The following is a 72,089-nucleotide window of genomic DNA, read 5'->3' as shown; positions in this document are numbered from 1 at the left end:
AATGTTTTGAGTAAAACATTGGTGGCGACTCCACGAACCCTCCTTTTATGAAAACCACTAATCCATGGAGGGTCCCGCTTGGGATTAATATGGATTAGTGAGCCTTTTAATAAAATTGCTCGTTTGACGAGGTCTCAGTTTGAGAATAAGTCATTCTAGCAATCCACTATTTTTTTTTTTAAACAAATAAACGAGTCCAACCATCCTTCACGAATGCCGAAAGCCCCGTTTCGGGCCGGTGGCGACAAGGATTGTCAACGAGCTTTTGACAAGATCAAACAGTGCTTGGCCAATCCACCAGTATTGGTGCCGCCTGTCGAGGGAAGACCATTAATCCTCTATTTAACCGTGCTTGATGAGTCCATGGGATTTCTGCTAGTCGGTGAGACCCTCTAAAAGAAAAATTATGACTCGGTCTTGTTGAGATGTATAGTGATGGAAGAGAATAGGAGAAGTGGAAGATGTAGCTTCTCCTTAGCTCTCCTTATGCACGGATCTTCAATCAAGGAAATAGGACCGAAAACTTGAACACCTTTAGAAGAGGAATTCGTGAGGATTAGAAGCTCTAATCCATGGACGGAAGCATCCAAGCACAAGTCTCAAGGGATTGCACACTTCAAAGAGAAGGAAGCTAGGTTTCCTAAGGGGATTGAAGGCACTCTCTTAAGGTTTTCTCTCTTGGATGGTTTCGGTGACTCTTGAGGGAATTTGGCTGAATACAAGTTCAGAAAATTCATATATTCAAAAGTGTATTACAAGTTGTAGGAAGTTGCATATATAGGAGAAGACTAGAGCTACTTGGCGGCACCTTGAGTGAACAAAAGTGGCGCCAAGTTTGAATTTCAAATTTGAATTTGAAATTCAAACTTTGGCCACCTCTCTTAATCACACGGATGCTACCTCCATTTAGATGTCATTTGGAGGTGATTTGAGGTGAATTTGGAGCTCACATGGCCGGATCCATCCCATGCAAACCATGTGACTCAAATTCAACTCAAATTACTTCTAAATGATGTCTAAATGAAACCTAATTCTCCTATTAATGTTTTCTTCATATAATCCTATTCTAATGACCGAAATACATTGGTCTAATGAATACAATGAATAGAAAAAAATATAAGAAGAAGAATGAGCCCAATATTGGGTATCTAAAGCCCAAAGCCCAAGAAGCCCAAAATTAAGCCCAAAACACCTAAACCCTAATCTATGGTCAAAATACAAGACCAACATGAAAATAGATTCCTATACTAAGAAAGTACAATTAGTCATGGTGTATAATCAATCAAGCCCAAGTGAGAAGCACCCTAGGCCCACCAAGCCCATTGGGCCCACTAAGCTCTGAAGCAGTCAAATCTTCAAGTAACCTCCTGGCCATAGCTCTAGTGGTTGGGCCTTTAGCCCATGCTCTTCCATCATTCCCTCCCTCTTGAGAAGGATTCGTCCTCGAATCTGAAGACTCTTCCTCATCATCACTAGCACCTACAAAAGGTTTAAGATCACTAACATTAAAAGTGGTGCTGACTCCATAGTCAGAGGGTAAATCAAGTCTATAAGCGTTATCATTGATACGCTGTAAGACCTGAAAGGGACCATCTCCTCTAGGACTGAGTTTAGACTTCCTTTGATTTGGAAAACGTTCTTTTCTTAAATGAAGCCAAACCCAATCACCTTCCTCGAAGATCATAGACTTCTTGCCTTTACTTCCTTGTTTTGCATATTTCTCATTTTGATTTTGAATATGAATTTTAATCCTTTCATGAAGTTTCTTAACAAAATCAGCCCTTGAAGCCCCTTCCTTATGAATGAAATGTTCAACATTAGGAAGAGGTATCAAGTCCAAAGGAGTTAAAGGATTAAACCCATACACAGCCTCAAAAGGAGAAATATTGGTAGTTTTATGAACTACCCTATTGTAGGCAAATTCAATATGAGGTAAAAACTCATCCCAAGATTTATGATTACCCTTTAGGACTGCCCTAAGCATAGTAGACAGAGATCTATTCACTACCTCAGTTTGGCCATCTGTTTGAGGATGACAAGTAGTTGAAAAGAGGAGTTTAGTTCCTAGTCTTGACCATAAGACACGCCAAAAGTGGCTTAGAAACTTGGTATCTCTATCTGAAACTATAGTTTTAGGAAGCCCATGAAGTTTAACCACATCTCTAAAGAAAATTTTGCAATATTGCTTGCATCATCTACTTTGTGGCATGGAATAAAATGAGCCATTTTACTGAAACAGTCCACTACCACAAAAATAGAATCCATTCCCCTTTGGGTTCTAGGTAAACCTAGCACAAAATCCATGCTAATATCCACCCAAGGAGAAGAAGCAACAGGCAAAGGTGTGTGTCGCCACCGGCCCGAAACGGGCTTTCGGCATTCGCGAAGGATGGTTGGACTCTTTTATTTGTTTAAAAATATGGATTGCTAGAATGACTTATTCTCAAACTGAGACCTTGTCAAACGAGCAATTTTATTAAAAGGCTCACCAATCATTGTTAATCCCAAGCGGGACCCTCCATGGATTAGCGGTTTTCATAAAAAGGAAGGGTTCGTGGAGTCGCCACCAATGTTTTACTCAAAACATTGGAAAAAGAAGTTTAAGGCAATCGATTCAAAAATCGACTTCGGCCATGACAACCAGAGTCGGGTAAGGGAGTCGGTTACGCGTGGGGAAGGTGTTAGCACCCCACAGCGCCCCTTTCGGGTTCCCTATGACAGATTATTTCTAAAAATAATAGTGCGAAATTACTAAATTACCCCTATTTATTCTAAACAATTATAACTTAACTATCCACATGATGACAGTTAAATATACACACAGAAAGCAGTAAAAGGAAGGTCTTAAGAAGAAACCTTTGAAGCGTGCTTTTATATTCAAGTAAAACTGGGAAGCTTTTTGGCGTTCCCTCGCTCTACAAGCCCGCTCGCTCCCTCCTAGAAAATTTTAACTATGGAAATCCGGAGGATTTCCCTTCGACTCAGTTCGAGACTCAAGCAAAAAGCTCAGAACTCGAGAACTTTGTCGGATCAACTCTCCGAGTGATTTCTAGGCAGAGCACTGCTCAAAAAAACCCAGAATACTCAAGAAGAGGGTTAAAACTCAGTGTCAAAGTGTAGAATGACGTCCAATTGACGTCATATTTATAGGGATGAGGCGCAATACGGCCTCTGGGGGTCAATACGGTCCGTATTGAAGTTTTGAACTACAATACGGCCGTATTGAATTCAGTACGGCCGTATTGAAGTTCAAAAAACCTCAATACGGCCGTATTGAGTTCAGTGCAGCCGTATTGAAGTTCCGTGCAGCCGTATTGAGTTCAGTGCAGCCGTATTGAAGTTCAGAAACTTCAATACGGCCGTATTGAGTTCAGTGCGGCCGTATTGTAGTTTAAAATGTTCAATACGGCCGTACTCAACTTTTGGGAGGCCGTATTGGGCTTCATTCCCTCCACTTTCTTATTTTTTGCTACTCTAAGACCTCTAAACCTACAGATTGTCATCCCACGGTCTTCTAAGAGTCCCTTTGGCTGACTTTCCTTTGATCTTCGAGAGTCTTCGAGTCTTATTTCCGACCCGGACAATTTTAGGGGTCTACAGCTGCCCCCCCTTTACTTAGTCGGACGGCCTTTTGGTGTACCGGCTGACAAGTAAAGGAGTTGACCCAATTGTCCGGGTGATGTGCCAACCTTCTGACTTGTAGCGTCTTCCGGTGGAAAATTGTTGAGTAGCCTCTCCAGGTTGTTGCATACCTCGGCGCTTCTGACAACCTCGGTAGCTAAGTTTACCCTCTCCAGGGTCAACTTCACTCGACGCCCGAGCCGGAAGTTGAACACCAACGTGCCTCTGACGACGCTGATGGTTGAGTACTGTCTCTCCAGACCTTGAGTACCGTCTCTCCAGACTTTGAGTACCGTCTCTCCAGACCTTGAGTACCGTCTCTCCAGACTCTGAGTACCGTCTCTCCAGACTCTGAGTACCGTCTCTCCAGACTCTGAGTACCGTCTCTCCAGACTCTGAGTACCGTCTCTCCAGACTCTGAGTACCGTCTCTCCAGACTCTGAGTACCGTCTCTCCAGACTCTGAGTACCGTCTCTCCAGACTCTGAGTACCGTCTCTCCAGACTCTGAGTACCGTCTCTCCAGACTCTGAGTACCGTCTCTCCAGACTCTGAGTACCGTCTCTCCAGACTCTGAGTACCGTCTCTCCAGACTCTGAGTACCGTCTCTCCAGACTCTGAGTACCGTCTCTCCAGACTCTGAGTACCGTCTCTCCAGACTCTGAGTACCGTCTCTCCAGACTCTGAGTACCGTCTCTCCAGACTCTGAGTACCGTCTCTCCAGACTCTGAGTACCGTCTCTCCAGACTCTGAGTACCGTCTCTCCAGACTCTGAGTACCGTCTCTCCAGACTCTGAGTACCGTCTCTCCAGACTCTGAGTACCGTCTCTCCAGACTCTGAGTACCGTCTCTCCAGACTCTGAGTACCGTCTCTCCAGACTCTGAGTACCGTCTCTCCAGACTCTGAGTACCGTCTCTCCAGACTTTGAGTACCGTCTCTCCAGACTCTGAGTACCGTCTCTCCAGACTTTGAGTACCGTCTCTCCAGACTTTGAGTACCGTCTCTCCAGACTTTGAGTACCGTCTCTCCAGACTCTGAGTATCGTCTCTCCAGACTCTGAGTACCGTCTCTCCAGACTTTGAGTACTGTCTCTCCAGACTTTGAGTACCGTCTCTCCAGACTTTGCTTCGGTTTGTCTCTGACGACCTAGGCAACTGAGTTTGCCCTCTCCAGGGTCTGCGTCCGTGTCTTCTGATCACTTCGGCAATGCGAGTTTACCCTCTCCAGGGATCTGAGATGATTTTTTGTCTCCACAGTCCACTATGCTGCTTCGATGTTTTTTCTGATTTTGTGCCACTGAGGGCTGGATAACGCAGGGATCCGTCTAGGGGATGTGCAGTCATTCATAGGTTCTTGTGCCCCAACTTGCATTTGCATAGTTGGTACCCATGGGGAATTTCTGACTCCTTGGGGTGTAGACACAGATGCTCTTCTTGAATTGAGCGATGCCTTATGTTTGGCTGACGTCCTTTGACGTTGGTGGAGTATCCCGGTTGTCCTTATTCGGGTGTCTCTTTTGATTTTCTGATTTTTGTAGCCTCTGTGTAGGCTGTTATCCGCTGGGGGATTCTGTCGTTCAATTCTTGACTGGCCTCTTCTGTTAGGCAAATCATCTTGATGTTCGGTGTTTGGCTGGATGCCGAATTCCGCTTGGGGAATATTTATTGATATTTATTATTTTTTTTATTTTTCTCCTTTTGTAGGGGTGCCTCTTGAGTAGGCGACTGGGGATTTGGGGATCTTATGTATCCCAGAGTACTATTTAGGAAGCCTCTGCAGGCTTAGCCTCACTCAGCGCTCGAGTCAGAGAGCTATCTTTCACTGAGGAAGTTTCAAGTCCTTTGACTGAATATTTTGCTTGGATGATCGCGCTTCCATTGGGGATTTTGACGATCTTTGCTTTGATAGCTCTCGCTGGGGATTTGTTCCATGAGCTTAAGCTGAGGTTTCTCTGGGGAGTATTATTTCTGCGAGCCTCTCCAGGCTCATTTATTCTGTATAGTTGGGGAGTATTATTTCAGCAAGCCTCTCCAGGCTCAATTATTCTGAGAGAGTATTGTTTCGGCAAGCCTCTCCAGGCTCAGTTATTCTGAGAGAGTATTATTTCGGCAAGCCTCTCCAGGCTCAGTTATTCTGAAGGAGTATTATTTCGGCAAGCCTCTCCAGGCTCAATTATTCTGTGGGAGTATTATTTCGGCAAGCCTCTCCAGGCTCAATTATTCTGAGAGTATTATTTTGGCAAGCCTCTCCAGGCTCAGTTATTCTGATGAGGGAGTATTATTTCGGCGAGCCTCTCCAGGCTCAGTTATTCTGTACGAGTATTATTTCGGCAAGCCTCTCCAGGCTCAATTATTCTGTGGGAGTATTATTTCAGCAAGCCTCTCCAGGCTTAGTTATTCTGTATGAGTATTATTTCGGCAAGCCTCTCCAGGCTCAGTTATTCTGTACGATGAGTTGCTTTTCTTGTTCAGCCCAAGAATGCAAGCTGAGATGTCTTTTGGAGAGTATTATTTTGGCAAGCCTCTCCAGGCTCAGTTATTCTGTATAATTTGTTGGATTTTCTGTATTTTTCCTTTTTGTTGATTTTGGCTTTTTCTGTGTTTTTGCCTTTTTTGTTGATTTTGGCTTTTTCTGTGTTTTTGCCTTTTTTGTTGATTTCGGCTTTTTCTGTATTTTTTGTTGATTTTGGCTTTTTCTGTATTTTTGCCTTTTTTGTTGGTTTTGGCTTTTTCTGTACAGAAATGTCTCTGAGGAGTATTATTTTGGCAAGCCTCTTCAGGCTCAGTTATTCTGAGAGAGTATTATTTCGGCGAGCCTCTCCAGGCTCAATTATTCTGAGAGAGTATTATTTCGGGGAGCCTCTCCAGGCTCAATTATTCTGAGAGAGTATTATTTCGGCGAGCCTCTCCAGGCTCAATTATTCTGAGAGAGTATTATTTCGGCAAGCCTCTCCAGGCTCAGTTATTCTGTACGTTTTATTGATTTTCAGAATTTCTGCATTTTGTTTGCTGCTGTCATACACAAGCAATTTTTCTATTTTTTCTATTTTATGCGACTGCCTCATGATGAGGTCTTTGAATGTGCAATTAATGTGCGTGATGCACAAAATGCAAGTTTAATTATTTTATTAATTTGTTTTTTTTAGAAAAAATGAATGGCTCCCCCTATCCTCTTCTTCTTGGAGGAATTTTTGTCATCGACGTGAGGGAGGATTTCTGTTATTGCCAATACGGCCGTTATTCATTTCAGTATGCCCGTATTGAATTGAAAATTTGTTCATAACCCTAATTTTGGTACGGGCGTACTGAACATGATACGGGCGTATTGTTTTTCTGAAGTTTATATTTTTTGTTTTTTTTTTCAATAAACAGAGAATAAGTGATCTTCCATTACACCTATCATCTGTATGCATGTATGCAGTATGATGCACCTAATTCTATTTGATTCATTTTTCAAAAGAATTAACCGATGCATTTTTGGATTTTGCCATTCCTCTAGACGGGCTGTGCGCTGCCGATTTCTGTAACCGAGGAATGATGCGTGTTATATTGAGATGGGCGTCATCAACCCAGTGATCCTCCCCTTCCTTTAGAAGACGTGTCAACCCTCCTATTGACCACTATATCTCCATGTTTCCACTAGATTATCCTAAAATCGCTTGGGACAAGAGAGAAAAGAAAGGAAAGGTATATATTTTTTGAAAGTTTGGGTTTTAGAGGGGATTATTTTTATTTTTAAAATGGTTTTTGTAAGAATGGCTGGCCATGGTAGGCTTATTGTGTTTGTAGACCCCTAAAATTGTCCGGGTCGGAAATAAAGCTTGAAGACTCTCGAAGACTGAAGGATAATCAGCCAGAAGGACTCCTCGAAGGCCCTAGGAGGGTTCTCTGTAGGTCCAGAGGTCTTAGAATAGCTCAAAATAAAGAAGTGGAGGGAAAAAGCCCAATACGGTCGTACTGAACTCAATACGGCCGTATTGAAGCTTCAATACGGCCATACTGAAGTCAGTACGACCGTATTGACACTTCAATACGACCGCTGCGAACTCAATACGGGCGTATTGAAATTTCTGACTTTCAATACGACCGTACTGAACTCCAATACGACCGTATTGAAGTTCAAAAATTTCAATACGGCCGTATTGGCCCTGTAGGCCGTACTGCGCCTATTCCCTATAAATATGACGTCAATTGGACGTCATTCCACACTTTTGAACATAGTTTGAACCCTCTCCTTGAGTATTCTGGGGTTTTTGAGCAGTGTTCTGCCCTAGAAATCACTCGGAGAGTTGATCCGACGAAGTTCTTGAGCCCCGAGCCATTTTGCTTGAGGATCGAACCTAGTCGAGGGGAAATCTTTTTGATTCCCTTAGTTAAAATTTTGTTCTAGGAGAGCGAGGAGCGGGCTTGTAGAGCGTGGGAACGCCAAAACGCTTCCCAGTTCATTTTTTATAAAAGGCACGCTTCAAGAGGTTTCCCTTCAATCCTTCCTTTTACTGCTTTCTGTGTGCATATTTAAACTGTCATCATGTAGATAGTCAATTCATAATTGTTTAGAATAAATAGGGGTAATTTAGTAATTTTACGCTGTTATTTTAGAAAATAATCTGTCATAGGGAACCCGAAAGGGGCGCTGTGGGGTGCTAACACCTTCCCCACGCGTAACCGACTCCCTTATCCAACTCTGGTTGTAGTGGCCAAAGTTGATTTTTAAATCAATTGCCTTATCCCTTTTTCCAATGTTTTGAGTAAAACATTGGTGGCGACTCCACGAACCCTCCTTTTATGAAAACCTCTAATCCATGGAGGGTCCCGCTTGGGATTAATATGGATTAGTGAGCCTTTTAATAAAATTGCTCGTTTGACGAGGTCTCAGTTTGAGAATAAGTCATTCTAGCAATCCACTATTTTTTAAACAAATAAATGAGTCCAACCATCCTTCGCGAACGCCGAAAGCCCGTTTTGGGCCGGTGGCGACAGATGGCGACTCCACTGGGGAAACCTCGAGAGTCAGTCCCATTTAGTGACAGATTATTTTTAACAAATAATAGTTAAAATTACTTCATTACCCCTTGCTTGTATGATAACATGCTTTATATATTTGGCTTTAATAACTGTTGTATGTTTAATTTTCCGCAATTGTTTGAAATAAAATTGCACACAAACCTTTGCACACAACAGTTCCCTCTATACCCGGGGGCATGAGTGGTAATCCATAGGGAGTGGATGTTAGTACGGCCGGTTGATGGGTTTATAGGAGCCTATGAGACCGTTGTCGGAAAACATCACTCAAGGTGATAACCATGAACTTGAGTCCGACGGTGCGTTGGAGCTTTCCATCGACCTACGACAAGAGGAATTGGGTCCCTATAATGGGGGCACCTTGGGGGCCTTTGACCAAGTGAGAACAGTTAGATCCTCCTTGAATATGCACTTTTCTGCAGGAGACCCCTACCTCGTAATTTGCTCGTGACTGTTCGTGGATGAGTGAATTGTTTGTGCATTGACTATGTGACATTGTATGAGCATACATTTGCATTTGTTAAACAAACAACATCCCTATTCTATTTAAATAAAAAGAATAAATAGAAATAAAGATCTTCTAGTACATGGTGTTAACATCTACCTTCATTACATTCATATAGGTAGTTTCCCTTTTCACCCAAAAATACAAAAAATATAATAAATAAAAATACCCAAAAAAGAAAAAAGGGTTATTTATCCAAACCAAGCAATATCATGCATCATCTTAGGGACATCCCGAAAACATGATAAGGCTTAGTTCAATAAACACAATGCATGCATATTCATCATCTCATATCATGCATATAGATCATGGAGGGATCTAGGAGTCATTCATACATCTCTTCTAGTAATCCATTAATAAACATTAATAAAAAGAAAGGATTAGTCGATGCGTATGTTCAAAGAATGGATCGCACGCCGTTCGTTATCAAGTGTAAGCCAACAACCATGCCAATCGAGCGCACATCAACTCCGTTGTTGGTAATCAAGACGAATAAAGGGGAAGGTCCGACACCATTAAGGATCACAGTCCCAAGGCCTTTCCCTTACAAATCAAATAAGGCTGTGCCGTGGATATACGGCATCCACTCTTCTGCCGACAGCGATATCTCCAACATCGCTGGACTTGGGGGCATGACTAGGAATGGCAGGATCTACACTCCCGAAGATCTTCATGACAAAGCTCCCAAGAATAAAGGGAAAGAAAAAGAAGAAAAAACCGAGGAAAATAAGGAATCCGAGGAGGAGACAGACAAACTGTTAAAATATATCCGACAGAGCGAGTACTCCATCATGGATCAACTTCATAAGACGCCAGCAAAGATTACTCTGTTGTCGTTGATCCTATGCTCCGAACCGCATCGGCAAGCTCTGTTGAAAGTCTTGAACGAGGCATACGTGTCGCACACTATCTCCCAAGACAAGTTTGAGGGGATTGTTAGTCACATCACGGCTAATGATCACCTCACCTTCATCGATGAAGAAATCCCCGCCGAGGGATCAAACCACAACAAGCCCTTGCACATCTCTATAAAGTGCAAGGAGTAGCACATCGTTAAAGTCTTGGTAGGTAATGGATCTTCCTTGAAAGTGATGCCAAAAAGAACGCTCAAGCAATTGGCAATCAAGGGAGTCCAAACGCGCCCGAGCAACATGATCGTTCGAGCTTTCGACGGTTCTAAAAGAGAAGTAGTGGGAGAAATCAATCTTCCAATCCAAATTGGAACCACTATCTTCAACGTCGAATTTCAAGTGATGGATATCACTCCCGCATACAGCTGTCTCCTCGGCCGACCTTGGATTCATGATGCGAAAGCTATTCCTTCTACGCTCCACCAGAAAGTCAAGTTCATAGTGGGTGACAAACTGGTGACCGAACAAGCTAAAGATGACATACTCATCAGCAAGCCATCCAACATACCTTACGTGGATGCAACGGAGGAAGCTTTAGAAACCGCCTTCCAAGCATTGGAAATCGCCAATGTCGAAACGTTTCCCCGAGAAATGAAGAAGGTAGCCTCCATGCTCACCAAGAACGGATACTTGCCAGGACAAGGATTAGGCAAGGACTCCCAAGGAATCCCGGAGCTACCCATTATCAAGGATAATCCGGGGAAACAAGGGTTAAGATACAACCCTAACAAAGATCAAAGGACGAAGAGGAACCAAGATCCTTCTCGACGTTCTTTAAGCCAGATCTTTAGGAAGGCCGGTTCACAATCGTCAAGGCCGGTCGTCGTCATCAAAATGTTTTTTTTCCTTCTAATAGGGATGTGTAAATTCAGTGACTATTAGAGATCACTCCTCGGGGACAGCCCGACCCCCGAGCCTCGATAGGGCACATGTTTCCATCATGATTACAATAAAATCATTCTTCATAATTTCTTATTGCTTCTTTTCTTGCTTGCAAAACCACATTATTTAACCCTGTTTGAATGAACATGAATGAGGTTAAAATCGTCTTAAAAATAATAAACCCACATCTTTTTATGTGGAAGTGTGTGTGTCAACTTGGAGCACCTTTTCTTGGCCTCAATAAGTGCCATCATGGATAAAGAAATCCTAAAAAGCAAAAGACCCGCTAGGAATCCCACAAAAGGGTGACCTAGGCAAAAGTTAGGGTTACAAAATAAGACCAAAAGACCCGCTAGGAATCCCACAAAAGGGTGACCTAGGCAAAAATTAGGGTTACAAAATAATGAATAAAAACAAAAGCCCGCTAAGACATCACAAATGGGTGTTTTAGGCAAAAGTAAGGGCCATCAAAAAGAAAAAGAATAATAATAAATCCATGATGGTACCATCAATTGAATTCAACAAGGGGCTCAAGAAAAGCTATCCAAGTTGTCAAAAGCACAATCATTAATAACAAAGATGTGCTTAACCTCATAAGTGTTTAATCGAACAAGCCTAAACACATAAGCCTACCATGGCCAGCCATTCTTACAAAAACCATTTTTCAAAAATAAAATAATCCCCTCTAAAACACAAACTTTTGAAAAATACCCTTTCCTTCTTTTCTCTCTTGTCCCAACGATTTTTGAATAATCTAGTGGAAACATGGAGATATAGTGGTCAATAGGAGGGTTGACACATCTTCTAAAGAAAGGGAAGGATCATTTGGTTGATGACACCAAATCTCAAATATAATACGCATCATTCCTCGGTAACAGAAATCGGCAGAGCACAGTCCGTCTGGAGGAATGGCAAAATCCAAACACAAAAACGCATCGGTTAATTCTTTTGAAAAAAGAATCAAATAGAATTAGGTGCATCATACTGCATACATGCATACAGATGATAGGTGTACTGGAAGATCACTTATTCTCTGTTTATTGAAAAAACAAAAAATATATAAACTTCAGAAAAAACAATACGCCTATATCATGTTCAGTACGCCCGTACCAAAATTAGGGTTATGAACAAATTTTCAATTCAATACGGGCGTACTGAAAAGAATAACGGCCGTATTGGCAATAACAGAAATCCTCCCTCACATCAATGACAAAATTCCTCCAAAAAGAAGAGGATAGGGGAAGCCATTCATTTTTTCCAAAAATAAAATAATTAAACTTGCATTTTGTGCATCGTGCACATTAATAGCACATTCAAAGACCTCATCATGAGGCAATTGCATAAAATAGAAAAATAGAAACATTGCTTGTGTATGACAGCAGCAAACAAAATGCAAAGATTCAGAAAATCAACAGCGTCATACAAAATAACTGAGCCTGGAGAGGCTCGCCGAAATAATACTCTTTCAGAATAACTGAGCCTGGAGAGGCTCGCCGAAATAATACTCTCTCAGAATAATTGAGCCTGGAGAGGCTTGCTGAAATAATACTCTTTCAGAATAATTGAGCCTGGAGAGGCTTGCAGAAATAATACTTCCTCAAAATAATTGAGCCTGGAGAGGCTTGCCGAAAGAATACTCTCAAAATAACTAAAGCCTGGAGAGGCTTGCAGAAATAATACTCCCCCAACTGTATAGAATAATTGAGCCTGGAGAGGCTCGCCGAAATAATACTCTCTCATAATAACTGAGACATTTCTGTACAGAAAAAGCCAAAAAATGACAAAAAAGGCAAAAATACAGAAAAAGCCAAAACACGACAAAAAAGGCAAACATACAGAAAAAGTCAAAAGTCGACAAAAAAAAAGAGACAAAGATTTCACATCTTTCAGAATAATTGAGCCTGGAGAGGCTCGCCGAAATAATACTTTCAGAATAATTGAGCCTGGAGAGGCTCGCAGAAATAATACTCCTTCAGAATAATTGAGCCTGGAGAGGCTCGCAGAAAGAATACTCCCTCAGAATAATTGAGCCTGGAGAGGCTCGCAGAAACAATACTCTTCCTTCAGAATAGTTGAGCCTAGAAAGGCTCGATTCCCCAGAGATATCTCAAGCTTACACTCACGGGCCAAATTCCCCAGTGAAAGCTATCAGAATGCGATCAGCGAAATCCCCAAAGGAGGCCTGATCATCCAAGAAAAATGTCTAAGGACTTTAAACTTCCCCAATGGAGGATAGCTTTCCAACTCAAAAGCGATGAGTGAAGCTAAGCCTGAAGAGGCTTTCTAAATAATACTCTGGGATAAATAAAAACTTCAAATCCCCAATCGCCTACTAAAGAGGCATCTCTTCAAAAGGAAGACCAATAAACTATTCCCCAAGTGGAATCTGGCTCTTAGCCAATCATTGAACGTCAAGCTGATACGCCTAACAGAAGAGGCTAATCAAAATCAACATCCAGAATCCCCAGCGGATAACAGCCTACACAGAGGCAGCAAAATCAGAAAACCAAAAGAGACACCCGAACAAGGATAACCGGGATACTCCACCAACGTCGAAAGGACGTCAGCCAATCATAAGGCACCGCTCACATCAGAAAGAGCATCTTTGTGTCTACACCCAAAGGAATCAGAAATTCCCCAGTGGGAACCAACTACGCTATAGAAAGTTGGGGCACAAGAACCTATGAGTAACTGCACATCCCCTAGACGGATCCCTGCGTTATCCAGCCCTTAGTGGCACAAAATCAGAAACAACCGTCGAAGCAGCACCGTGGACTGTGGAGACAAAATCGTCACACATCCCTGGAAAGGAGATATTCACGCTACCCCCGTCGTCACAAACACGGAGGTATGCAGCTTCCGGCTCGGACAATGAGCGAAGCTATCTCTGGAAAAGGGGTACTTACCGCTTACCGTTGTCATAAGGGTACTTAGCTTCCGGCTCGAACAAAGAGTGAAGTTAAGCCTGGAGAGACGGTACTTACAGCTTCCAGCTTGGGCAACAAGCAAAGCAAGGCCTGGAGAGGCAAAACTCACACTGCTCACCGTCGTCCCAAAGGTGCTTGGTTTCCAGCTCGAACAAAGAGCGAGACTAAGCCTGGAGAGGCGAAACTCACACCGCTCACCGTCGTCACAAAGGTACTTAGCTTCCGGCTCGAACAAAGAGTGAAGCTAAGCCTGGAGAGGCGGTACTCAACCATCAGCGTCATCAGAGGCGCGTTGATGTCCAACTTCCGGCTCGGGCGTCGAGTGAAGTTGGCCTTGGAGAAGGTAAACTCAGCTACCGAGGATGTCAGAAGCGCCGAGGTATGCACCCACCTGGAGAGGCTACTCAACATTTTCCCACCGGAAGACGCTACAAGTCAGAAGGTCGGCACAATACCCGGACAATTGGGTCAACTCCTTTACTTGTCAGCCGATACACCAAGAGGCCGTCCGACTAAGTAAAGGGGGGGCAGCTCTAGACCCCTAAAATTGTCCGGGTCGGAAATAAAGCTTGAAGACTCTCGAAGACTGAAGGATAATCAGCCAGAAGGACTCCTCGAAGGCCCTAGGAGGGTTCTCTGTAGGTCCAGAGGTCTTAGAATAGCTCAAAATAAAGAAGTGGAGGGAAAAAGCCCAATACGGCCGTACTAAACTCAATACGGCCGTATTGAAGCTTCAATACGGCCATACTGAAGTCAGTACGACCGTATTGACACTTCAATACGACCGCTGCGAACTCAATACGGGCGTATTGAAATTTCTGACTTTCAATACGACCGTACTGAACTCCAATACGACCGTATTGAAGTTCAAAAATTTCAATACGGCCGTATTGGCCCTGTAGGCCGTACTGCGCCTATTCCCTATAAATATGACGTCAATTGGACGTCATTCCACACTTTTGAACATAGTTTGAACCCTCTCCTTGAGTATTCTGGGGTTTTTGAGCAGTGTTCTGCCCTAGAAATCACTCGGAGAGTTGATCCGACGAAGTTCTTGAGCCCCGAGCCATTTTGCTTGAGGATCGAACCTAGTCGAGGGGAAATCTTTTTGATTCCCTTAGTTAAAATTTTGTTCTAGGAGAGCGAGGAGCGGGCTTGTAGAGCGTGGGAACGCCAAAACGCTTCCCAGTTCATTTTTTATAAAAGGCACGCTTCAAGAGGTTTCCCTTCAATCCTTCCTTTTACTGCTTTCTGTGTGCATATTTAAACTGTCATCATGTAGATAGTCAATTCATAATTGTTTAGAATAAATAGGGGTAATTTAGTAATTTTACGCTGTTATTTTAGAAAATAATCTGTCATAGGGAACCCGAAAGGGGCGCTGTGGGGTGCTAACACCTTCCCCACGCGTAACCGACTCCCTTATCCAACTCTGGTTGTAGTGGCCAAAGTTGATTTTTAAATCAATTGCCTTATCCCTTTTTCCAATGTTTTGAGTAAAACATTGGTGGCGACTCCACGAACCCTCCTTTTATGAAAACCTCTAATCCATGGAGGGTCCCGCTTGGGATTAATATGGATTAGTGAGCCTTTTAATAAAATTGCTCGTTTGACGAGGTCTCAGTTTGAGAATAAGTCATTCTAGCAATCCACTATTTTTTAAACAAATAAATGAGTCCAACCATCCTTCGCGAACGCCGAAAGCCCGTTTTGGGCCGGTGGCGACAGTGTTTAGGCTTGTTTGTTTAAACATTCATGAAGTTAATCAAATCTTGTTATTGACGTTGTGATTTGACAACTTAGATAACTTCCCTTGAACCTTTCTTTTTGAATTCGGTTCATGGTACCATCATGGATTTCTTTCGTTTTTTGATTGTCCTTATTTTTGCCTAAAACACCCTTTTGTGGCGTTTTAGCGGATCTTTGTTTTTGTTCATTTTTGCAACCCTAACTTTTGCCTAGGTCACCCTTTCGTGGGATTCCTAGCGGGTTTTTTGCTCTTATTTTTGCGCAGCCCCCTTTTTGGGTTTCCTGCCGAGCTTCTTTTATTTTAAAAGATTTCTTTTTACCCATGATGGCACTTGTCGAGGCCAAGGGAAGGTGCTCCAAGTTGTCACACACACTTCCACATAAAAATGATGTGGGTTTATTATTATTAAGACAATTTTAACCTCATTCATGCTTATTCAAACAGGGTTAAAATAATGTGGTCTAGAGATTTATTGCAAGCAAGAAAAGAAGCAATAAGAAATAATAAAGAATGATTTTATTATAATCATAGTGGAAACATGTGCCCTATCGAGGCTCGGGGGTCGGGCTGTCCCCGAGGAGTAATCTCTAATAGTCATCAGGTCTATACATCCCTATTGGAAGGAGAAGCGCACTTGATGACGACGACCGGCCTCGATGCTTGTGAACCGGCCTTCCTAAAGATCTGGCTTAAAGAACGTCGAGAAGGATCTTGGTTCTTCTTCGTCCTTTGATCTTTATTAGGGTTGTATCCTAACCCTTGTTTCCCCGGATTATCCTTGATAATAGGTAGCTCGGGAATTCCTTGGGAATCCTTGCCAAGTCCTTGTCCCGGCAAGTATCCATTCTTGGTGAGCATATGGGCTACCTTCTTCATTTCTCGGGGAAATGTCTCAACATTGGCGATCTCCAATGCTTGGAAGGCGGTTTCTAAAGCTTCCTCTGCTGCATCCACGTAAGGTATGGTGGATGGCTTGCTGATGAGTATGTCATCTTCAGCTTGTATGGTCACCAGTTTGTCATCCACTATGAATTTGACTTTCTGGTGGAGCGTAGAGGGAACAGCTTTCGCATCATGAATCCAAGGTCGGCCGAGGAGACAGCTGTATGCGGGAGTAATGTCCATCACTTGAAATTCGACGTTGAAGATGGTGGGTCCAATTTGGATTGGGAGATTGACTTCTCCCACCACTTCTCTTTTAGAACCGTCGAAAGCTCGAACGATCATGTTGCTCGGGCGCATTTGGATTCCCTTGATTGCCACTTGCTCGAGCGTTCTTTTTGGCATCACATTCAAGGAAGATCCATTGTCTACCAAGACTTTAGCGATGTGATACTCCTTACACTTTACAGAGATGTGCAAGGGCTTGTTGTGGTTCGGTCCCTCGGCGGGGATCTCTTCATCGGTGAAAGTGAGGTGATCATTAGCCGTGATGTGACTAACAATCCCCTCAAACTTGTCTTGGGAGATGGTATGCGACACATATGCCTCGTTCAAGACTTTCAACAGAGCTTGTCGATGCGGTTCGGAGCATAGGATCAACGACAACAGAGTAATCTTTGCTGGCGTCTTATGAAGTTGATCCACGATGGAGTACTCGCTCTGTCGGATATATTTTAACAGCTTATCTGTCTCCTCCTCGGATTATTTGTTTTCCTCAGTTTTCTCTTCTTTTTCTTTCCCTTTATTCTTGGGAGCTTTATCATGAAGATCTTCGGGAGTGTAGATCCTGCCACTCCTAGTCATGCCCCCAAGTCCAGCGATGTTGGAAATATCGCTGTCGGCAGAAGAATGGATGTCGTATATCCATGGCACAGCCTTATTTGATTCGTAGGGAAAAGGCCTTGGAGCGATGATCCTTAACGGTGTTGGACCTTCCCCTTTGTTTGTCTTGATTACCAACAACGGAGTTGACGTATGCTCGCTTGGCGCGGTTGTTGGCTTACACTTAATAACAAACGGCGTGCGATCCATCTTGAACATACGCATCGATTAATTCTTTCTTTTTATTAATGTTTATTAATGAATTACTAGGAGGGATGTATGAAATGCAAATCTAGATCCCTCCATGATCTTTGATAAGAATGCATGATATGAGATGATGACGTTGAATATGCATGCATTGTGTTTATTCAACTAAGCATTATCATGTTTTTAGGATGTCCCTAAGATGATGCATGATATTGCTTGGTTTGGATAAATATCATTTTTCTTTGTTTTTTGAATATATATTTTTTTTGTATTTTTAGGGTGAAAAGGGAAACTACCTATATGAATGTGATGAAGGTAGATGTTAACACCATGTAATGGAAGATTCTTATTTCTATTTATTCTTATTTAAAAAGGAATAGGAATGTTGTATGTTTAAAGAAATGCAATATATGCTCAAACAATGTCACATAAACAATGCACAAACAATTCACTCATCCACGAACAGTCACGAGCGAATCACGAGGTAGGGGTATCCTGCAGAAAAGTGCATATTCAAGGTGGTTCTAACTGTTCTCACCGGTCTGAGGCCCCCAAGGTGCCCCCATTATAGGGACCCAATTCCTCTCGTCGTAAGTCGATGGAAAGTTCCAACGCACTGTCGGATTTGAGTTCATGGTTATCACCTTGAGTGATGTTTTCCGACAACGGTCTACGGGCACCTATAGACCCATTCGACAACCGGCCGTACTAACATCCACTCCCTATGGCTTTCCACTCATGCCCCCGGGTATAGAGGGAACTGTTGTGTGCAAAGGTTTGTGTGCAGTTTATATTTCAAACAATTGCGGAAATTTAAACATACAACAGTTATTAAAGCCAAATAGATAAAACATGTTATCATACAAGTAAGGGGTAATAAAGTAATTTTAAACTATTATTTTAAAAATAATCCATCACTAAATGGGACTGACTCTCGAAGCTTCCCCAGCGGAGTCGCCATCTGTCGCCACCCGGCCCGAAACGGGCTTTCGGCATTCGCAAAGGATGGTTGGACTCTTTTATTTGTTTAAAAATATGGATTGCTAGAATGACTTATTCTCAAACTGAGACCTTGTCAAACGAGCAATTTTATTAAAAGGCTCACCAATCCATGTTAATCCCAAGCGGGACCCTCCATGGATTAGCGGTTTTCATAAAAAGGAAGGGTTCGTGGAGTCGCCACCAATGTTTTACTCAAAACATTGGAAAAAGAAGTTTAAGGCAATCGATTCAAAAATCGACTTCGGCCATGACAACCAGAGTCGGGTAAGGGAGTCGGTTACGCGTGGGGAAGGTGTTAGCACCCCACAGCGCCCCTTTCGGGTTCCCTATGACAGATTATTTCTAAAAATAATAGTGCAAAATTACTAAATTACCCCTATTTATTCTAAACAATTATAACTTAACTATCTACATGATGACAGTTAAATATACACACAGAAAGCAGTAAAAGGAAGGTCTTAAGAAGAAACCTTTGAAGCGTGCTTTTATATTCAAGTAAAACTGGGAAGCTTTTTGGCGTTCCCTCGCTCTACAAGCCCGCTCGCTCCCTCCTAGAAAATTTTAACTATGGAAATCCGGAGGATTTCCCTTCGACTCAGTTCGAGACTCAAGCAAAAAGCTCAGAACTTGAGAACTTTGTCGGATCAACTCTCCGAGTGATTTCTAGGCAGAGCACTGCTCAAAAAAACCCAGAATACTCAAGAAGAGGGTTAAAACTCAGTTTCAAAGTGTAGAATGACGTCCAATTGATGTCATATTTATAGGGATGAGGCGCAATACGGCCTCTGGGGGTCAATACGGTCCGTATTGAAGTTTTGAACTACAATACGGCCGTATTGAATTCAGTACGGCCGTATTGAAGTTCAAAAAACCTCAATACGGCCGTATTGAGTTCAGTGCAGCCGTATTGAAGTTCCGTGCAGCCGTATTGAGTTCAGTGCAGCCGTATTGAAGTTCAAAAACTTCAATACGGCCGTATTGAGTTCAGTGCGGCCGTATTGTAGTTTAAAATGTTCAATACGGCCGTACTGAACTTTTGGGAGGCCGTATTGGGCTTCATTCCCTCCACTTTCTTATTTTTTGCTACTCTAAGACCTCTAAACCTACAGATTGTCATCCCACGGTCTTCTAAGAGTCCCTTTGGCTGACTTTCCTTTGATCTTCGAGAGTCTTCGAGTCTTATTTCCGACCCGGATAATTTTAGGGGTCTACAGTGTGTATGTGCCATGAGGCATTACTTTAGACTTAGCTTGTAAACAAGCTAAACATCTAAAACAATGCCTTTGGACATCCTTTCGCATATGGGGCCAATAAAATTTTTCTTTTAGCAAACTAAGGGTTTTATCAACACCAAAGTGCCCCATAAGCCCACCTTCATGACTCTCTTTAATTAATAGTTTCCTAATGGATCCTTGGGGTATACACAATCTTCCTTCTTTGTATAAATACCCCTCAGCCATATAGAAACCATCAAAAGCTTTTTGTTGACATTTTTTATAATTAGCACTAAATTCAAGATCTTCTTCATACAATTCCCTAATATTATCAAATCCAAGAATTTGAGTTCCTAGGGACACAAGCAAGGTATGTCTCCTAGATAAAGCATCAGCTACAACATTAGATTTTCCTTTCTTGAATTTAATAATATATGGAAATTGTTCAAGAAACTCTAACCATTTGGCATGTCTCTTATTTAATTTACCTTGACCTCTTAAATACTTAAGTGACTCATGGTCACTATGGATGACAAACTCTTTGGACACAAGATCGTGCTCCCAAGTTTGTAAAGCTCTAACCAATGCATACAACTCCTTATCATAGGTAGGGTAATTGAGGGAGGCCCCTTTTAGTTTTTCACTAAAATATGCAATGGGGTGTCCTCCTTGCAATAACACAGCTCCTATGCCAACTCCTGATGCATCACATTCTAGCTCAAAAGTCTTTTCAAAATTAGGAAGAGCTAAAATGGGTGCATTAGTAAGTTGATCTTTAAGTAATTGAAATGCTTGGTCATGCTTTGAAGTCCATTCAAATAAAATATCTTTTTTGACAAGCTCATTCAAGGGTGAAGCAATGCTAGAGAAGTTAGGTACAAATCTTCTATAAAAACTTGCTAATCCATGAAAACTCCTAACTTCACTAACCTTTTTAGGCTTGGGCCACTCTTGAATGGCTTTAATTTTCTCGGGATCTACTTGAACCCCATTTTTTCTTACAATGAACCCTAGGAAAACCACATGATCCACACAAAAAGTACATTTTTCAAGATTTGCAAATAATTGGTTTTCCCTAAGGATCATCATAACTTCTCTAAGATGTCCTAAATGATCATCTTGAGACCTACTATAGATTAATATGTCATCAAAATAAACAACAACAAATTTTCCTATACATTCTCTCAAGACATGATTCATAAGCCTCATGAATGTACTTGGTGCATTAGTTAAACCAAAAGGCATAACTAACCACTCATATAATCCAAATTTGGTTTTAAAAGCAGTTTTCCACTCATCACCCTTTTTAATTCTTATTTGGTGATAACCACTTTTAAGATCAATTTTAGAAAATATGGAAGCACCATGTAACTCATCAAGCATATCATCAAGTCTAGGGATTGGGTGCCTGTACTTGATTGTGATATTGTTAATGGCCCTACAATCACAACACATTCTCCATTTTCCATCTTTCTTGGGCACTAACAATACAGGCACAGCACAGGGACTCAAACTCTTTTGTACCCAACCCTTATTCAATAATTCATGGACTTGATTCTCGATCTCCTTAGTTTCTTGAGGATTTGTCCTATAGGCTGGTCTATTGGGTAGACTAACCCCAGGCACAAAATCAATTTGATGTTCTATACCCCTAAAAGGAGGAAGGCCTTGTGGACCTTCATTAGGGAATATATCATCAAATTCTTTTAATAAATGAGAAACTTGAGGAGATAAAGAACTAAGTTCAATACTTAAATTATGACACTGAAGCATACCTTTAGAAAGAAGAATGTAAGAAGGTTTTTCAACAATCAAAGTTTCTTTTAAAGGTTCTTGTTGAATTCCTTCTTTTGGAAAAGATTTCTCTTCATCCTTCTTTGAAAACTTATGCTTCTTTTCCTTCTTTTCTTTTTTTTTATTCAAGTTTTTTTTTTCTTCTTCTCTTTTCTTTTTCATTTGTACTTGATCCTCTATCACTTGTGAAGGAGACAAAGGATGAAGTACAAATTTCTTTTCTTTATGAGTGAAAGTAATTTCATTGGTAAGGCCATTGTGCATGGTTTTCTTGTCAAATTGCCATGACCTTCCCAACAAAATATGACAAGCTTCCATTGGAACTATGTCACAAACCACTTGGTCTTCATAGTTACCAATAGAGAACTTGACTTTCACTTGTTGATTAACATTAATATCCCCATCTTCATTAATCCAATGAAGTTGATATGGTTTCGGATGAGGAATAATAGTAAGACCAAGCTTCTCCACCAACCTTGTGCTACAACAGTTGCAACAAGACCCACTATCTACAATGAGAGAACAAGCATTGTCTAAAACTTTACACCTTGTGTGAAAAATGTTCTCCCTTTGTGAAAGATGGGACTCATGAGGTTGGCTTCCTAGAAGCCTTCTAATCATGAGAAGTTGACCATCACAAGGATATGCACTTTCAATGGAATGGTCTTCCTCACTTGATTCACTATCACTTGAAGTAGTGGAACTAGATTCATCAACACTACTATAAATGTCTTGCCCCTTCAAAATCATCACCTTTTTAGTTGGGCATTGAGAGGCTATGTGTCCTCTCCCAAGACACTTAAAGCATTTGATATCACTAGTTTTGCTACTAGAAGTGACAATATTTTTATTTTTCTCATTTTCTTTTTCTTTTTCTTTTTCTTTGCCAAATTTCTTAGAGGAATCAAAGTGACCCTCCCTCTTGTAGTCTTTCTTAACATAAGAGCTAGATTGAGTTTTACCTTTAAAAGAGGATTTTCTCAAATTTTGTTGTTCTACCCTTATACAAAGTTGGACCAAATCATCAAGGTCCCTATAAGGGAGTAACTCAACTCTATCTCTTATATCAAAATTAAGACCACTTAGAAATCTAGCAATGGTCAATCTTTCTTCTTCCCTTATCCCAGCCCTCATGAGATATAACTCCCTCTTTTGCCTATACTCCTCAACACTCATACCCTTTTGTTGGAGTCTTTGGAGCTTATCCATAAGCTCCCTACTATAATAAGAAGGTATGTGCCTTCTTCTCATAGCACTCCTTAACTCATTCCAATAAGTGATGGGAGGATCATTATGAAGTCTTCTCTCTCTTTCCAAGGATGTCCACCAATACATGGCTTGTCCTTGAAAAGCTAGGGTGGCTAAAGGAACTTTTCTTTCCTCACCTACTTTATGACAAGTGAAAATTTGCTCCACTTTCATCTCCCAATCTAAGTAGGTGTCCACATTATCTTTTCCATGAAAGTAAGGGAGATCAACCCTTGATTCCCTCACTTTGTGTTCTTTAATGACTCTCCTAGGTGTTGGTTGATAGTAAGCATCCATATGCATACTACCATCATTTTCTTGGCTTTGAGAATCATTGGAGCTCTTGGTTGAGCTCCTAGAAGAACCTTTTGGACTTTTATTTTTATTTAATCTTTTTAAAAGTTTTTCTTCCCTTTGCTTAATCTTTTGGATTTCTTGTTCCAAAGCCATGATTTGTACTTCTTTTTCAAGTTTCTCTTTTTGTTTTTGAAGCATCTCATCATTTTTCCAAAGTTTTAGTGCTTCAACCTCCTTGACAATTCTTTCAAAACTTTTAGGAGTATCAAAGTCACTACTACCTTGAGAATGATGACTCATGGTTAAGCAAAAAGAATTTGTATGCTATGCAAAAAGTTATAAAATGTTTTTGGTATTTTCTAGGAATGAAAATAGCACTTGGAAGTCTAAGTGTACAAGTTGCACTATCAAGGGAGGTGAGCTACAAAGAGCCACTTAATAACCAAGCCTTTTCAAGTGGAAATCACTAAACTCCTTTGTGGTATTTCCAATTCCCCAAAACTTTTCACAAAAATTTTTGTATGCTTTTTACAACTTTGTTTGTTTTTGACACTTAACTAAATGTGAGCAAATAAAACTACACAATTCTATACGTTTATAGGCAACAAAAATAAAACAATTAAGTACAAGAAAAACTTAAAAGAAGCAAGTTAAGCAACTAGTCGGATATCCTAAGTGGAAGCTTGAAACATATGAAATTTCCAAGCCACTTCCACTAGTACTACACGTGAGAGTCTATCAAGGATGTAGATATACCTGACCAGCTTCTTAATACTCCCTCCAAGCTTTACAAATTGGTTTAAAAATACAAGAGAATTGACAAAAATTAAACTAGCCTAAAAAGCAATAAAGTGGCGGCTTTGGTGACCAATTAGTGGCGGTTTTGTGTTCAACTTTTCTAACACTTAACCAAGTGTTTAATCTGCCACTAATCCTTCAATATGCTACTCCTGGACCTGCAAAAGAAACACAACAAAGAGGTTAAGGTGGCTGCCTCACAAGGTGAAGGAATTGGTCACTCAAGTGAAGGAGATTTAGGAGGATTTTGGTCACTAAATTAGGTCAAATTTGGTGATTATAGTGTCCAAAATTTTTCCTACTCTTTGTTGAGCAATGCTTGATCCTTGAGCAAGGATTTAAGGCCACTTCCAGCACAGGAAATTATTGAAAGAAAACTAGACAAGCAACAAAGCACAATTTGGAAAGCTTATACCAAAATTAAGAGTAATATGTGTATATGACAAGACTCAAAGAAGTTCAACAAGTAAAACTGGAAAATTAAGACTCCAAAAATGAAGCTAGCACTCAGTTAGAATGAATCCTAGATAGGTACTAGAGTAAATGAAGAAAACAAAAAAATTGAAAGCAATTGGACAAGTATAGCAAAATTAGTAGCCAAAACAATAACAAGGAACCAAATGAATTTTTACCAATGTACACCTCTCGGCTTTTGTATTTTAAATTGTATTATATATTTTTTTTTAATTCTTTCTTTTTCCAGTATCAAATTAAGATTCCAGAGAGTGTTTTTGCCTTTTATTTCAAATTTTTCTAAGGTTCCAAGCTATAGAAACCGAGAATACAAATCAGCCAAAAATTAGGTCAAATTTCAAGTGAGAATGATAAACTAGTGCACTAGTTTTAGGTTTTGGTTTGGATTCTTTTTGAACTATTTTTCTTTTGAACTTTAGGTCTTTTCTTTTGTTTTAGGCTCTGTTTTATCTCTGTTTTTCAGCCTCTAATTTTTTTTAAAAATTGAATCCACAAGAAAGAGTGCACTAGAAGTAGAATTAAGCACTTGAAATTTTGAGTCAAAAATTTTTATAAGATTTTCAATGGAAAGTGATTTGAAAACTTAAGAACACAAAGGAAACCTAACTCTAAGGAAACTTGCTAGGACTAATAGCAAATCATGAACACAATAAGGTAAAAGAAAAAGCACATATAGGTAGGCACAAATGAAGTATGACCGAATCAACAATGTAGACACAAAATTCAAAATAACACTAGGTTAAACATGCTATTCAAGGAATTTGCAACATATAAAGACTAAACACAAACTTCTAAGACAAAACATAGATTCAAAACCAAAATCTAAATGCAATGCATGAGGTCCAATCACGGACACATACAAGGAATGGAGAGACTCAAAATAAACTCAAAATTAGCACAAAGCAAATAGTTCCTAACAAGTTGATTATGGAAGAAAAATCAAGACAATCAACAATGGATCTATGAACTCAATAACATCAAAATATAGATCCGAATTTTGAAACTCAAACAAGACAAACACAAGAACACACAAAGACACAAGAAGAACACGGACACAAAAAGGATGAAGCAAAACTTATCTCCTTGAAGACCTTGCTCTTGATACCAAAATTGATGGAAGAGAATAGGAGAAGTGGAAGATGTAGCTTCTCCTTAGCTCTCCTTATGCACGGATCTTCAATCAAGGAAATAGGACCGAAAACTTGAACACCTTTAGAAGAGGAATTCGTGAGGATTAGAAGCTCTAATCCATGGACGGAAGCATCCAAGCACAAGTCTCAAGGGATTGCACACTTCAAAGAGAAGGAAGCTAGGTTTCCTAAGGGGATTGAAGGCACTCTCTTAAGGTTTTCTCTCTTGGATGGTTTCGATGACTCTTGAGGGAATTTGGCTGAATACAAGTTCAGAAAATTCATATATTCAAAAGTGTATTACAAGTTGTAGGAAGTTGCATATATAGGAGAAGACTAGAGCTACTTGGCGGCACCTTGAGTGAACAAAAGTGGCGCCAAGTTTGAATTTCAAATTTGAATTTGAAATTCAAACTTTGGCCACCTCTCTTAATCACACGGATGCTACCTCCATTTAGATGTCATTTGGAGGTGATTTGAGGTGAATTTGGAGCTCACATGGCCGGATCCATCCCATGCAAACCATGTGACTCAAATTCAACTCAAATTACTTCTAAATGATGTCTAAATGAAACCTAATTCTCCTATTAATGTTTTCTTCATATAATCCTATTCTAATGACCGAAATACATTGGTCTAATGAATACAATGAATAGAAAAAAATATAAGAAGAAGAATGAGCCCAATATTGGGTATCTAAAGCCCAAAGCCCAAGAAGCCCAAAATTAAGCCCAAAACACCTAAACCCTAATCTATGGTCAAAATACAAGACCAACATGAAAATAGATTCCTATACTAAGAAATTACAATTAGTCATGGTGTATAATCAATCAAGCCCAAGTGAGAAGCACCCTAGGCCCACCAAGCCTATTGGGCCCACTAAGCTCTGAAGCAGTCAAATCTTCAAGTAACCTCCTGGCCATAGCTCTAGTGGTTGGACCTTTAGCCCATGCTCTTCCATCATATAGACCAAGTCGAAGCTCAAAATATGATCAAAGAAGTACATGAGGGGGTTTTCGGTACCCATATCCCCGGGCCTGCAATGGCTAAAAAGATCCTCAGGGCGGGATACTATTGGTCGACCATGGAAAGGGATTGTTACCAGTACGTGCGAAAATGCCATAAGTGTCAAGCATACGCCGACAACATTCATGTCCCACCGACTCCACTCAATGTATTGGCTTCACCTTGGCCATTCGCAATGTGGGGCATGGATGTTATTGGACCCATCGAACCAAAAGCATCCAATGGACATAGGTTCATCCTTGTGGCCATTGACTACTTCACCAAATGGGTAGAAGCGACATCGTATGCTCATGTGACCCGAAAGGTGGTAACATCCTTCATCAAGAAGAACATTATATGCAGATACGGTATTCCCGATAAAATCATCACTGATAATGGATCTAATTTGAACAACAAAATGGGGGAAGAACTGTGCCAAGAATTCAAGATCCAACACCACAACTCTTCCCCATATCGACCAAAGATGAATGGGGCAGTCGAGGCAGCCAATAAAAACATCAAGAAAATTGTGCAAAAGATGGTTGTCTCATTTAAAGACTGGCATAAGATGTTACCCTTCGCTCTTCATGGTTATAGGACTTCAGTACGCACATCTACAGGAGCTACTCCATTCTCCCTCGTCTATGGGATGGAGGCAGTTCTACCTGTTGAAGTCGAGATACCTTCGCTAAGGGTAATCATGGAAGCAAAACTTTCCGAGGCAGAATGGGTTCAAAGCCGATACGACCAATTGAATCTTATCGAAGAGAAACGGCTGAACGCCATATGCCATGGTCAAGCCTATCAGAGGAAGATCAAAAAGGCTTTTGACAAGAAAGTCCACCCTCGAGTCTACCATGAGGGAGAGCTGGTAATGAAGAAATTGCTACCAGCTCAAAAGGACAAAATCGGAAAGTGGGCCCCGAATTACGAAGGACCATACATGGTAAAGCGAGCCTTCTCAGGAGGAGCATTGATCCTCACGGACATGGATGGAGAAGAACTTCGATACCCAGTCAACGCTGACGTGGTAAAAAAGTACTATGCTTGAAGACGTTGCTTGCATAGGCCTGCTAGGATGAAAACCCGAAAAGGGCGTCCTAGGCAAAAGTTAGGGCAAAATAAAAAGCCCGCCAGTACAAGGGTACTAGGCAAAACAAAGGCGAATTTATCCCCGCTAGGATACGTCCTAGGCAAAAATTAGGGGCAAAAGAATAAGACACAAAAATAAAGCAAGCAACGATCACTTGAATCGAAAACCGAAAGGCGATTCAGGTGATTATCTTCTAGAAGCAAGCGTCTTGCAGTATCTACACTCCTGGCTCAGGCATCTCACCCGAAGCAATTAGGGGAACGTATGAGCAACGATTATAGATATAATTGTTAAGCCTGATGTATATAAGCCTACCCTGGCCAGCCATTCTTCAGAAATTCCTTTTGTATATCTTTCTGTAAAACCATTTGTGAATATCAATAAAATATCTATTCATTTCTCTTCTCTCTTGACCATGTGATTATGCCTTTAAATTGGTGTTTCTAAAAAATTGTACGAAATTCCTTTAATAATCGGTCAATAAAGAAAGTTGGAGGGGTTCCTATAAAATCCGTAATCTCCTGCGTAAAAGGCTTACAAAAATATTCCCTCGCGTCGACGACAGAAATTCCTCCAAGAAGAGGAGGATAGGGAGAGCCATTCATTTTTCTAAAAACATTAACAAAATGATTAAACTTGCATTTGTGCATCACACACACATTAGTTGCACATTCAAAGACCTTATCATGAGGCAATCGCATAAAAATAGAAAAATAGGAAAAATTTGTTGTGTATGACAACAGCCAACAGAAAAAGCCGAAATCAACGAAAAAAGGCAAAATTCAGAAAATCCAACAAATATATAGAATAATTGAGCCTGGAGAGGCTTGCCGAAATAATACTCCCCAGAGACATCTCAGCTTGCACTCTTGGGCTGAATTCCCAGTGAAAGCTATCAGAGCAAGATCAGCAAGATTCCCCAATGGAAGCATGATCGTCCAAACAAAATATCCAAGTCAAAGGACTTAGACTTCCTCAGTGGAAGATAGCTTTCTAACTCAAGCGACGAGTGAAGCTAAGCCTGAAGAGGCTTTCTAAATAATACTCTGGGATACACAAGATCCTCAATCCCCATTCGCCTACTCAGAGGCACCCCTTCAAAAAGAGAAAAATCAAAAACATCAACAACCATTCCCCAAGCGGAATCCGGCACTCAGCCGAACACCAAACATCAAGATAATTCGCCTACTCAGAGGCACTCCTTCAAAAAGAGAAAAATCAAAAAGATCAATAACCATTCCCCAAGCGGAATCCGGCACTCAGCCGAACACCAAACATCAAGATAATTCGCCTACTCAGAGGCACTCCTTCAAAAAGAGAAAATCCAAAAAAGATCAATAATCATTCCCCAAGCGGAATTCGGCATTCAGCCAATCATTGAACGTCAAGATGATCCGCCTAACAGAAGAGGCTAATCAAAATTAACGACAGAATCCCCCAGCGGATAACAGCCTACGCAGAGGCAACAAAACCAAGAAAATCAAAAAGAGTCACCCGAATAAGGATAACCGGGATACTCCACCAACGTCGAAAGGACGTCAGCCAATCATAAGGCATCGCTCACCTCAAAAGGAGCATCTTTGTGTCTGCACCCCCAAGGAATCAGAAATTCCCCAGTGGGCACCAACTACGCAATGGAAAGTTGGGACACAAGAACCTATGAGTAACTGCACATCCCCTAGACGGATCCCTGTGTTATCCAGCCCTCAGTGGCACAAAAATAAAAAACAATCGTCGAAGCAGCATCGTGGACTGTGGAGACAAAATCATCACAAATCCCTGGAGAGGGCAAACTCACACTGCCAACGTCGTCAAAAACACGGAGGCAGACCCTGGGGAGGGCAAACTGCAGACCCTGGAGAGGGCAAACTCAGCTGTCAAGGTTGTCAGAAACACCGAGACAGAGCCTGGAGAGGCGGTACTCAGCTACCCCGTCGTCAGAAACACGGAGGTATGCAACCCTGGGGAGGGCAAACCGCAGACCCTGGAGAGGGCAAACTCAGCTGCCAAGGTTGTCAGAAACACCGAGGCAGAGCCTGGAGAGGCGGTACTCAGCTACCCCGTCGTCAGAAACAACGGAGGTATGCAACTGCCAATGTCGTCAGAAACACAGAGGCAGAGCCTGGAGAGGCGGTACTCAGCCACCAACGTCGTCAGAAACACGGAGGTGTGCAACTGCTAACATCGTCAGAAACACGGAGGCAGAGCCTGGAGAGGCGGTACTCAGCTACTGAGGTTGTCAGAAACACCGAGGTATGCACGAGCCTGGAGAGGCGACGACTAATACTCAACCTGGAGAGGCTACTCAACAATTTTCCACCAGAAGACACTACAAGTCGGAAGGATGGCTTATTCCCCGGACAATTGGGTCAACTCCTTTACTTGTCAACCGGTACACCAAAAAGCCATTTGACTAAGGAAAGCGGGGGCAGCTGTAGACCCCTAAAATTGTCCGGGTCGGAAATAAGACTCGAAGACTCTCGAAGACCGAAGGAAAGTCAGCCGAAAGGACTCCTGGAAGACCCTGGAAGACCCTAGGATGATTCTTCATAGGTTTAGAAGTCTTAGAGTAGCTTAAAATAAGGATGTGGGAGGATTGGAGCTCAATACGGCCTCCTAGAAGTTCAATACGGCCGTACTGAACAATTTGAACTACAATACGGCCGTACTGAAACCAATACGGCCGTACTGAAGTTTTTGAACTTCAGTACGGCCGTACTGAATTCAATACGGCCGTACTGTAGTTCAAAACTTCAGTACGGGCCGTATTGATGTCAGAGGCCGTACTGCGCCTCACTCCTATATATAGGACGTCATTTGGACGTCATTCCACACATTTTGACACTTTTTCCAGACTTCTGGACCCTCTGGCTGAGTATTCTGGGGTTTTTGAGCAGTGTTCTGCCCTAGAAATCTCTCCGAGAGCCGATCCGACGAAGTTCTTGAGTTCTGAGCATTTAGCTTGAGGATTCGAACTAGTCGAAGGGAAATCTCTTTGATTTCTGGAGTAAAAATTATTTTTAGGGAAGGAACGAGCGAGCGTGTAGTGGGAAGGAGCGCCAAAAAGCCTCCTAACGTCTGTTTAAATATATAAAAGCACGCTTCAAAGGTTTCTTTTCCAAATCCCTTCTTTTACCGCTTTCTGATTGTTGCATTGCATATTTAGAATTTTCATCATGTAAATATTCCGCTTATAATCGTTTCTAATAAATAGGGGTAATTTAGTAATTTTACACTGTTATTTATGAAATAATCCGTCATAGGGAACCCGAAAGGGGCGTTGTGGGGTGCTAACACCTTCCCCGCACGTAACCGACTCCCTTACCCAACTCTGGTTGTAATGGCCAAGGTTGATTTGCGAAAATCAATTGCCTTATCCCTTTTTCCAATGTTTTGAGTAAAACATTGGTGGCGACTCCAAGAACCCTTCTTTTTGCGAAAACCACTAATCCATGGAGGGTCCCGCTTGGGATTAACATGGATTGGTGAAAGTCATTTAATAAAATTGTTAGTTCGATGAGGTCTCAGTTTGAGAATAAGTCGTTCTAACAATCCATTGTCGCCACCGGCCCGAAACGGGCTTTCGGCATTCGCGATGGATGGTTGGACTCTTTTATTTGTTTAAAAATATGGATTGCTAGAATGACTTATTCTCAAGCTGAGACCTTGTCAAACGAGCAATTTTATTAAAAGGCTCACCAATCCATGTTAATCCCAAGCGGGACCCTCCATGGATTAGCGGTTTTCATAAAAAGGAAGGGTTCATGGAGTCGCCACCAATGTTTTACTCAAAACATTGGAAAAAGAAGTTTAAGGCAATCGATTCAAAAATCGACTTCGGCCATGACAACCAGAGTCGGGTAAGGGAGTCGGTTACGCGTGGGGAAGGTATTAGCACCCCACAGCGCCCCTTTCGGGTTCCCTATGACAGATTATTTCTAAAAATAATAGTGCGAAATTACTAAATTACCCCTATTTATTCTAAACAATTATAACTTAACTATCTACATGATGACAGTTAAATATACACACAGAAAGCAGTAAAAGGAAGGTCTTAAGAAGAAACCTTTGAAGCGTGCTTTTATATTCAAGTAAAACTGGGAAGCTTTTTGGCGTTCCCTCGCTCTACAAGCCCGTTCGCTCCCTCCTAGAAAATTTTAACTATGGAAATCCGGAGGATTTCCCTTCGACTCAGTTCGAGACTCAAGCAAAAAGCTCAGAACTCGAGAACTTTGTCGGATCAACTCTCCGAGTGATTTCTAGGCAGAGTACTGCTCAAAAAAACCCAGAATACTCAAGAAGAGGGTTAAAACTCAGTGTAAAAGTCCCAAATGACGTCCAATTGACGTCATATTTATAGGGATGAGGCGCAATACGGCCTCTGGGGGTCAATACGGCCCGTATTGAGTTTTTGAACTACAATACGGCCGTATTGAGTTCAGTGCGGCTGTATTGAAGTTCAGAAACTTCAATACGGCCGTATTGAGTTCAGTGCGGCTGTATTGAAGTTCAGAAACTTCAATACGGCCGTATTGAGTTCAATGCGGCTGTATTGAAGTTTAGAAACTTCAATACGGCCGTATTGAGTTCAGTGCGGCCGTATTGTAGTTCAAAATGTTCAATACGGCCGTACTGAACTTTTGGGAGGCCGTATTGGGCTTTATTCCCTCCACTTCCTTATTTTGAGCTATTATAAGACCTCTAGACCTACAGAGAATCCTCCTAGGGCCTTCCATGAGTCCTTCTGGCTGACTTTCCTTCAGTCTTCAAGAGTCTTCAAGCTTTATTTCCGACCCGGACAATTTTAGGGGTCTACAGCTGCCCCCCCTTTACTTAGTCAAACGGTCTTTTTGGTGTCTCGATTGACAAGTAAAGGAGTTGACCCAATTGTCCGGGGAATAAGCCATCCTTCCGACTTGTAGTGTCTTCCGGTGGAAAATTGTTGAGTAGCCTCTCCAGGTTGAGTATTAGTCGTCGCCTCTCCAGGCTCATTGCATACCTCGGTGCTCTCGACAACTGGGTAGCTGAGTACCGCCTCTCCAGGCTTGTGCATACCTCGGTGCTCTCGACAACTGGGTAGCTGAGTACCGCCTCTCCAGGCTTGTGGATACCTCGGTGCTCTCGACAACTGGGTAGCTGAGTACCGCCTCTCCAGGCTTGTGCATACCTCGGTGCTCTCGACAACTGGGTAGCTGAGTAGCGCCTCTCCAGGCTTGTGCATACCTCGGTGCTCTCGACAACTGGGTAGCTGAGTACCGCCTCTCCAGGCTTGTGCATACCTCGGTGCTCTCGACAACTGGGTAGCTGAGTACCACCTCTCCAGGCTTGTGCATACCTCGGTGCTCTCGACAACTGGGTAGCTGAGTATTGCCTCTTAGGCTTGTGCATACCTCGGTGCTCTCGACAACTGGGTAGCTGAGTACCGCCTCTCCAGGCTTGTGCATACCTCGGTGCTCTCGACAACTGGGTAGCTGAGTATTGCCTCTTAGGCTTTGAGATGATTTTGTCTCCACAGTCCACGATGCTGCTTCGACGGTTTGATTTTGATTTTGGTGCCGCTGAGGGCTGGATAACGCAGGGATCCGTCTAGGGGATGTGCAGTTACTCATAGGTTCTTGTGTCCCAACTTTCCTTTGCATAGTTGGTGCCCATTGAGGAATTTCTGTTTCCCTGGGGTGTAGACACGAAGATGCTCTTTCTGAGATGAGCGGTGCCTTATGATTGGCTGACGTCCTTTCGACGTTGGTGGAGTATCCCGGTTATCCTTATTCGGGTGACTCTTTTGATTTTCTGATTTTGTTGCCTCTGTGTAGGCTATTATCCGCTGGGGGATTTTGTCATTGATTGTGATTAGCCTCTTCTGTTAGGCAGATCATCTTGACGCTTGATGTTTGGCTAAGAGCCGGATTCCACTTGGGGAATGATTATTGATATTTTTTTTATTTTTTCTCCTTTTGTAGGGGTGCCTCTTGAGTAGGCGACTGGGGATTTGGGGATCTTATGTATCCCAGAGTATTATTTAGGAAGCCTCTGCAGGCTTAGCCTCACTCAGCGCTTGAGTGAGAGAGCTATCTTCCACTGAGGAAGTTTCAAGTCCTTTGACTGAATATTTTGCTTGGATGATCGCGCTTCCATTGGGGATTTTGACGATCTTGCTTTGATAGCTCTCGCTGGGGATTTTGGTCCAAGAGTGAAAGCTAAAATATCTCTGGGGAGTATTATTTTGGCAAGCCTCTCCAGGCTCAGTTATTCTGTGGGAGTATTATTTCGGCAAGCCTCTCCAGGCTCAATTATTCTGTATGATGAATTGGTTTTTTGTTCAGCCCGAGAATGCAAGCTGAGATGTCTTTTGGAGAGTATTATTTTGGCAAGCCTCTCCAGGCTCAGTTATTCTGTATAATTTGTTGGATTTTCTGTATTTTGCCTTTTTGTTGATTTTGGCTTTTTCTGTGTTTTTGCCTTTTTTGTTGATTTTGGCTTTTGTTGTACAGAAATAAAAGTGCTAAAAGATTTAGACTCAAAGAGTGAAAAATTTCATTCATTAAATAAACATGAAATTTTGTACAAGGGAAATGATGGGACGCAGCCCATTCAAACAAATACATAAAAATAGGAAAAAGAAAGCCGGTCTTCATTCTTCTACCAGCGGGTCCTGTGGAGGAGCGGGGAACTGGCGGTGCATCCAGACCGAGAGGTTGTCGAACCCCTGCACCAAAGTGTCCAGTCGAGTATCGGTGCTCTGCTGCCATGCGCCGATACTGTGCTGAAAAGCATCGAATCGAGTATCGATGCTTTGCTGTAAAGCGTCAAAGCGGGCATCAAAGTAGGCCTTATCCGACTGTGAGGTGCCGGCCTCTGGCTGTGGGCTGCCGTCGCCCTGAAGATCAACGTCATTGAAGAGCTCGGCGAAGGCATTGGGGCCATCCGCTCGTACATACCCCCCTCCTGACCTCGCTATGATCTTCATACTGATCAAGGTGGAGGCATTAATTGGCTTCGGTGCCAATGGCCCTGGCTCTGCGCCGTATGGGCATCCCCAAGTCTCCGCAAGCCGTGAGAGGAGTGGGGCAACCAGGATGTATCCCTGCCTAGATCCTCCCTCTCGTGCCCCCAAGTTCTTGACGTGCTCGAGGAAGAAGTATCCGGGGTTGGCCCTCCGACTGGTGGCCATGCAGTATAATGCTAATAAATCTGGCCGTGTCACCAACTCGGGGCTCTTCCACCTGCCATGGATGGTGCTGGTGAGGATCTTGTGACAGATTCGAAGAGCGGTCGGGAGCCGGGTGCCCTTCACCCCGACATGATAGTCTTCGTGGCCTGTGATCGCTCTCCACATGCCGACCAGGGTCCACTGATCAGGCCACTCGCATATAGCATCTCGATATGCCAGCTGATCAGTCCTGCTGAAAAATCCTGCTTGGACGTTGAACTCGTCCAACGTCAGTGAGCGGTACCCCTGGTTCATCCAGAAGTCAACTGAGCAGACAGCCTCCCCAAAACTGTTTGTCGACTCAGTAACGCCGACAGTGGCCAGAAACTCCTTTGTCGCCGTCAAGTACAGCTGAGAAGGGGGATCAAGGAGGAATCCCCATCCTATACTGTCGAAGTAGCCTCGGACTTCATCCTCCAAGCCCACTGTACGGAGAATGTCAAAGTCGAGTGCCCTCGACGGCTCGAAGGTGAATGACTCTATGAGCTGTAGCCGTTCCTGATGTCGATCTGTCATTACGAGTCGAGCTGGGGCTCTTTGCCTCTTTCTGGATGATTCAGCCATTTTGTATTTGGAGAAGTGATGGAAGGTGGCTTAGTTCCATGCACGCCCTTGATCTTGGTTCAACAAGGGAGACTCCAAAAGATGATGAAAAATGAAGGAGATGGTGGCGGAAGCACAAAGGTGAAGGTGAAGAGGGTTTGCTCAAGGTTGTTTCATCCAAGTGTAGGATGAAACCTATTTAGGGTTTTGCTTTTATGGTGGAGATGGGAGGAGGTTAGCCAAAGGAAACCTAGTGCTAAGGAAAAGGTTGGTGTTTAGGGTGATAGAGGTGGCGCACAAGGTGTATGGGAGGTGTTTGGTGGGGTGTTGCTCCTTTTGGCTAGCTCACTTCACTAAGGTTGGTGAAGGCCACCCAAGGTAGGCCAAACTCACTCACTCACGGTGGTGGAAGGAGGAGGAGAAGGGGAGGAGGCCGTGGAGTTCCTAGAGACTAAGGAGAATGACAATGAGGCAAAATGCACACTCAATATCATTAATATCCAAAGTGTCTACAAGGAGCTAGACTAGGGGAATATATAGGAAGGCTTGCATTTAGGGTTACATTTAGGGTGAGTGGCCGAATTTCACTAGGGAGAAATGCACCCTAAATGAAATGCCAAATGCAACCCTAGATGCTACTTGGTGGCCAAGTTTGGCATCTTTAAGGGTTTAGGTTGGCTACAACAAGGTGCATGATAAGTCCATGCATCCTTGGCCCTCCAATTGGGCCTAAGCCTACCTAACACCAAAAAAATGACCAAACAACACCACTAAGTGTGCGTCACCTCCTTAATGGATGCACCCTAGCCCAATTAAAATCCTAAGCATCTAAATTACCCCAAAATACAAGGGCAAAAATGGGAAATACAAAGAAATAAATCCTAGGACTAAAATACCCCAAAATACAAGGGTAAAAATGGAATAAAGCAATAAATTCTATACTACTCAAATTAGCCATAGTCATGAACCATGTGATGGGTCTCACATGAAGTGAAGTACCAAGGATGGTCCTCCATCATACCCTCCTTCTTGAGAAGGATTTGACCTCAAATCTTTAAGCTCTTCCATTCCATTGAACCTTCAAAAGAAGTGAAACCACAATTAGGGGAGTAAAAATTAAAACTTAACTATGCAATCCTTAGTACATAATTTGTTGAATGAAAGTGCTTAGGGCAAAGGGGAGAGCCAAAGAGGCATCACCAATTAAAATTTTATTGACCCATGCAATTCATTCACCAAATCATCTAACTTAGGATTGGGTGCCTTTTATGCAATGATGGCTTTTAAAAAGGTGCTCATCCTCCATTGCCATCTTTCTTTGGCACCAAAAGAAGGAGGATGGCACAAGGGTTAAGGTTCACTTGAACCTAGCCCTTTTTCTTCAAAGGAAAAATTCTTTTTTTCTTTTCTTTTTTTGTTTTTGTTTTTGCTTTTCTCTTCATCATCTTTCTTAGCCTTTAGTTTGAGTTGGTCCTCATTCACTTGAGAGGGTGATAGAGGACACCACACAAACTTCTTACCTAAGTGTTGGAAACTTATTTTATTGGTGAGGCCATCATGGATTATGTGCTTGTCAAATTGCCATGGCCTCCCAAGCAAGACATGACTAACCTCTAATGGCACTATGTCACACAAAACATTTTCTTTATAGTTGCCAATAGAGATTGGTATGCTTGCTTGTTGGTTGACTACAACACCTCTTTCCTCATTGATCCATTGCATTTTGTAAGGTTTAGGATGAGGTTTTGTAGTTAAGGCTAGCTTATCAACCAATCTAGTACTACAACAATTAGAAGTAGACCCACTATCGACAATGAGAGAACAAGTACTTTCTAAGACCTTGCATTTTGTTTGAAACAAGTTCTCTCGTTGTGATTGGTCAATTTCACTAGATTGATTGTTAAGGAGCCTTCTAACCAACAATAAGTCTCCTTCACAAGGTAAAATTTCTTCCTCGGAGTCTATGGCTTCTTCTTCACTAGAGGAAGATGAAGTAGCTTCATCAAGGCTACTATAGTGATCTTGGGCTTTTAAAACCATGGTTTTCTTTGTAGGACATTGAGAAGCAATATGTCCTCTTCCAAGACACTTAAAGCACTTGATTTCACTTGACTTAGACTCTTTGGAAGGTGCTTTAAAAGATGAATTTTCTTTTTCTTTTCCTTTTTCTTTTTCTTCTTTGGGATAAGGTAGGGAAGAGTGGCCCTCCTTCTTAAAACTCTTGGAATAAGAGGGAGTGGAGTCTTTTCGAAAAGGTTTTCTTGTAAGTTGATGCTCCACTCTTGAGCAAAGTTGAACAAGTTCATTCAAATCCCTATAAGGTAGAAGTTCAACTTTGTCTCTTATCTCAAGATTAAGACCACTTTGAAATCTAGAGATTGTGGTCCTCTCTTCCTCCCTTATCCCAGCTCTCATCATGAGTAGCTCCATAGATTGCCTATATTCTTCCACACTTGATGACCCTTGTTTCAATCTTTGGAGCTTATCCATAAGCTCACGGTCATAGTATGGAGGAATATGCCTCCTTCTCAAGGCACTACGAAGCTCATTCCAATATTGAATTGGAGGCTCATGGTTTATTCTTCTTTCCTTTTCTAGGGAAGTCCACCAATACATGGCATGCCCTTGGAAGCTAAGGGTAGCCAAAGAAACTTTTCTCTCTTCTTTCACTCCATGGCAAGAGAATAATTGTTCTACTTTCATTTCCCAATCAAGATAATTTTCAACATTATCTTTGCCATGAAATAGAGGAAGAGTGATGTTGGTTTCTTTGGTGGAAGACTCCCTATGCCTATGGTGCCTAGGTGGTCTTTGATAGTAACCATCATTGTGATGACTACTATAAAAGACATCACTTGGAGGGGAGGTATGGTGCCCCTCCTCTTCGTGAATAGTTGAAGGGACCAAAGCCCCTTTGCCTTTTGAAGACTTAGGAGAAGTGACTCTTGGTTTAGAACCACTAGCCTCTCCTCCCACAACTAACCTAGTTAGCAACCTTCTTATTTCTTCATTATTTCTTTCTTGCTCTTTTTCCTTTCTTCTAATTTCTTCCTCTCTTTTTATATTTTCTTCCTCTTTTCTTCTTAGGTAATCTTTCAATTGCCTAAGCTCATCCCTAACACTAGACCTAGTACTATGAGAATTATGACCATGTACACTAGAATGCTCACTCATCTTTGATCAAAAGGTTTTCACAAAATTTTCACAAAGAGTTAAAAAGGGTTTCACAAAGATTGAGTGATAAAAAGGTTTTCACAAAAAGTTTTGAAGGTGCAAGATAAGTAGAAAAGGCCTAAGTATACAAATTGAACCTTCAAGGGGAGGTGGACTACAAAGAATCACTTAATAACCAAGCCCTTTTCAAGTAAAAATTACTAAGCCCTTTTTACCTTTCTTACAAAAACAATTTTGACACTACCAAGTGTGTGTGTGCACGCACCCCTAGTAGGCAAAAGAATTAAGCCTTCTAAACGTTTTGGAAGCAAAAGTAAAAATCCTAGACAATTATACTAGTAAAGCTATAAAGCATGCTATGGAAAGCAATTTAGAACATACACTAGTCGAGGTCCTAGTGAAGGTTTCCAAATCACCTTCTCTACACGCTCTAAAACCCAAGTTGAAGAGGTTTAAAATGGCCAAAATTACAAACCAAATGGAAGAAATGAATGGCCTAAAACAAAGAGGCCGAAAGCAAGTAAAACAAGGTAAACAAGAAATTAAGTCTTCAACTCCTCCTCTTGTGGTTCCTTCACAATGAGCAAACGTATTAGCACCTCTCCAAAGTGTTTACTCTCCTTTGGTTTAGTGAAAACCCTTCCAAAGGCTAGGTTGGGTTTTGGTTCACTCCTCCACTCAATCCACCAAAGGATTGCTACTTTGCTAGATAGGTGCTTCACCTACAATCAATGAAAACCAACCAAGAGCAAGAGTTCCAAAAAGATAAAACTGAAAAGGCACAATTAGGAAAGCTAAACTCAAAGAGAATTTATGGAGACAAACAAAAGAGGCCAAAAGAAAGACAAGCAAAAATTAAGACTCAATCAATAAAAGATAGCACTCAAAAGAATAAACCTAGAATGGCACTAGAATGGGTTTGTGTTTAAGTTTCACTTGCTTAAGTCCTTTAATGTTTTTGGTCCAGCCAAGGTATAAGTCCCAAAAATATGTCCAAATTGTCAAATGTCCAACTCCAAATGCAAAGGTAATGGTCCAAGTCCACAAGTCTAGCAACAATTCCTTTTTGTCCAAGATTTTTGTTCTTGTTCTTTTTGGTCACGGCAATTGGCCTTTTAATTGTCCTTGGGTCAATTTTTTTTAACTTTTTTTTTTTTCAGCCCAATTAGTTGCTTAGGTTTTGCACTTGTGGTGGCACAAAAATTAGGTCAAAAATATGTAGCATAGGAGCAAGACAAGTGGCGCATCCTTAGAGGTTCTTTAAGGAATATTTTGAGTGGAATTGGTTTTGTACTATTTAGGTCAAGTTGTTTTAGCACAAAATATCCAGCACCTCTTAGATTCTTTTAGGGTTCTTGGAAAACAAGAAAGCAACTTAGACAAGTGAAAATGCAAGGGTAAAGATGGGCGGTTTTTCTAGCATGTGCAAGAAGGTTCACACATGGAAAATCATGGCAACATAGAACATGCTAGAAGCTATTAGCATGCATGAATGACCTAGATAGGAATTCTATATGACACGCCCACTTAAGATGTATGCATCATGGTATTTTTCATGTTTTCATGCAAGGTGTTTGGGCACATACATGGAAAATATGTAAGACAAAATATAGGAAGTAAAAATGACAAAACAATAGGTAGATTCAAAAAGAAAAATGCATGAACATGTAATACTCAACCTAGCATAGAAATATGACAACCTAACAATGGAACCTAAAACATGGAAGGTTCAAGGAAAACAAGTATGAACCACACAAAAATATTCGGTCAAGAGAGGAGAAGAAGAGAAATGACCGAATACCAAAAAATAGAGAACAAAGAAGACTCAAAGGGAAATAAGGAAGGAAAACATTTACCCTTGAAGAACCATGGCTCTAGATACCACTTGATGGAAGGTGGCTTAGTTCCATGCACGCCCTTGATCTTGGTTCAACAAGGGAGACTCCAAAAGATGATGAAAAATGAAGGAGATGGTGGCGGAAGCACAAAGGTGAAGGTGAAGAGGGTTTGCTCAAGGTTGTTTCATCCAAGTGTAGGATGAAACCTATTTAGGGTTTTGCTTTTATGGTGGAGATGGGAGGAGGTTAGCCAAAGGCAACCTAGTGCTAAGGAAAAGGTTGGTGTTTAGGGTGATAGAGGTGGCGCACAAGGTGTATGGGAGGTGTTTGGTGGGGTGTTGCTCCTTTTGGCTAGCTCACTTCACTAAGGTTGGTGAAGGCCACCCAAGGTAGGCCAAACTCACTCACTCACGGTGGTGGAAGGAGGAGGAGAAGGGGAGGAGGCCGTGGAGTTCCTAGAGACTAAGGAGAATGACAATGAGGCAAAATGCACACTCAATATCATTAATATCCAAAGTGTCTACAAGGAGCTAGACTAGGGGAATATATAGGAAGGCTTGCATTTAGGGTTACATTTAGGGTGAGTGGCCGAATTTCACTAGGGAGAAATGCACCCTAAATGAAATGCCAAATGCAACCCTAGATGCTACTTGGTGGCCAAGTTTGGCATCTTTAAGGGTTTAGGTTGGCTACAACAAGGTGCATGATAAGTCCATGCATCCTTGGCCCTCCAATTGGGCCTAAGCCTACCTAACACCAAAAAAATGACCAAACAACACCACTAAGTGTGCGTCACCTCCTTAATGGATGCACCCTAGCCCAATTAAAATCCTAAGCATCTAAATTACCCCAAAATACAAGGGCAAAAATGGGAAATACAAAGAAATAAATCCTAGGACTAAAATACCCCAAAATACAAGGGTAAAAATGGAATAAAGCAATAAATTCTATACTACTCAAATTAGCCATAGTCATGAACCATGTGATGGGTCTCACATGAAGTGAAGTACCAAGGATGGTCCTCCATCAAGAAGATTTCTGGGTTTCACTCACAAGCAAGGTATGCAGAGGAATGAAGATTGGAATGCAAAAATAAGAAGGGAAAAACCTATTTATAGACAAAATTTCGCCAATACGGCCCGTATTGATTCAATACGACCGTATTGACGTATCCGTTAGTGGGCAAAATTGGTAACCAATACCGGCTGTATTGAATGCAATACGGCCGTATTGGAGGCTAATACGGGCGTATTGGTTTTAATACGCCCGTGTTGAATCTGAAGAGTTGCTTCAACGGTAGTCTCAATACGGGCGTGTTGAAACCAATACGGGCGTATTTTTTTTTTTTTTTTTTTTTTTTTTTTTTAAGATAAACAGAGAATAAGTGATCTTCCAGTACACCTATCATTTGTATGCATGTATGCAAATATGATGCACCTAATTCTATTTGATTCATTTTTTTTCAAAAGAATTAATCGGTGCACTTTTTGTTTGGATCTTGCCATTCCTCCAGATGGGCTGTGCGCTGCCGATTTCTGTAACCGAGGAATGATGCGTGTTATATTGAGATTTGGTGTCATCAACCAAATGATCCTTCCCTTCCTTTAAAAGATATGTCAACCCTCCTTTTGACCACTATATCTCCATGTTTCCACTAGATTATCCTAAAATCGTTTGGGACAAGAGAGAAAAGAAAGGAAAGGTATATTCTTTTTTGAAAGTTTGTGTTTTAGAGGGGATTTATTTTTATTTTGAAAAATTGTTTTTGTAAGAATGGCTGGCCAAGGTAGGCTTATTGTGTTTAGGTTTGTTTGTTTAAACATTCATGAAGTTAATCAAATCTTGTTATTGACGTTGTGATTTGACAACTTAGATAACTTCCCTTGAACCTTTCTTTTTGAATTCGGTTCATGGTACCATCATGGATTTCTTTCGTTTTTTGATTGTCCTTATTTTTGCCTAAAACACCTCTTTGCGGCGTTTTAGCGGACTTTTGATTTTTGTTCATTTTTGCAACCCTAACTTTTGCCTAGGTCACCCTTTCGTGGGATTCCTAGCGGGTCTTTTGCTCTTATTTTTGCGCAGCCCCCTTTTTGGGTTTCCTGCCGAGCTTCTTTTATTTTAAAAGATTTCTTTTTACCCATGATGGCACTTGTCGAGGCCAAGGGAAGGTGCTCCAAGTTGTCACACACACTTCCACATAAAAATGATGCGGGTTTATTGTTATCAAGATGATTTTAACCTCATTTATGCTTATTCAAACAGGGTTAAAAATAATGTGGTCTAGAATTTTATTGCAAGCAAGAAAAGAAGCAATAAAGAATTAATGAAGAATGATTTTATTACAATCATAATGGAAACATGTGCCCTATCGAGGCTCGGGGGTCGGGCTGTCCCCGAGGAGTAATCTCTAATAGTCATCAGGTCTATACATCCCTATCAGAAGGAGAAGAACACTTGATGACGACGACCGGCCTTGACGCTTGTGAATCGGCCTTCCTAAAGATCTGGCTTAAAGAACGTCGAGAAGGATCTTGGTTCCTCTTCGTCCTTTGATCTTTATTAGGGTTGTTTCCTAACCCTTGTTTCCCCGGATTATCCTTGATAACGGGTAGCTCGGGAATTCCTTGGGAATCCTTGCCAAGTCCTTGTCCAGGCAAGTATCCATTCTTGGTGAGCATATGGGCTACCTTCTTCATTTCTCGGGGAAACGTCTCAACATTGGCGATCTCCAATGCTTGGAAGGCGGTTTCTAAAGCTTCCTCTGCTGCATCCACATAAGGTATGTTGGATGGCTTGCTGATGAGTATGTCATCTTCAGCTTGTACAGTCACCAGTTTGTCACCCACTATGAACTTGACTTTCTGGTGGAGCGTAGAAGGAATAGCTCTTGCATCATGAATCCAAGGTCGGCCGAGGAGACAGCTGTATGCAGGAGTAATGTCCATCACTTGGAATTCGACATTAAAGATAGTGGGTCCAATTTGGATTGGAAGATTGATCTCTCCCACCACTTCTCTTTTAGAACCGTCGAAGGCTCGAACGATCATGTTGCTCGGGCGCATTTGGACTCCCTTGATTGACACTTGATCAAGCGTTCTTTTGGGCATCACATTCAAGGAAGATCCGTTGTCTACCAAGACTTTTGCGATGTGATACTCCTTGCACTTTACGGAGATGTGCAAGGGCTTGTTGTGATTAGGTCCCTCGGTGGGGATCTCTTCATCGGTGAAAGTGAGGTGATCATTAGCCGTGATGTGACTAACAATCCCCTCAAACTTGTCTTGGGAGATGGTATGCGACACATATGCCTCGTTCAAAACTTTCAACAGAGCTTGCCGATGCGGTTCGGAGCTTAGGATCAACGTCAACAGCGTAATCTTTGCTGGCGTCCTATGAAGTTGATCCACGATGGAGTACTCGCTCTGTCGGATATATTTTAACAGCTTATCTGTCTCCTCCTCGGATTCTTTGTTTTCCTCGGTTTTCTCTTCTTTTTCTTTCCCTTTATTCTTGGGAGCTTTATCATGAAGATCTTCAGGAGTGTAGATCCTGCCACTCCTAGTTATGCCCCCAAGTCCAGCGATGTTAGAGATATCGCTGTCGGCAGAAGAATGGATGTCGTATATCCATGGCACAGCCTTATTTGATTTGTAGGGAAAAGGTCTTGGAGTAGTGATCCTTAACGGTGTTGGACCTTCCCCTTTGTTCGTCTTGATTACCAACAACGGAGTTGACGTGTGTTCGCTTGGCGCGGTTGTTGGCTTACACTTGATAACGAAAGGCGTGCGATCCATTCTTTGAACATACGCATCGATTAATTTTTTCTTTTTATTAATGTTATTAATGGATTACTAGGAGAGATGTATGAAATGAATGACTCCTAGATCCCTCCATGATCTATATGCATGATATGAGATGATGATGTTGAATATGCATGCATTGTGTTTATTGAACTAAGCATTATCATGTTTTCGGGATGTCCCTAAGATGATGCATGATATTACTTGGTTTTGGGTAAATATCATTTTTCTTTGTTTTTTGAATATATATTTTTTTGTATTTTTAGGGTGAAAAGGGAAACTACCTATATGAATGTGATGAAGGTAGATGTTAACATCATGTAATGGAAGATTCTTATTTCTATTTATTCTTATTATTTAAAAAGGAATGTTGTATGTTTAAAAGGTGCAATATATGCTCATACAATGTCACATAAAAATGCACAAACAATTCACTCATCCACGAACAGTCACGAGCGAATCACGAGGTAGGGGTATCCTGCAGAAAAGTGCATATTCAAGGAGGTTCTAACTGTTCTCACCGGTCTGAGGCCCCCAAGGTGCCCCCATTATAGGGACCCAATTCCTCTTGTCGTAAGTCGATGGAAAGTTCCAACGCACTGTCGGACTCGAGTTCATGGTTATCACCTTGAGTGATGTTTTCCGACAACGGTCTACGGGCACCTATAGACCCATTCGACAACCGGCCGTACTAACATCCACTCCCTATGGCTTACCACTCATGCCCCCGGGTATAGAGGGAACTGTTGTGTGCAAAGGTTCGTGTGTAGTTTGTATTTCAAACAATTGCGAGAATTTAAAAATACAACAGTTATTAAAGCCAAATAGATAAAACGTGTTATCATACAAGTAAGGGGTAATGAAGTAATTTTAAACTATTATTTTAAAAATAATCCATCACTAAATGGGACTGACTCTCGAGGCTTCCCCAGTGGAGTCGCCATCTGTCGCCACCGGCCCGAAACGGGCTTTCGGCATTCGCGATGGATGGTTGGACTCTTTTATTTGTTTAAAAATATGGATTGCTAGAATGACTTATTCTCAAACTGAGACCTTGTCAAACGAGCAATTTTATGAAAAGGCTCACCAATCCATGTTAATCCCAAGCGGGACCCTCCATGGATTAGCGGTTTTCATAAAAAGGAAGGGTTCATGGAGTCGCCACCAATGTTTTACTCAAAACATTGGAAAAAGAAGTTTAAGGCAATCGATTCAAAAATCGACTTCGGCCATGACAACCAGAGTCGGGTAAGGGAGTCGGTTACGCGTGGGGAAGGTATTAGCACCCCACAGCGCCCCTTTCGGGTTCCCTATGACAGATTATTTCTAAAAATAATAGTGCGAAATTACTAAATTACCCCTATTTATTCTAAACAATTATAACTTAACTATCTACATGATGACAGTTAAATATACACACAGAAAGCAGTAAAAGGAAGGTCTTAAGAAGAAACCTTTGAAGCGTGCTTTTATATTCAAGTAAAACTGGGAAGCTTTTTGGCGTTCCCTCGCTCTACAAGCCCGTTCGCTCCCTCCTAGAAAATTTTAACTATGGAAATCCGGAGGATTTCCCTTCGACTCAGTTCGAGACTCAAGCAAAAAGCTCAGAACTCGAGAACTTTGTCGGATCAACTCTCTGAGTGATTTCTAGGCAGAGCACTGCTCAAAAAAACCCAGAATACTCAAGAAGAGGGTTAAAACTCAGTGTAAAAGTCCCAAATGACGTCCAATTGACGTCATATTTATAGGGATGAGGCGCAATACGGCCTCTGGGGGTCAATACGGCCCGTATTGAGTTTTTGAACTACAATACGGCCGTATTGAGTTCAGTGCGGCTGTATTGAAGTTCAGAAACTTCAATACGGCCGTATTGAGTTCAGTGCGGCTGTATTGAAGTTCAGAAACTTCAATACGGCCGTATTGAGTTCAGTGCGGCCGTATTGTAGTTCAAAATGTTCAATACGGCCGTACTGAACTTTTGGGAGGCCGTATTGGGCTTTATTCCCTCCACTTCCTTATTTTGAGCTATTATAAGACCTCTAGACCTACAGAGAATCCTCCTAGGGCCTTCCATGAGTCCTTCTGGCTGACTTTCCTTCAGTCTTCAAGAGTCTTCAAGCTTTATTTCCGACCCGGACAATTTTAGGGGTCTACATCCATCATTTTTCAAAACTTAAAAAGAGTCCGACCATCGTCGCGAATGCCAAGGTCCGTTTCGGCGGGTGGCGACAGGCCTCCTCCATCAGGACTATTCCTAGTGTTACTCCTTATACTACTTCCTTGAAGGTGCACAAGTAAGGAAGTATTTCTTTAGATTTCATAAAGAACCCAATTTTCGGTTTACATTGTTTAGTAGATATAACTTGTAATAATCTATATTCTATGTTTGATCTTATGGGAAGTTCTTACTTTTTTGAACTTAATATGTTTCCTTCCTTACAAGATAAATATAGCGTATATGATTATGAGTATCTAGTAAACAATCAAGTCCAAAATTGTTTAGGGCGTTTTCTAGTAGTTTTTTCTTTATATTTTAGGAAAAGCCTAGGTTACCATTTAGGATACTTTAGGCAAGATATTGTAGTGTTTAAAAATCATACTTTTCATTGTCTTAGTCATAGTATTTTCACATTTTTAGGTTTTACTTCTAGGTTATACTTAGGAAAGGAGCCTATTTCTATGTTTAGAGAGTCTAATATTTTATCTTTCTTTGATAGGTTAGATGGTAAGACTCCTCTTAGGATCCATGATCTTTTTTCTTACCATCTCACTTCTTATTCCTTGCATGTTTTACATGTAGGTGCTAATTTTTCTTCCATACATCCTTTAGATTTGAGGACAAATCCTTTTCAAGAGGGAGGGAATGATGGAATCATACTTGGGAATGATGATGGAATCATACTTGGGAATGCAAGAGGTGACACACTCAAAGATCCAAGAGGAGTGGGCTAGACATGGAAGATTGGGCCAGTCAAGGCCTAATGGGCCCTATGGGCTTGGAAGGCCCATACTTAGTTTCAACATGGGCCTAACTTGTTTTTAACATTCTTATTATATTTTTGTTTGCATAGTTTGAATATATTTTGGTCTTGTATTTTGGACCACATAGAGTAGCATTTTAGGTTTTAGGCTTGTTGGGCCTAGTTTTGGGCTTCATGGGCCTTTGGGTTTTTGGTACCCAATATTGGGCTCATTTTCATTCTTGTAATTTTTCCTTTCCATTGTATTTGTTTGACCAATGTATTTAGGTCATTAGAATAGTAAAATACAAGGAATACTAAAGTAGGCTAATTAGGTTAAATTAGGTTTAATTTGGAAGTCATTTAAGTTACATTTGAGTCACATGTTTAGCACCATGGGTGGCTGAACATGTGCCACTCAAATTAACCCTAAATAACTCTCAAATCAAACCTAAATGCACCTTGGTACCTAAAATTTTGGAGTAGCACATGGGAGCCAAAATTTGAATTCAAATTTCAAATTTGAATTCAAATTTTGGGCACCACATGTAGCCTTTGAGTTAGGCGCCCAAAAGTGTGCATAATCGGATGCTACTTAAGCTATTCCTTACCACTTTGTATGCACTTTTGAGATTAATAAAATTGGAGAGCTTATTCAGCCCAATTTTCCCTTGAAAGTCACCTTGAGAGAGAGCTTCACTTTTAGGAATCCATTAGGTTTTCCTCCTCTTTGAAGTGAGCTTTCCCTTGCACCTTAAGCTTGGATGCTTCCATCCAAGGCTTAAGCCTCTTCCTATCCGTGAATCTTCCTCCAACAAGTGTTCAAAGTTTCGGACTCCATCTCCTTGAAGAAGATCCATGACTAGGTGAAGAATAGGAGAGGAACATCTATCACTTCTCCTACCTTTTCCATCAAACCACTAGCCTCTCCTCCCACAACTAGCCTAGCAAGCAACCTTTTTATCTCTTCATTATTTTTTTCATTTTCTCTTTCTTTTCTTCTCAATTCTTCCTCACTTTTTATATTTTCCTCTTCTTTTTTTCTTGGGTACTCTTTTTGTTGTCTAAGTTCATCCCTAACACTAGACCTAGTACTATATGAGTTATGACCATGTACACTAGAATGATCACTCTTCTTTGATCAAGAAAAGGTTTTCACAAATTTGTTTTCAAAGAGGTTTGAAAAGTTTTTCACAAAGAGTGAGTGATAAAAGGTTTTCACAAAAAGTTTTTAAAGGAGTAAAATTTGTATGAAAAGGCCTAAGTGTACAAATTGAACTATCAAAGGGAGGTGGACTGCAAGGAATCACTTAAAAACCAAGCCTTATCAAGTAGGAATCACTAAGCCCTTTCACACTTTTCTTACAAAACAATTTTTTGTACTAAAGTTAGGTGTGTGTGTGCACGGCCCCCTAGTAGGCAAATTGAAGCCTTCTAAAACGAAAACAATTGAAGTAAAAGACCTAAACAAATATACTACTAAAAGCTTTAAATCATGCAAAAGGAAAGCACTTAAAACATATACTAGTCGAAGTCCTAGGTGAAGGTTTTCAAATCACCTTCAAACTACACGAAATTACCACCAAATTGAAGAGGTTTAAAATGGCCAATTACAAACCAAAAATGAATGAAACCAAGGCCAAAACAAAAGAGGCCGAAAATTTAACAAGAAAGAAATAAGTAAAAAGGAAGCCTTCAAGTCTTCATGATGGAAGAACTTTGGAGGAGGCCGGATTGATGTAGCTTCCTTCAAGTCTTTCCCTAGATCTTTGGCTCCTAGAATCCTTCCAATGCTTGTGTAAGGCTCCAATGGAGGGAGGAACCTCACAGCCACCTTAAGATGGTGGAGAAGCCTCTCAAGAATGCGCCACTCTTGGTGAAGGGATAAGCATTCTTCAACCCGCCACACTTGTCTTTGGAAAAGTGATAAGAGATTAGTTTTGCACAAAGAGGTTTAGGACCTTTGGGAGGAGAGAAATCTGATCTCTAATCTGAATACTCAATTCTCATTAATGCCAAAAGTGTTATACAAGTGAAAATTTGAGGCTATATAGGCGTGGCCACCTAGGGGTTAAGCTAGACTAGACCATGGTTCACTAGGAACCATGGTTGGGTCCGTCCAACTTAGGGAGCAAGAAAAGGCTAGACCATGGTTCACTAAGAACCATGGTTGAGCCTTCCTAAACCGCCCTTGTGTAGGAGAGAAAAGAGGTCCAAGCATTTGGCCAAGTGTGCACCAATGTGAACACAAGGTGTGAACACAAAGGTGTGGACGGTTTTGATTGGTTTCATTTAACTCCACCCGGTTTGAAAATGGTTCATTTGGTTTAGTTAGGTTCATTCAATGTAATGGAACCTAGCTAAATCAAATCTATGAAAAATTAGGAGTTAAATGAGTCCAATATGTAAAACCTTTATCCTAAGACCATATTTGGCTAAAATGCTAGGAGCACACTTTAGTCTACTAATACCACTCTTATGCCTACTTCTAAAAAGAAAAAGGTGCCTCCAAAATACAAAGGCAAAACAATCCTATACAAAGTCTACTATATACAATATATACAATGGGACTACTCAAGATACTACTAAGGAGGAAAGTACACAATGCTCATGGTGAGCAAGGGTCTAAGAAGCACCTCCTCCTTAGATGTCTCTTCTAGCTTCCTTACCATGGACCTTGTCAAAGGTCCAATGGCCTTCATGTATTCCTCTTCCTTGGATGGTCCTCCATCATACCCTCCTTTTTGGGAAGGATCTGTCCTCAGATCTACCTCTTCATCATCCATGTTAGTATTCCCTCCTCTATAGAAGCCTCCTCTAGCCCCCTAACCATAGACCTAGTTAGAGGCCTAATGGTCTTCATGTGTGAGCAACCTTGGATCACCCTTCACCCTTCTTGGTCTTACTTCTTCCAAAGGGATCCTTGGGGATTAGATTTCCATCATACCCTCCCCCTTCGAAAGGATTTGTCCTCAAATCCAGTGGTCCTTCCACAAAGATAGCATCACCTACAATGAAAATAAGAAATAAAGCATTAGGGATGACATATTCATATAACATATGTGGAAAGTGCACCCTATGAGGAATTCCTTCTATAGTCCTAGCAAGGATCCTTAGACTAGGAAGGATGGGTTCTATAAGAATAGGATCCTCACTATAGTGTAGTCTGAGTGTAAAACTAAATCCTAAAAATGTTAAAGTGCTAAAACTATAACAAACTAATGAAGTAGTCCTATATACCAAGATATCTTGCCTAAAGTACCCTATGTAGTAACCTAGGCTTCTACAAGAAAATAAAGTGAATATAATAAGGAAACTACCTAGACAACCCTTGATCATATTATATGTTAGATACATCAAGGAAGAGGGTGTAAAGAGTTTAGAAAAGTCATAGAATCTAATTTGGTCTTGAAGGGAAGTAGTAAAATTAAGTTCAAAGAAGTTTGAACTTCCCTTAAGATCAAAAGTAGAAAATAAGACACCATGAGATGTATCTGATAAACAATATAAACCAAAGGTTGGGTGCTTTATTAGAACAACTAAAGTAGGAGAAGTCCTAAATAGACAATGGCCGTCTACTTTGGGCACCACCAAAGTAGTAGCATAAGAAGTAGAACTAGGTGAAGTCCACTTCTTCTTTACAAGACTAAGAACTTGAGATCCATTATTTTCAAAAATATTTAGGTGGTGGATCTTAAGCTCTAAGGTTGTGGCAGCAGTAGAAAAAGAGCTAAATTCTTTATGAAGAAGAAAAGTCTTTTTACAATTATTTTGAATTAAAAAGTGACTTTCCTTTTGCATAAGATTTTTGGAGGAGACACTATCCTCCTTACTCTTTTCCAAGAGTAGTGTCTTTTTAGTTTTAAGAAGGTGAAGAGGTTGTTCAACTAGAAGACATTTCTTGATAGAATGTTTTATTAAAAATTGACTTCTAGGAACAATTTCCTTGGGGGAGACACTACCCTCCAACTCTAGAACCTTCTTTTTCTCCTCTTTTCTTTTTTTTGATTTCATAAATACTTGATCTTCTAACACTTGTGAAGGTGAAAGAGGAATCAAGGTATGCTTTTTACCTAGATGGACTAGGCGGATCTTATTGGTGACACCATCATGGATGGCTTGTCTATCATGTTGCCACGGTCTACCAAGTAAAATATGACTTGCATCCATGGGAATGATATCACATAAAATTTCATCTTTGTACTTCCCAATGGAAAAGGGCACATTTACTTGATCTTTGACTTCTATAGGTCCATCCTCATTAAGCCACTGAAGTTTGTAAGATTTAGGATGGGCTATAGTAGTCAAGTTAAGCTTATCAACTAACCTTTGGCTTACAAAATTGTTACAAGAGCCACTATCAACAATGAGAGAACATGTTTTCTTGAAAATCTTGCATCTAGAATGAAAGAGATTCTCTCGTTGTGATTGGTCTTGTTCCTTAAGTTGGTTAGTCAACAATCTATGGGCAATTAATAGATCACCCTCACATGGTGCTTCCTCACTAGAACTATGGCTTTCGTCTTCTTCACTTGAGGAGGATGAAGAAGATGAAGTGCTCTCCTCACTTAGGATCTCATTGCCCCTAATGATCATGGTTTTTTTTGTAGGGCATTGGGAAGCTATGTGTCCCCTTCCTAAGCACTTAAAACATTTTATGGAGCTAGTCCTAGTATCATGGGAAGGTCTTTCCTTAGGTTTCTCTTTTAGTGACTTATCCTTTGAATAGGAGGGGGTACCCTCCTTCTTGAAGTCTTTCTTAGGGTAGGGGGTAGTTTCCTTCCTAAAACTAGGTTTTCTTTTTAATTGTTGTTCTACCCTCACACAAAGTTGAACTAGTTCATTTAGGTCTCTATAGGGCAATAGCTCAACTTTATCCCTAATCTCTAGGTTTAAGCCACTTTGAAACCTAGCTATGGTGGTTCTTTCTTCCTCCCTAATTCCCGCTCTCATCATAAGCAACTCCATTTGTTGCCTATATTCCTCAACACTCAAATTTCTTTGTTGGAGTCTTTGGAGCTTGTCCATTAACTCCCTCTCAAAGTATGGAGGAATGTGCCTTCTCCTCAAGGCACTCCTTAGCTCATTCCAATATTGGATTGGAGGCTCATGATGAATTTGTTTTTCTCTAACTAGGGAAGTCCACCAATACATGGCATACCCTTGAAAGCTAAGAGTAGCCATGGGAACCTTTCGGTCTTCACCTACATTGTGGCAAGTGAAGAGTTGTTCAACCTTCATCTCCCAATCTAAATAGTCATCCACACTATCCTTGCCATGGAAGGGAGGAAGGTCAAACCTAGGTTCTTTAGGAGTTGTTTCATGCCTAGGCCTATGGTGCCTAGGGGGTCTTTGGTAGTAACCATCATCATGATGACTACTATGCAACCCTTCACTTGTTAGTGAATGTGTGTGCGAGTGATAGCCTTTGGGCCTAGAAGGTCCATGACCCTCATGGCCGTGGGGTTTGCTAGTCTCACCCACAACAAGTTTATTTAACAACTCTCTAATTGTTTCATTGTTTTTTTCATTTTCTAGTTCTTTTTTTCTAATGTATTCCTTAAGTTCCCTAAGTTCTTCCTTAGTACTCTTATGGCTCTTAGGGGAGTGATGACCATGCACACTACTATTATGAGAATGATCACTCATTTTTGCAAGGTAAAAGGTTTTCACAAGTCTTTGAAAATTGCAAAGTGAGTGATAAAAGTTTTCACAAAAGCTTGTTTGGTGTAGTACTAAGTACTTAGAGGTCTAAGTATACAAGTTGCACTATCAAGGGAGGTGAGCTACAAGGAGCCACTTAATAACCAAGCCTCTTCAAGTGGAAATTACTAAACCCCTTTGTACTTTTCTTACAAAACAAAGTTCCACACAAGACAAGTAAAGTAGTGTGTGTGTGTGCACGAAACCCCTAGTAGGCAATAGAAGCCTTCTAAACGAACCTAGGAGCTAAACAATTAAAATGAAAGCAAATAAAGCATATACTAGTCGCTTATCCTAAGGTGAAAGTCCAAGTAGCACCTAAGGCTTTTTGGGACACTTTCACCAACCTAGAAATCCGGTTTATGAAAGCTAAAACTAAATCTAGCCGGTTCCTAGTGGAAGCCCAAGGTGGCACTTAAAGCCTTTGGGGACCCTTCCACAAGCACTAATCGAGGCTAATAGAAATTAAGTAGGACTATTTAGGAGGTGGTGGAGCTTACTTAATGTCCAAACAGCCACCCCTAAATGCAAGTTGAATACAAGAGAAATCACACAAAACTATTCAACAAAATTATGAAGTTACAACTCAAATAGTCAATACAAAACAATGGTTCTTCTTGGCCTATCTTCCACCAAGGCAGCTGGGACAGTTTGGTGCAGTTTTGAACCCCAGGGAAACGCCCCAAATTGGCTGGAACCAAGTCCTCTTCAAGGTCTTACAAACAGCCACAAGGTTCTACCAAGGCCGCCACAAAGATACACCAAAACCGCCACCAATCTACACCAAGGCCGCCACCAATTGCCACCAATTTTCACCTACAAATTCAAAGCAAATTTTGGCTGCACAAGGAGCAAACAAGTCAGCCTCTCTTAATGTGTTTCACTCAGCAATTATGTACCTCAATCCTCCTTCAAGGCTAAACTCCTTTGAGGTCAACCACATGCCTCAATTATACCTTCCTTCCAAGTGTAATGACTTGAACAAGGCCTATAACTTCACCAAGCTTAGCAAGCAAAACAAGAGAGGAAAGAGGCCAAAGAAGTAAAACTGAAAAGCACAATTTGGGAAGGGCAAAACTCTAATGGAAATTGATGAGACAAACAAAGAGAGCCAAAAAGACACAAAGCAACAATTAAGACTAATTTCAAAGCTAGCACTCAAAAGATTTTCCTAAGAATGGCACTAGATTTGATTACAAAAACCAAAAAAAAAATTTGTGCAATGCTAAGATGATTTTTAAAACTCTTTTCAGCCACTGGACAGTGAGGAAACCACATACAAAAATTCGCACAAAAAACAATAGGCCAAGTGCTACAAATTGCTAATTTTTCAACTTGAATCTTTCTATGCTCTTTTGTTTCTTTTGTTTTCTTTTCTTGTTCCTTTCTTTTTGAATTCTCTTTTTTTTTTTTTTTAAACACAGAATGTTAAGCACTTTAAACAGAGGCCAATCACAAATTCAAAGGTTTCCAAGTGGTGGAGAAAAGAAGAGAAAGAAGAGGAGAAATTCCAAGTGCACTTAGGCAAAATTTTCAGCACTTTTTAGTACTAGTTTTGTTCCATTTTGTCACTTCTTTTAGCACACTTAAAGAACGTTTTCTAGGCACTTCTTTCTCTGTTTTCTTTAATCAAAGCAAGCACAAGACACACAAAAGAATTGCTGGTCAACAATTGCTATGAAACTAATAGCAAAGAATTTCACAAAATGACTCTAGAACATGTTAGGTCTAATAACATGCATAGGCATTAATTTGTGAGCACTCTAAGAATGATTTTAACATGCAACCAGCAATGACACAACTCAAGTTCAGAGATTAATATTTCAAGATTCAAAAAGAAAAAGGGACTACACGGATTTAATGACAAGCAAAGCAACTACACATGACTCTAAGACAAAACTAGTAGATTAAGAAATGTAAAAGATTTGTTTTCTTGATTCTTTCTTGGAGTTCTTTTTGGACCGAAACTTGTAGGGACACAAAAGAAAATAAAGACAATCCTAAATCATAGAGAAAGATACACAAAGATTACCTACAGCACATACCAAGATTGATTCACAAGGATTAGCAAAAATGAATCAAGAAAGGCAAGACAATGTGAGTGAGTTCTATAGATTTATAAGTGTGACACAAGAATCACTCAAGGCACATACCAAGACTCAAAGAAAAGGAAAAGAAGACAAGGAGAACAGAACAAGACTCAAGCAAGATTATGCAAGATTCACAAAAAGAAAACAAAGAAGCAAGGGAATTCGGATTACTTGGAGACCTAGCTCTTGATACCAAATGATGGAAGAACTTTGGAGGAGGCCGGATTGATGTAGCTTCCTTCAAGTCTTTCCCTAGATCTTTGGCTCCTAGAATCCTTCCAATGCTTGTGTAAGGCTCCAATGGAGGGAGGAACCTCACGGCCACCTTAAGATGGTGGAGAAGCCTCTCAAGAATGCGCCACTCTTGGTGAAGGGATAAGCATTCTTCAACCCGCCACACTTGTCTTTGGAAAAGTGATAAGAGATTGGTTTTGCACAAAGAGGTTTAGGACCTTTGGGAGGAGAGAAATCTGATCTCTAATCTGAATACTCAATTCTCATTAATGCCAAAAGTGTTATACAAGTGAAAATTTGAGGCTATATAGGTGTGGCCACCTAGGGGTTAAGCTAGACTAGACCATGGTTCACTAGGAACCATGGTTGGGTCCGTCCAACTTAGGGAGCAAGAAAAGGCTAGACCATGGTTCACTAAGAACCATGGTTGAGCCTTCCTAAACTGCCCTTGTGTAGGAGAGAAAAGAGGTCCAAGCATTTGGCCAAGTGTGCACCAATGTGAACACAAGGTGTGAACACAAAGGTGTGGACGGTTTTGATTGGTTTCATTTAACTCCACCCGGTTTGAAAATGGTTCATTTGGTTTAGTTAGGTTCATTCAATGTGAATGGAACCTAGCTAAATCAAATCTATGAAAAATTAGGAGTTAAATGAGTCCAATATGTAAAACCTTTATCCTAAGACCATATTTGGCTAAAATGCTAGGAGCACACTTTAGTCTACTAATACCACTCCTATGCCTACTTCTAAAAAGAAAAAGGTGCCTCCAAAATACAAAGGCAAAACAATCCTATACAAAGTCTACTATATACAATATATACAATGGGACTACTCAAGATACTACTAAGGAGGAAAGTACACAATGCTCATGGTGAGCAAGGGTCTAAGAAGCACCTCCTCCTTAGATGTCTCTTCTAGCTTCCTTACCATGGACCTTGTCAAAGGTCCAATGGCCTTCATGTATTCCTCTTCCTTGGATGGTCCTCCATCACTTCAATTCTCCATCCCTTCACAATGAGCACCCAATGTTAGCCTTTCAAAGGTGTTTGCACTCTTTGATTTGGTGTGATCCTCCAAAGTTCCTTGAACTCTAATCGGACAACCCCTCCACTCAATCCACCAAGAAAGTGCGTGGTATTTTAAAAGTTTTCCTCACCTAGGTCAAGAAGAAAACACAACCTAAGAGTACAAGAGGCCAAGAAAGAAAAACTAAAAAGACACAATTAAGAAAAGGCTAAACTCAAATGGAATTTATGAGACAAACTTAAGAGTAGAAAGAAGACTCAAAAACTGAAATTAAGGCACATTAATAAAAGGCAAGCACACCAAAGAGTAAATTCCTAGAATGACACTAGAATAGAATGACAAGTGTTTGATAAAATGTTTCACTTAACATGTTTAAATTTTAAAGTTCCATTAAGCCATTAAAACAAGGTCCAAGGTCCAAAAGTTCAAAGAATGACTCCAAGTGCTAAGGTAGGAAAATTAGTCCCAAAAGTCCACAAGTCTAGCAAAGGTTCCCTTTTGTTTGTTTGAACTTTTTTTTTTTAACTTGTTTTTGGCACGGTTTTTGATGTCAAGGTCCAGCCATTTCTCTTTTTTTTTTTGAATTAATTTTCCTTTCTTGCTTGGGTTTTACACTTGTGTTTGTTGATTTTGATTAGCAAAAATTGGAGTATCCTTTTAGCAACTAGTGATGGCTTAATGAGGTAATAATTTGAGTTTCATTAATCTTTATGTGCAATAAAGTACAGCAATAAAATAAGCACATATAAACACTTTTCAACCTCAAATTATCAAGCAAAACATGTCCATATTAAGTGCAAATAGTAAAGGAAAGCAAGATGGCCGAATTTAGAAATATGTGCAAGGATATAAATCACACATGAATGGTTAATTATCAAGGAACATGCTAGGACTAATTAGCATGCATGAGTGACTCTCTAAAGCACTCTAAACCCCATGGCCATTTTAACAAACACAAGGCATGCATATCATATTTTGATCATGAAAGTGTTTAGGCATGTGTACTTGAGATTTTCTTTCAAGAAAAATTAGGGAGAATCATACTCTTATGATAAAACTTAATAGATTAAAAAAAGAAAATGATGGAAGAGCATGGGCTAAAGGCCCAACCACTAGAGCTATGGCCAGGAGATTACTTGAAGACTTGACTGCTTCAGAGCTTAGTGGGCCCAATGGGCTTGGTGGGCCTAGGGTACTTCTCACATGGACCTTACTTGAATAAACACCATGTTTTATTGCATTACTTAGAATAGGTAGTTACTTTTATTTTTGGTCTTGTATTTTGACCATAGATTAGGGTTTTTTACTTTTGGGCTTGTATTTGGGCTTCTTAGGCTTTGGGCTTTTGATACCCAATATTAGGCTCATTCTTCTTCTTATAATTTTTCCTTTCCATTGTATTTCATGGACCATTGTATTTGGGTCATTAGTTTAGTATTTAAGGAGGAATTATTAAATTTAAGGATTAGGCAATTATTTGGTAACTTATTTCAAGGGTTAGTGGTGGATTAAAACACTTGAACAAGTGTTAGAAAAGTTGAACAACAAATTCGTCACTAATTGGACACCAAAGCCGCCATTATTTGCTTCTAGTTTAGTTTAATTTTTGTCAATTCTCTTGTATTTTTAAACCAATTTGTAAAGCTTGGAGGGAGTATTAAGAAGCTGGTCAGGTATATCTAACTCCTTGATAGCCTACTCACGTGTAGTACTAGTGTAAGTGGTTTGGAAATTTCATATGTTTCAAGCTTCCACTTAGGTTTGTCGCCACCCGCCGAAACGGACCTTGGCATTCGCGACGATGGTCGGACTCTCTTTAAGTTTTGGAAAAATGATGGATTGTTAGAACGACTTATTCTCAAACTGAGACCTCATCGAACTAACAATTTTATTAAATGATTCACCAATCCATGTTAATCCCAAGCGGGACCCTCCATGGATTAGTGGTTTTCGCAAAAAGAAGGGTTTTTGGAGTCGCCACCAATGTTTTACTCAAAACATTGGAAAAAGGGATAAGGCAATTGATTTTCGCAAATCAACCTTGGCCATTACAACCAGAGTTGGGTAAGGGAGTCGGTTACGTGCGGGGAAGGTGTTAGCACCCCACAACGCCCCTTTCGGGTTCCCTATGACGGATTATTTCATAAATAACAGTGTAAAATTACTAAATTACCCCTATTTATTAGAAACGATTTTGAGCGGAATATTTACATGATGAAATTCTAAATATGCAATGCAACAATCAGAAAGCGGTAAAAGAAGGGATTTGGAAAAGAAACCTTTGAAGCGTGCTTTTTATATATTTAAACAGACGTTAGGAGGCTTTTTGGCGCTCCTTCCCACTACACGCTCGCTCGTTCCTTCCCTAAAAATAAATTTTTACTATGGAAATCAAAAAGATTTCCCTTCGACTAGTTCAAATCCTCAAGCTAAATGCTCAGAACTCAAGAACTTTGTCGGATCGGCTCTCGGAGAGACTTCTAGGGCAGAACACTGCTCAAAAACCCCAGAATACTCAGCAAGAGGGTCCAAAAGTATGGAAAAAGTGTCCAAATGTGTGGAATGACGTCCAAATGACGTCTTATATATAGGAGTGAGGCGCAGTACGGCCTCTGACATCAATACGGCCCGTACTGAAGTTTTGAACTACAGTACGGGCGTATTGAATTCAGTACGGCCGTATTGGTTTCAGTACGGCCGTATTGTAGTTCAAATTGTTCAGTACGGCCGTACTGAACTTCTAGGAGGCCGTATTGAGCTCCAATCCTCCCACATCCTTATTTTAAGCTACTCTAAGACTTCTAAACCTATGAAGAATCATCCTAGGGTCTTCCAAGGTCTTCCAGGAGTCCTTTCGGCTGACTTTCCTTCGGTCTTCGAGAGTCTTCGAGTCTTATTACCGACCCGGACAATTTTTAGGGGTCTACAGCTGCCCCCCCTTTACTTAGTCAAACGGCTTTTTGGTGTACCGGTTGACAAGTAAAGGAGTTGACCCAATTGTCCGGGGAATAAGCCATCCTTCCGACTTGTAGTGTCTTCCGGTGGAAAATTGTTGAGTAGCCTCTCCAGGTTGAGTATTAGTCGTCGCCTCTCCAGGCTCGTGCATACCTCGGTGTTTCTGACAACCTCGGTAGCTGAGTACCCGCCTCTCCAGGCTCTGCCTCCGTGTTTCTGACGACGTTAGCAGTTGCACACCTCCGTGTTTCTGACGACGTTGGTGGCTGAGTACCGCCTCTCCAGGCTCTGCCTCTGTGTTTCTGACGACATTGGCAGTTGCATACCTCCGTTGTTTCTGACGACGGGGTAGCTGAGTACCGCCTCTACAGGCTCTGCCTCGGTGTTTCTGACAACCTTGGCAGCTGAGTTTGCCCTCTCCAGGGTCTGCGGTTTGCCCTCCCCAGGGTTGCATACCTCCGTGTTTCTGACGACGGGGTAGCTGAGTACCGCCTCTCCAGGCTCTGTCTCGGTGTTTCTGACAACCTTGACAGCTGAGTTTGCCCTCTCCAGGGTCTGCGGTTTGCCCTCCCCAGGGTTGCGTACCTCCGTGCTTCTGGTCACTTTGGTAGCGTGAGTTTGCCCTCTCCAGGGTCTGCGGTTTGCCCTCCCCAGGGTCTGCCTCCGTGTTTCTTACGACGTTGGCAGTGTGAGTTTGCCCTCTCCAGGGATTTGTGATGATTTTGTCTCCACAGTCCACGATGCTGCTTCGACGATTGTTTTTGATTTTTGTGCCACTGAGGGCTGGATAACGCAGGGATCCGTCGAGGGGATGTGCAGTTACTCATAGGTTCTTGTGTTCCAACTTTCCATTGCGTAGTTGGTGCCCACTGGGGAATTTCTGATTCCTTGGGGGTGCAGACACAAAGATGCTCCTTTTGAGGTGAGCGATGCCTTATGATTGGCTGACGTCCTTTCGACGTTGGTGGAGTATCCCGGTTATCCTTATTCGGGTGACTCTTTTTGATTTTCTGGTTTTATTGCCTCTGCGTAGGCTGTTATCCGCTGGGGGATTCTATTGTGATGATTTTGTCTCCACATTGCACGATGCTGCTTCGACGGTTGTTTTTGATTTTGGTGCCGCTGAGGGCTGGATAACGCAGGGATCCGTCTAAGGGATGTGCAGTTACTCATAGGTTCTTGTGTCCCAACTTTCCATTGCGTAGTTGGTGCCCACTGGGAAATTCTGATTCCGTGGGGATGCAGACACAAAGATGCTCTTCCTGAGGTGAGCGATGCCTTATGATTGGCTGTCGTCCTTTCGACGTTGGTGGAGTATCCCGTTTATCCTTATTCGGGTGACTCTTTTGATTTTCTGATTTTGTTGCCTCTGTGTAGGCTGTTATCCGCTGGGGGATTCTGTCGTATGATTTTGATTAGCCTCTTCTGTTAGGCGGATCATCTTAACGTTCAATGATTGGCTGAATGCCGAATTCCGCTTGGGGAATGATTATAAATTTTTTTTGGATTTCCTCTTTTTGAAGGAGTGCCTCTGAGTAGGCGAATTATCTTGATGTTTGGAGTTCGGCTGAGTGCCGGATTCCGCTTGGGGAATGGTTATTGATCTTTTTGATTTTTCTCTTTTTGAAGGAGTGCCTCTGAGTAGGCGAATTATCTTGATGTTTGGTGTTCGGCTGAGTGCCGGATTCCGCTTGGGGAATGGTTGTTGATGTTTTTGATTTTTTTTCTTGTTTTGAAGGAGTGCCTCTGAGTAGGCGAATGGGGATTGAAGATCTTATGTATCCCAAAGTATTATTTAGAAAGCCTCTTCAGGCTTACCTTCACTCGTCGCTCGAGTTGGAAAGCTATCTTCCACTAAGGAAGTCAAAGTCCTTTGACTCGGATATTCTGTTCGGATGATCATGCTTCCATTGGGGAATCTTGCTGATCTTGCGCTGATAGCTTTCACTGGGAGTTCGGCCCAAGAGTGCAAGCTGAGATGTCTCTGGGGAGTATTATTTCGGCAAGCCTCTCCAGGCTCAGTTATTCTGTACGATTGGGGAGTATTATTTTGGCAAGCCTCTCCAGGCTCAGTTATTCTATATGATGAGAGAGTATTATTTCGGCCAGCCTCTCCAGGCTCAGTTATTCTGTATGATGAGGGAGTATTATTTCGGCAAGCCTCTCCAGGCTCAGTTATTTTGTACGATGGGGGAGTATTATTTCGGCAAGCCTCTCCAGGCTCAGTTATTCTTTATGATGAGGATTTTCTCTTTTTGAAGGAGTGCCTCTGAGTAGGCGAATGGGGATTGAGGATCTTATGTATCCCAGAGTATTATTTAGAAAGCCTCTTCAGGCTTAGCTTCACTCGTCGCTCGAGTTGGAAAGCTATCTTCCACTGAGGAAGTCTAAGTCCTTTGACTCTGATATTTTGTTTGGATGATCATGCTTCCATTGGGGAATCTTGCTGATCTTGCTCTGATAGCTTTCACTGGGAATTCGGCCCAAGAGTACAAGCTGAGATGTCTCTGGGGAGTATTATTTCGGCAAGCCTCTCCAGGCTCAGTTATTCTGTCCGATTGTTGGATTTTCTGAATTTTTGCCTTTTTTTGTCGATTTTCGGCTTTTTCTGTACAGAGGGATCTCAAACACACTCATAGATAAAGTATGCAGAGGAATGAAGATGTTGTGATGAATGAGAGGAGGAGGGACGTATTTATAGAAAAAAGTACGGCCCATACTGAATTCAGTACGGCCGTACTGATCTTATTGTTGATGTACAAAAGAATGGGCCGATACGGGCCGTATTGAATTCAATACGCCCGTATTGGTGTGGACGTTATGGCCAATACGGCCGTATTCATTTCAGTACGCCCGTATTGAGTTGAAAATTTGTTTATAACCCTAATTTTAGTACGAGCGTACTGAACATGGTACGGGTGCATTGTTTTTTCTGAAGTTTATTTGTTTTTTTGTTTTTTTGTTTTTTTGTTTTTGTTGTTTCAATAAACAGAGAATAAGTGATCTTCCAGTACACCTATCATCTGTATGCATGTATGCGGTATGATGCACCTAATTCTATTTGATTTATTTTTCAAAAGAATTAACCGATGCGTTTCTTTGCTTGGATTTTTGCCGTTCCTCTAGACGGGTTGTGCGCTGCCGATTTCTGTAACCGAGGAATGATGCGTGTTATATCGAGATTGGTGTCATCGACCCAGTGATCCTTCCCTTCCTTTAGAAGACGTGTCAACCCTCCTATTGACCACTATATCTCCATGTTTCCACTAGATTATTCCAAAATCGTTCGGGACAAGAGAAAAGAAAGGAAAGATATTTTTGTTCAAAAGTTTGTGTTTTAGAGGGGATTATTATTGTTTTGAAAATGGTTTTTGTAAGAATGGCTGGCCAAGGTAGGCTCATGTGTTTAGGCTTGTTTGATAAAACACTTATGAAGTTAAGAAAGTCCTGTTATTGACGTTGTGATTTGACAACTTAGATAGCTTCCCTTGAACCTTTCTTTTTGAATTCGGCTCATGGTACCATCATGGATTTCTTTTGTTTTTTTGATTGTCCTTATTTTTTGCCTAAAACACCCTTTTGTGGCGTCTCGGCGGACCTTTGTTTTTGTTCATTTTTGCAACCCTAATTTTTGCCTAGGTCACCCTTTCGTGGGATTCCTAGCGGGTTCTTTGCTCTTATTTTTGCGCAGCCCCCTTTTTGGGTTTCCTGCCGAGCTTTTTTTGTTTTTATGATTTTTGTTTTTGAAGGATTTCTTTTTTTATCCGTGATGGCACTTGTCGAGGCCAAGGAAAGGTGCTCCAAGTTGTCACACACACTTCCACATGAAGATGATGCGGGTTTATTATTATTAAGACAATTTTAACCTCATTCATGCTTATTCAAACAGGGTTAAAAATAATGTGGTCTAGAATTTTATTGCAAGCAAGAAAAGAAGCAATAAGAAATAATAAAGAACGATTTTATTATAATCATAGTGGAAACATGTGCCCTATCGAGGCTCGGGGGTCGGGCTGTCCCCGAGGAGTAATCTCTAACAGTCATCAGGTCTGTAGATCCCTATCGGAAGGAGAAAAACACTTGACGACGACGACCAGCCTTAACGCTTGTGAACCGGCCTTCCTAAATATCTGGCTTAAAGAACGTCGAGAAGGATCTTGATTCCTCTTCGTCCTTTGATCTTTATTAGGGTTGTATCCTAGCCCTTGTTTCCCCGGATTATCCTTGATGATGGGTAGCTCGGGAATCCCTTGGGAATCCTTGCCAAGTCCTTGTCCGGGCAAGTATCCATTCTTGGTGAGCATATGAGCTACCTTCTTCATTTCTCGGGGAAACGTTTCAACATTGGCAATCTCCAATGCTTGGAAGGCGGTTTCTAGAGCTTCCTCTGCTGCATCCACATAAGGTATGGCAGATGGCTTGCTGATGAGTATGTCATCTTCAGCTTGTACAGTCACCAGCTTGTCACCCACTATGAATTTGACTTTCTGGTGGAGCGTAGAGGGAACAACTTTCGCATCATGAATCCAAGGTCGGCCGAGGAGACAGCTGTATGCGGGAGTAATGTCCATCACTTGAAATTCGACGTTGAAGATGGTGGGTCCAATTTGGATTGGAAGATTGACTTCTCCCACCACTTCTCTTTTAGAACCGTCGAAAGCTCGGACGATCATATTGCTCGGGCGCATTTGGATTCCCTTGATTGCCATTTGATCAAACGTTCTTTTTGGCATCACATTCAAGGAAGATCCGTTATCCACCAAGACTTTAGCGATGTGATACTCCTTGCACTTTACAGAGATGTGCAAGGGCTTGTTGTGATTCGGTCCCTCAGCGGGGATCTCTTCATCGGTGAAAGAGAGGTGATCACTAGCCGTGATGTGACTAACAATCCCCTCAAACTTGTCTTGGGAGATAGTGTGCGACACATATGCCTCGTTCAAGACTTTCAACAGAGCTTGTCGATGCGGTTCGGAGCATAGGATCAACGACAACAGAGTAATCTTTGCTGGCGTCTTATGAAGTTGATCCATGATGGAGTACTCGCTCTGTCGGATATATTTTAACAGCTCATCAGTCTCCTCCTCGGATTCTTTATTTTCCTCGGTTTTCTCTTCTTTTTCTTTCCCTTTATTCTTGGGAGCTTTGTCATGAAGATCTTCGGGAGTGTAGATCCTGCCACTCCTAGTCATGCCCCCAAGTCCAGCGATGTTAGAGATATCGCTGTCGGCAGAAGAATGGATGTCGTATATCCATGGCACAGCCTTATTTGATTTGTAGGGAAAAGGTCTTGGAGCAGTGATCCTTAACGGTGTCGGACCTTCCCCTTTATTCGTCTTGATTACCAACAACGAAGTTGATGTGCGCTCACTTGGCGCGGTTATTGGCTTACACTTAATAACAAATGGCGTGCGATCCATTCTGAACATACGCATCGATTAATCCTTTCTTTTTATTAATGTTTATTAATGAATTACTAGGAGGGATGTATGAAATGCAAACCTAGATCCCTCCATGATCTTTGATAAGAATGCATGATATGAGATGATGACGTTGAATATGCATGCATTGTGTTTATTCAACTAAGCATTATCATGTTTTCGGGATGCTCCTAAGATGATGCATGATATTGCTTGGTTTGGATAAATATCTTTTTTTTGGATATTTTGTTTTTTGTATTTTTTGGGTGAAAAGGGAAACTACCTATATGAATGTGATGAAGGTAGATGTTAACACCATGTAATGGAAGATTCTTATTCCTATTTATTCTTATTTTAAAAGGAAATGTTGTATGTTTAAAGAATGCAATGTATGCTCAAACAATGTCACATAAACAATGCACAAACAATTCACTCATCCACGAACAGTCACGAGCGAATCACGAGGTAGGGGTATCCTGCAGAAAAGTGCATATTCAAGGAGGTTCTAACTGTTCTCATTGGTCCAAGGCCCCCAAGGTGCCCCCATTATAGGGACCCAATTCCTCTCGTCGTAAGTCGATGGAAAGCTCCAACGCACTGTCGGACTCGAGTTCATGGTTTTCACCTTGAGTGATGCTTTCCGACAACGGTCTACGGGCACCTATAGACCCATTCGACAACCGGCCGTACTAACATCCACTCCCTATGGCTTTCCACTCATGCCCCCGGGTATAGAGGGAACTGTTGTGTGCAAAGGTTTGTGTGCAGTTTTTATTTCAAACAATTGCGAAAATTTAAACATACAACAGTTATTAAAAACCACATAGATAAAACATATTATCATACAAGCGAGGGGTAACGAAGTAATTTTAAACTATTTTTTTAGAAATAATCCATCACTAAATGGGACTGACTCTCGAGAATTTCCTCAGTGGAGTCGCCATCTGTCGCCACCCGCCGAAACGGACCTTGGCATTCGCGACGATGGTCGGACTCTCTTTAAGTTTTGGAAAAATGATGGATTGTTAGAACGACTTATTCTCAAACTGAGACCTCATCGAACTAACAATTTTATTAAATGATTCACCAATCCATGTTAATCCCAAGCGGGACCCTCCATGGATTAGTGGTTTTCGCAAAAAGAAGGGTTCTTGGAGTCGCCACCAATGTTTTACTTAAAACATTGGAAAAAGGGATAAGGCAATTGATTTTCGCAAATCAACCTTGGCCATTACAACCAGAGTTGGGTAAGGGAGTCGGTTACGTGCGGGGAAGGTGTTAGCACCCCACAACGCCCCTTTCGGGTTCCCTATGACGGATTATTTCATAAATAACAGTGTAAAATTACTAAATTACCCCTATTTATTAGAAACGATTATGAGCGGAATATTTACATGATGAAAATTCTAAATATGCAATGCAACAATCAGAAAGCGGTAAAAGAAGGGATTTGGAAAAGAAACCTTTGAAGCGTGCTTTTTATATATTTAAACAGACGTTAGGAGGCTTTTTGGCGCTCCTTCCCACTACACGCTCGCTCATTCCTTCCCTAAAAATAAATTTTTACTATGGAAATCAAAAAGATTTCCCTTCGACTAGTTCAAATCCTCAAGCTAAATGCTCAGAACTCAAGAACTTTGTCGGATCGGCTCTCGGAGAGACTTCTAGCGCAGAACACTGCTCAAAAACCCCAGAATACTCAGCAAGAGGGTCCAAAAGTATGGAAAAAGTGTCCAAATGTGTGGAATGACGTCCAAATGACGTCCTATATATAGGAGTGAGGCGCAGTACGGCCTCTGACATCAATACGGCCCGTACTGAAGTTTTGAACTACAGTACGGCCGTATTGAATTCAGTACGGCCGTACTGAAGTTTTGAACTACAGTACGGCCGTATTGAATTCAGTACGGCCGTACTGAAGTTTTGAACTACAGTACGGCCGTATTGAATTCAGTACGGCCGTATTGGTTTCAGTACGGCCGTATTGTAGTTCAAATTGTTCAGTACGGTCGTACTGAACTTCTAGGAGGCCGTATTGAGCTCCAATCCTCCCACATCCTTATTTTAAGCTACTCTAAGACTTCTAAACCTATGAAGAATCATCCTAGGGTCTTCCAGGGTCTTCCAGGAGTCCTTTTGGCTGACTTTCCTTCGGTCTTCGAGAGTCTTCGAGTCTTATTTCCGACCCGGACAATTTTAGGGGTCTACAAGGGTTATCCGACTAGCTACTTGTTCTTGCTTCCTTTAAGTTTCTTGTCCATAATTGTGTTTACTTTGCTGCTTTAATACGTCTAGAATTGTGTAGTTTTATTTGCTCACGTTTAGTTAGTTTCAAAAACAAACAAATTGTGAAAAGCATACAAAATTTTTGTGAAAAGTTTTGGGGAATCAAAGATACCACAAAGGAGTTTAGTGATTTCCACTTGAAAAGGCTTGGTTATTAAGTGGCTCTTAGTGTAGACCCCTAAAATTGTCCGGGTCGGAAATAAAGCTTGAAGACTCTCGAAGACTGAAGGATAATCAGCCAGAAGGACTCCTTGAAGGCCCTAGGAGGGTTCTCTGTAGGTCCAGAGGTCTTAGAATAGCTCAAAATAAAGAAGTGGAGGGAAAAAGCCCAATACGGCCGTACTGAACTCAATACGGCCGTATTGAAGCTTCAATACGGCCATACTGAAGTCAGTACGACCGTATTGACACTTCAATACGACCGCTGCGAACTCAATACGGGCGTATTGAAATTTCTGACTTTCAATACGACCGTATTGAACTCCAATACGACCGTATTGAAGTTCAAAAATTTCAATACGGCCGTATTGGCCCTGTAGGCCGTACTGCGCCTATTCCCTATAAATATGACGTCAATTGGACGTCATTACACACTTTTCAACATAGTTTGAACCCTCTCCTTGAGTATTCTGGGGTTTTTGAGCAGTGTTCTGCCCTAGAAATCACTCGGAGAGTTGATCCGACGAAGTTCTTGAGCCCCGAGCCATTTTGCTTGAGGATCGAACCTAGTCGAGGGGAAATCTTTTTGATTCCCTTAGTTAAAATTTTGTTCTAGGAGAGCGAGGAGCGGGCTTGTAGAGCGAGGGAACGCCAAAACGCTTCCCAGTTCATTTTTTATAAAAAGCACGCTTCAAGAGGTTTCCCTTCAATCCTTCCTTTTACTGCTTTCTGTGTGCATATTTAAACTGTCATCATGTAGATAGTCAATTCATAATTGTTTAGAATAAATAGGGGTAATTTAGTAATTTTACGCTGTTATTTTAGAAAATAATCTGTCATAGGGAACCCGAAAGGGGCGCTGTGGGGTGCTAACACCTTCCCCACGCGTAACCGACTCCCTTACCCAACTCTGGTTGTAGTGGCCAAAGTTGATTTTTAAATCAATTGCCTTATCCCTTTTTCCAATGTTTTGAGTAAAACATTGGTGGCGACTCCACGAACCCTCCTTTTATGAAAACCACTAATCCATGGAGGGTCCCGCTTGGGATTAATATGGATTAGTGAGCCTTTTAATAAAATTGCTCGTTTGACGAGGTCTCAGTTTGAGAATAAGTCATTCTAGCAATCCGCTATTTTTAAACAAATAAACGAGTCCAACCATCCTTCGCGAATGCCGAAAGCCCGTTTCGGGCCGGTGGCGACAGATGGCGACTCCACTGGGGAAGCCTCGAGAGTCAGTCCCATTTAGTGACAGATTATTTTTAACAAATAATAGTTAAAAATTACTTCGTTACCCCTTGCTTGTATGATAACATGATTTATTATATGGCTTTAATAACTGTTGTATTTTTAAATTTGCGCAATTGTTTGAAATAAAAACTGCACACAAACCTTTGCACACAACAGTTCCCTCTATACCCGGGGGCATGAGTGATTAACCATAGGGAGTGGATGTTAGTACGGCCGGTTGTCGAATGGGTCTATAGGTGCCCGTAGACCGTTGTCGGAAAACATCACTCAAGGTGATAACCATGAACTTGAGTCCGACGGTGCGTTGGAGCTTTCCATCGACCTACGATGAGAGGAATTGGGTCCCTATAATGGGGGCACCTTGGGGGCCTCAGACCGGTGAGAACAGTTAGATCCACCTTGAATATGCACTTTTCTGCAGGATACCCCTACCTCGTGATTCGCTCGTGACTGTTCGTGGATGAGTGAATTGTTTGTGCATTTTTTATGTGACATTGTATGAGCATACATTGCACCTTTTAAACATACAACATTCTTTTTTAAATAAAAAGAATAAATAGAAATAAAGATCTTCTAGTACATGGTGTTAACATCTACCTTCATTGCATTCATATAGGTAGTTTCCCTTTTCACCCAAAAAATACAAAAAAAGATACAAAATATTCAAAAGAAAAATATGTATTTACCCAAACCAAGCAATATCATGCATCATCTTAGGAAAATCCTAAAAACATGATAATGCTTAGTTCAATAAACACAATGCATGCATATTCAACATCATCATCTCATGCATATAGATCATGGAGGGATCTAGGAATCATTCATTTCATACATCCCTCCTAGTAATTCAGTAATAAACATAAATAAAAAGAAAGGATTAAATCGATGCGTATGTTCAAAAATGGATCGCACGCCGTTCGTCATCAAGTGTAAGCCAACAACCGCGCCAAGCGAGCGCACATCAACTCCGTTGTTGGTAATCAAGACGAATAAAGGGGAAGGTCCGACACCATTAAGGATCACTGCTCCAAGACCTTTCCCCTATGAATCAAATAAGGCTGTACCGTGGATATACGACATCCACCTTTCTGCCGACAGCGATATCTCCAACATCGCTGGACTTGGGGGCATGACTAGGAGTGGCAGGATCTACACTCCCGAAGATCTTCATGATAAAGCCCCCAAGAATAAAGAAAAAGAAGAAAAGAAAACCGAGGAAAAAGAATCCGAGGAGGAGACAGACGAGCTGTTAAAGTTTATCCGACAGAGCGAGTACTCCATCGTGGATCAACTTCATAGGACGCCAGCAAAGATTACGCTGTTGTCGTTGATCCTAAGTTCCGAACCGCATCGGCAAGCTCTGTCGAAAGTCTTGAACGAGGCATACGTGTCGCACACTATCTCCCAAGACCAGTTTGAGGGGATTGTTAGTCACATCAAGGCTAATGATCACCTCACCTTCATCGATGAAGAAATCCCCGCCGAGGGATCAAACCCCAACAAGCCCTTGCACATCTCTGTAAAGTGCAAGGAGTATCACATCGCTAAAGTCTTGGTAGATAATGGATCTTCCTTGAATGTGATGCCAAAAAGAACGCTCAAGCAATTGGCGATCAAGGGAGTCCAAATGCGCCCGAGCAACATGATCGTTCGAACCTTCGATGGATCTAAGAGAGAAGTAGTGGGAGAGATCAATCTTCCAATCCAAATTGGACCCACTATCTTTAATGTCGAATTCCAAGTGATGGACATTACTCCCGCATACAGTTGTCTCCTCGGCCGACCTTGGATTCATGATGCGAAAGCTGTACCTTCTACGCTCCACCAGAAAGTCAAATTCATTGTGGGTGACAAGCTGGTGACTGTACAAGCTGAAGATGATATACTCATCAGTTAGCCATCCACCATACCTTACGTGGATGCAACGGAGGAAGCTTTAGAAACCGCCTTCCAAGCATTGGAAATCGCCAATGTCGAAACGTTTCCCCGAGAAATGAAGAAGGTAGCCTCCATGCTCACCAAGAACGGATACTTGCCAGGACAAGGATTAGGCAAGGACTCCCAAGGAATCCCGGAGCTACCCATTATCAAGGATAATCCGGGGAAACAAGGGTTAGGATACAACCCTTATAAAGATCAAAGAACGAAGAGGAATCAAGATCCTTCTCGACGTTCTTTAAGCCAGATCTTTAGGAAGGCCGGTTCACAAGCGTCAAGGCCGGTCATCGTCGTCAAAATGTTTTTCTCCTTCTAATAGGGATGTGTAAATTCAGTGACTATTAGAGATCACTCCTCGGGGACAGCCCGACCCCCGAGCCTCGATAGGGCACATGTTTCCGCTGCGATTATAATAAAATCATTCTTCATTAATTCTTTATTGCTTCTTTTCTCGCTTGCAATAAAATTCTAGACCACATTATTTTAACCCTGTTTGAATAAACATGAATGAGGTTAAAATCATCTTAATAATAATAAACCCACATCATTTTTATGTGGAAGTGTGTGTGTCAACTTGGAGCACCTTTTCTTGGCCTCAATAAGTGCCGTCATGGATAAAAGAAATCCATTCAGGACAAAAAAAAAAAAAAAAAAAAAAAAAAAAAAAACAAAAACAAAAAGCTTGGCAGGAAACCCAAAAAGGGGGCTGCACAAAAATAAGAGCAAAAGACCCGCTAGGAATCCCACAAAAGGGTGACCTAGGCAAAAATTAGGGTTACAAAATGAATACAAAAGCCCGCTAAGACATCACAAAAGGGTGTTTTAGGCAAAAGTTAGGGCCGTCAAAAAAAGAAAAAAACAAAATAAATCCATGATGGTACCATCAATTGAATTCAACAAGGGGCTCAAGAAAAGCTATCCAAGTTGTCAAAGCACAATCATTAATAACAAAGATGTGCTTAACCTCATAAGTGTTTAATCGAACAAGCCTAAACACATAAGCCTACCATGGCCAGCCATTCTTACAAAAACCATTTTTCAAAAATAAAATAATCCCCTCTAAAACACAAACTTTTGAAAATATATATCCTTTCCTTCTTTTCTCTCTTGTCCCAACGATTTTTGAATAATCTAGTGGAAACATGGAGATATAGTGGTCAATAGGAGGGTTGACACATCTTCTAAAGAAAGGGAAGAATCATTTGGTTGATGACACCAAAATCAAATATGCATCATTCCTCGGTAACAGAAATCGGCAGAGCACAGTCCGTCTGGAGGAATGGCAAAATCCAAACACAAAAACGCATCGGTTAATTCTTTTGAAAAAAGAATCAAATAGAATTAGGTGCATCATACTGCATACATGCATACAGATGATAGGTGTACTGGAAGATCACTTATTCTCTGTTTATTGAAAAAACAAAAAAATAAATAATATAAATTTCAGAAAAAACAATGCGCCTGTACCATGTTCAGTACACCCGTACTAAAATCAGGGTTATGAACAAAATTTTCAACTCAACATGGGCGTACTGAAATGGATACGGCCGTATTGGCCATAAAGAAATTTTCAAAGACCTCGTCATTAGGCAATTGCATAAAATAGAAAATAGGAAAAATTGATTGTGTATGACAGCAGTCAACAAAAAGCCGAAAACGGAAAAGAGGCATGGGTACAAAAATCCAACAAGAAAATTGTACAGAATAACTGAGCCTGGAGAGGCTCGCCGAAAGAATACTCTTTCAGAATAATTGAGCCTGGAGAGGCTTGTCGAAACAATACTCATACAGAATAACTGAGCCTGGAGAGGCTTGCCGAAAGAATACTCTCAGAATAACTGAGCCTGGAGAGGCTTG

The sequence above is a fragment of the Cajanus cajan genome, chromosome 9 (assembly GCF_000230855.2).
Source record: "Cajanus cajan strain Asha chromosome 9, NIPB_CcT2T_4, whole genome shotgun sequence".
Lineage (NCBI taxonomy): Eukaryota > Viridiplantae > Streptophyta > Magnoliopsida > Fabales > Fabaceae > Cajanus > Cajanus cajan.
The sequence above is the reverse complement of the archived record's forward strand: the minus strand, read 5'-3'. Positions refer to the sequence as shown.